The sequence below is a fragment of the Triticum urartu genome, chromosome 5A (assembly GCF_056163025.1).
Source record: "Triticum urartu cultivar PI428250 chromosome 5A, HENAU_Tu73, whole genome shotgun sequence".
NCBI lineage: Eukaryota > Viridiplantae > Streptophyta > Magnoliopsida > Poales > Poaceae > Triticum > Triticum urartu.
In genome coordinates, this window is record NC_141877.1 from 222473056 (window position 1) to 222545144 (window position 72089).

Here is a 72089-nt window from a genome sequence, read left to right on the forward strand (position 1 = left end):
TATTGCATATAGTATAGTTTATCATTTGTTTTCTCTTATTGTGATCTTGCCGGTACATTCTATGTACTGACCTACACGGCTGCAACGTATCATGTTGCAGATAGTTACGATACAGGGTTACGGTCTACACTCAACCTGCCGATGGCGTTGATGGGACTCCACACCCGTTGATTGTTTCCGCTGAGACTTATAAGGTATATATCAGTTTTACGTTATTTACACATGTGATTGCACTTTGATATATACATTGATGTACTGTGTGTGCCAACATACTGATCCAGGGATGGCACAGATACACAGAGGCGTGTCCGTCTGAGGTCGGGTCGCTACAGTTCTCTAGAACAATGGAGCAAGCAACTAACTTATTGGAAATAATACATACTGATGTATGCGATCCGATGAGTGTTGAGGCTCACAGTGGGTATTGTTATTTTCTGACATTCACAGATGATTTGAGCAGATATGGGTATATCTACTTGATGAAACATAAGTCTGAAACATTTGAAAAGTTCAAAGAAATTCAGAGTGAAGTGGAAAATCATCGTAATAAGAAAATAAAGTTTCTACGATCTGATCGCGAAGACGAATATTTGAGTTACGAGTTTGGTCTTCATTTGAAACGATGTGGAATATTTTCGCAACTCACGCCACCTAGAACACCACAGCGTAATGGTGTGTCCGAACGTCATAACCGTACTTTATTAGATATGGCGCGATCTATGATGTCTCTTACCGATTTATCACTATCGTTTTGGGGTTATGCAGTAGAGACAACTGCATTCACGTTAAATAGGGCACCATCTAAATCCATTGAGATGACACCATATGAGATGTGGTTTAGCAGGAAACCTAAGCCGTCATTTCTTAAAGTTTGGGGCTATGATGCTTATGTGAAAAAGTTTCAACCTGATAAGCTCGAACCCAAATCGGAGAAATGCGTCTTCATAGGATACCCAAAGGAAACTGTTGGGTACACATTCTATCACAGATTCGAAGGCAAGATATTCATTGCTAAGAATGGATCCTTTCTAGAGAAGAAGTTTCTCTTGAAAGAAGTGAGTGGGGGAATGCAGAATTTGATGAGGTAATTGTACCTTCTCCCTAATTGGAAAGTAGTTCATCACAGAAATCAGTTCTAGTGATTCCTACGCCAATTAGTGAAGAAGCTAATGATGATGATCATGAAACTTCAGATCAAGTTACTATCGAACCTCGTAAGTCATCCAGAGTATGGTCTGCACCAGAGTGGTACGGTAATCCTTTCGGGAAGTCATGTTACTAGACCATGACGAACCTACGAACTATGAGGAAGCGATGATGAGCCTAGATTCCGCGAAATGGCTTAAGGCCATGAAATCTGAGATGGGATCCATGTATGAGAACAAAATATGGACTTTGATTGACTTGCTCGATGATCGGTGAGCCATTCAAAATAAATGGACCTTCAAGAGGAAGACGAACGCCGATAGTAGTGTTACTACCTACAAAGCTCGAATTGTCGCAAAAGGTTTTTGACAAGTTCAAGGTGTTGACTACGATGAGATTTTCTCACTCGTATCGATGCTTAAAAGTCTATCTGAATCATGTTAGCAGTTGCCGCATTTTATGAAATCTAGCAAATGGATATCAAAACTAAATTCCTTAATGGATTTATTAAAGAAGAGTTGTATATGATGCAACGAGAAGGTTTTGTCAATCCTAAAGGTGCTAACAAAGTGTGCAAAGATCCAGCGATCCATCTATGGACTGGTGCAAGCATCTCAGAGTTGGAATATATGATGTGATGAGTTGATCAAAGCATATAGTTTTATACAGACTTTTGGAGAAGCCTGTATTTACAAGAAAATTAGTGGGAGCTCTGTAGCATTTCTGATATCATATGTGGATGCCATATTGTTGATCAGAAATGATACTGAATTTCTGGATAGCATAAAAGGATACATGAATAAGAATTTTTCAAAGACCTCGGTGAAACTGCTTACATATTGGACATCAAGATCTATAGAGATAATCAAGACACTTGATAAAGTTTTCAATGAGTACATACCTTGACATGTTTTTGAAGTAGTTCAAAATAGAACAGTCAAAGAAGGAGTTCTTGCCTGTGTTGCAAGGTGTGAAGTTGAGTAAAGACTCAAAACCCGACCACGGCAGAAAATAGAAAGAGAATGAAAAGTCATCCCCTATGCCTCAGTCATAGGTTCTATAAAGTAAGCTATGCTATGTAACAGACCTATTGTGTACCTCACCATGAGTTTGGCAAGAGGGTACAATAGTGATCCATGAGTGGATCACTGAACAGCTGTCACAATTATCCTTAGTGGAACAAGGAAATGTTTCTCGGTTATGGAGGTGACAGAGAGTTCATCATAAAGAGTTACGTCAATACAAGCTTTGACACCGATCTGGATGACTCTAAGTCTCGATCTAGATGCATATTGAAAGTGGGAGCGATTAGCTAGAGTAGCTCCATGCAGAGCATTGTAGACATAGAAAATTTGCAAAATACATACGACTCTGAATGTGGCAGACCCATTGACTAAACTTCTCTCACGAGCAAAACATGATCACTCTTTGGGTGTTAATGACATAGCGATGTGAACTAGATTATTGACTCTAGTAAACCCTTTTGGGTATTATTCACATGTAGATGTGAACTAATCACATAAAGATGTGAACTATTGGTGTTAAATCACATGGTAATGTGAACTAGATTATTGACTCTAGTGCAAGTGGGAGACTGAAGGAAATATGCCCTAGAGGCAATAATAAAGTTGTTATTTATATTTCCTTATATCATGATAAATGTTTATTATTCATGCTAGAATTGTATTAACCGGAAACTTAGTACATGTGTGAATACATAAACAAACAGAGTGTCCCTAGTATGCCTCTACTTGACTAGCTTGTTAATCAAAGATGGTTAAGTTTCCTAGCCATAGACATGTGTTGTCATTTGATGAACGAGATCACATCATTAGAGAATGATGTGATGGACAAGACCCATTCGTTAACTTAGCACTATGATCGTTTAGTTTATTGCTATTGCTTTCTTCATGACTTATACATGTTCCTATGACTATGAGATTATGCAACTCTCGAATACCAGAGGAACACTTAGTGTGCTATCAAACGTCACAACGTAACTAGGTGATTACAAAGATGCTCTAGAGGTGTCTCTGATGGTGTTTGTTGAGTTGGCATAGATCAAGATTAGGATTTGTCACTCCGATTGTCGGAGAGGTATCTCTGGGCCCTCTCGGTAATGCACATCACTATAAGCCTTGCAAGCAATGTGACTAATGAGTTAGTTGCGGGATGATGCATTACATAACGAGTAAAGGGACTTGCCGGTAACGAGATTGAAGTAGGTATGGTGATACCGATGATCGAATCTCGGGCAAGTAACATATCGATGACAAAGGGAACAACGTATGTTGTTGTGTGGTTTGACCGATAAAGATCTCTGTAGAATATGTAGGAGCCAATATGAGCATCCAGGTTCCGCTATTGGTTATTGACCGGAGATGTGTCTTTGTCATGTCTACATAGTTCTCGAACCCGTAGGGTCCGCACGCTTAACGTTCGGTGACGATCGATATTATGAGTTTATGTGTTTTGATGTACCGAAGGTAGTTCGAAGTCCCGGATATGATCATGGACATGACGAGGAGTCTCGAAATGGCCGAGACATAAAGATCGATATATTGGAAGCCTATGTTTGGACATCGAAATGGTTCCGGGTGAGTTCGGGCATATACCGGAGTACTGGGAGGTTACTGGAACCCCCCGGGAAGTATATGGGCCTTATTGGGCCATAGTGGGAGAGAGAGGAGAAGGGAGCCTAGGAGGGGGCACGGCCCCTTTCCTCCCCCCTCTCTCCCCTTCGTTCCTCTCCTAATCTAACTAGGGAAAGGGGGAATCTTACTCCCGGTGGGAGTAGGACTCCCCTTGAGCGGGCCATAGAGGGGCCGACCCTCCCCCTCCTCCACTCCTTTATATATGGGGGAGGGGGCACCCCATAGACACACAAGTTGATCTCTTAGCCATGTGCGGTGCCCCCTCCATAGATTTCCACCTCGGTCATATCATTGTAGTGCTTAGGCGAAGCCCTGCGTCGGTAACTTCATCATCACCGCCATCACGCCGTCGTGTTGTCGAAGCTCTCCCCTAGCACTCAGCTGGAGCTAGAGTTCGTGGGACATCACCGAGCTGAATGTGTGCAGATCGCGGAGGTGCGGTACCTTCGGTGCTAGGATCGGTCGGATCGTGAAGACATATGACTACATCAACCGCGTTGTCATAACGCTTCCGCTTACGGTCTACGAGGGTACGTGGACAACACTATTTCCCTCTCGGTGCTATGATTCTCCTAGATAGATCTTGCGTGATCGTAGGATTTTTTGAAATTACTGCGTTCCCCAACAAGCCACGAGGCGGCCACAAGGGTGGATGGCGCGCCCCCCGACCTTGTGAGCCCGTCGGTGGCCTCCTGGCCTAGATCTTCCTCCTATATATACTCATATACCCTAAAAACTTCCAGGAGAGCCACGAAACCACTTTTCCACCGCCGCAACCTACCTGTTCCCATGAGATCCCATCTTGGGGCCTTTTACGGCATCCTGCCGGAGGGGGATTCGATCACGGAGGGCTTCTACATCAACACCATTGCCTCTCTGATGAAGCATGAGTAGTTTACCTCAGACCTACGAGTCCATAGCTAGCAGCTAGATGACTTCTTCTCTCTCTTTGATTCTTAATACCATGTTCTCCTCGATGTTCTTGGAGATCTATTCGATGTAATACTCTTTTGCGGCGTGTTTGTCGAGATCCGATGAATTGTGGATTTATGATCAACTTATCTATGAATATTATTTGAATCTCCTTTGAATTCTTATATGCATGATTTGATATTTTTGCAAGTCTCTTCGAACTATCGATTTGGTTTGGCCAACTAGATTGTTTTTTCTTGCAATGAGAGAAGTGCTTAGCTTTGGGTTCAATCTTGCGGTGCTCGATCCTAGTGACAGAAGGGGAACCAAAACATATTGTATTGTTGCCATCGAGGATAACAAGATGGGTTTTTCATCATATTGCTTGAGTTAATCCCGCTACATCATGTCATCTTACTTAATGCGTTACTCTGTTCTTATGAACTTAATACTCTAGATGCAGGCAGGAGTCGGTTGATTGTGGAGTAATAGTAGTAGATGCAGAATCGTTTCGGTCTACTTGACACGGACGTGATGCCTATATTCATGATCATTACCTTAGATATCGTCATAACTTTGCGCTTTCTATCAATTGCTCGACAGTAATTTGTTCACCCACCGTAATAATTCCTTTCTTGAGAGAAGCCACTAGTGAAACCTATGGCCCCTGGGTCTATTTTACAACATATTAGTTTCCCATCAACTTGTCTATTTCTGTCGCCGTTTCCTTACTTTGCAATCTTTTACTTTCCGTTCCATAAACCAAAAACACCTAAAATATTACTTTACAATTTATCCATCTATATCAGATCTCACTTTGTGAATAACCATGAAGGGATTGACAACCCCTTTGTCGCGTTGGTTGCAAGTTGGTGTTTGTTTGTGCAAGTATTCGGTGGCTTGTCGCGTTGTCTCCTACTGGATTGATACCTTGGTTCTCAAAACTGAGGGAAATACTTACGCTATTTTGCTGCATCAGCCTTTCCTATTCAAGGGAAAAACCAACGCAAGCTCAAGAGGTAGCAACGTTGGAGACGCATCATAGCCCCCTTCCATTGCACGCGAAGCCGTTTGGCCAGCACCACCGTCATGCCGTGTGCCCCAGGCACACCCCTCCATAGCCTGCAGCGGTAACTAGCGTTGGTCCTTTCACCCTTGTCCTTTCACCCTTGTCCTGCCTAAAAAGCCATCTTGAAGGCGTCCCTGCCTCGCCTCCCTCGTCCCGAGTCATATAAGCATGAGAGTTCGGAGGGTCTGCGAGCACTCCGCGCAGACGCGCTCAGCCAGACGGTGCCACGCCAGCCGCCGCCCTAACCGCACATGCGCCAGCTGCACCACTAATCTTTCCCCTTTCTGCAATGTAGAGAGATACGGCGCCACGTTTGCCCGGGCACAGGTTCCGAAAGCAGCCGATCCAGCGATCAACTCTGTTACAGGTGAGGCCACTGGCTATAAACAAAGCTCCAATGCACCAGTAGGCTGCATTTCCTGGGATTCCTAACACAACACAAGGAAGAGATAATAAATGTAACAAATAGAAGAAAAATACATTGCCAATGATAATCTAGATACCATCGAGCATGCCTGATTGGTAAAGAAATGTTGTTAATCATCAACAAATAAATAAAGATATATTCTGTACAGTATGGATGGTCTGAACTAATTTGTCACACTGTAAAGAAGTAAAGAGAAATTTCGTAAACCGGCAAGTAAAAGCAAACTGAACTTACAAATAAACTATCTTCATTCCTTTGCACAATATGTTGCACTTATCATCTGCAATATTGTAGCGAAACATACCTGAACATTAATAGCAAGACAATGGAAAATTACATTTACTCTTTATCACTATCAGGAAGATAAATTCGCCATAACAAGACCTCCAGTTAATAGGCAACAAGAGCACTATAAACACCAATCCACCGCGTCGTTTCCAGTCTCATTGTAATATTCTCCTTATAGGTTACTAATAACCTTCCGCAAGTGAGCCCTCTCTTCTAGCCAACTTCACATATAAACTAGCCATAGTAACCCACCAAGGCATTAGGCGGCTGAACCAATTCATAGGCTCAAAATGGATGACTATTTGGAATAATGGTAATTGTGGATTAGAGCACCAAGCAAGCTGCCAATTAGAAATCAGTTCATAGTGTGATCATTTCATTCAAATTTGTTCTCTTTAAGGTAGGAGCTAAATTACCAATAACATGTGGAAGTAAAGTTGAGAAGTGTATCAAAAGTCTAACCAGTAGTAAAGAACCTCTGTGATCCGCAGATGACCAACCCCATCGCGATCCAATGCCATCCCTATCAGGGATCGCTTGCGCCAGCCGCGCTCGACCCACGCTTAGCTGCTGCCGTACAAGCATCGAGCTCGTCCGCGTCGGACTAGAGCACCGTCGCCCCGCCCGCCACACCAACTTGGGCGTACCCGACATGTCTTCCGTCGCTGCCATCCCCGCCTCGACCTCGCTCGCGTCGGAACCGGCACCTATGCCCCTCCCCGAGATCCACTGCTGGTCGGTGCATATATCCAGATTTGGGAGGAGGAGGCGAAGGCTGCAGAGGAGGAGCATCGAACTGGGGCCTAGAGCGGCAGCAGGGATCGGAGCGACACACATGAAGGAGTATATGCTGGCGGTGGCAGGAGGCGGAGACCGGAGTTATCGTGCGACAACCAAGAATCTATCGTGCATGACAGAAGGGAGAGAGGTGAGATTGCGAGAGATGCAGATATCCCTATCAACCCAATATGTGACACATTTACCTCAACGGGCCATACACAAGACACACGTAAATCATATTTTGGCCAAGGCGGTAAGTCTACTTCTCACACCGAATGACAAGTTGGCCCCACATGATTTTTACAGCCTCAATCAACTAGAGAGCTCTAGGGAGCTTAGTAACTCTAGTGATGTCCCCAAAAACAGTCCAACAGATAAAAATGGACGAAAACCAGTCTATAAGGCCTACAAGCATCCTGCCACACGGGCCAAAACTGCGGGCCGGCCCATTTACAGTAGTGCCATGCCTGGGCCTGGCAGAGGCACGCGGGCCGGCATGACACGGCTCATTTACCTGTAGTGCCGTGCCTCTGCCAGAAAAATAAATAGCCAGGCAGAGAGGCACGCGGGCCGGCACGGCAAGACCCGTAAACTTTAGCCCTGGGCCGAACGGAGGCTATTTCTTTTTCTCTATATTTTTTATATATGTTTGTCTCTTTTCTTTCGCCTTCGTCTCTTCTCCCAAATCGAGCCACCGCTTGTCGTCTCCTGTGGGAGTCGCAAGCACTGCGGGGCAGCGGGAGGCGATCGCGAGGGAGAGTTAGGGGACGGTAGCGGTGCGAGAGCATGGCGGCGACGTCGTATTCGTCGTCTTCATCGGCGGCGGGGGCTGGTGGCGGCAGCGCCGCGGCGGCGACGGCGGCCGGGCTCAAGACCTACTTCAAGACGCCCGAGGGGAGGTACAAGCTGCAGTACGAGAAAGCTCACTCCACCGCTGTCCTTCACTACAACCACGGCGGGAAGACCGTCTCGCAGGTACCGTGGACGCCGTCGCGGTTCTGGCGCAAACTAGGGGGATCTAGGTTGGAATTCTGCATGGTGAATTGGGTTGTCTTGTATCGTTGTTGGGATTTCGAGTGGCTCGGGCGTGGTATTTAAATGAAATTTGATAGCGTTATTTTATACTACACTGCTAGGATTTCGATTGGTGTTAGATTTTCATTACACAGTTTCTTGTGCTGTTGGCTTGTAGCTAGTGATCTTATCATGAGCGCTTCCTTGATACGTTGGAATCTCTATTAGCTGTTCATAGTGGGAGTAACACAAGTAATAACATGCATGTCACATAGGCAAAAAATATGAAGTGGCAAGATGAGGAGAGATGCAAATGGAGTAAAATAATATGTTACCATCACATAGCGGTTCCCAATGTAAGATAACTATACAAAGTAATAAATGAAGCTCTATGTTATCGCACGGATGACACCACCCACTATGGAGGTAGTAACATAATCTAAGTTACTCCCCACTATGACTAGCCTTAGACTATTCATCGTGGGAGTAACATAGGTAGTAACATGCATACTCATGCAATGCCAACTAGTCATATTAGTGATTAGTGACATGGCATAGTATTAAATGAGGAACGGAGATGGTACTACCACTCTAACGCTTCCCAAGAGAAAATTAGTCTACACGTTAATACATGAAGCCATACTACTACTATGATACTTTGCACTAATGAATGTAGTAACATAGATTAGTGTTATGCATGACACTAGTATAAAGTTACTCCCCACTATGACCAGCCTTAGTTTTATTGTAGGTTGCTGCTAACTATTTATTCCAGTACTGGTATTGAATAATTCTGGTTGTCTTCTCACTTTTGTAGTTAATTGTTTTTTGAACGGCTTTATAGTAATTATTGCTATTACTTCTCATCTCTGTCATTTTGTAGTAACAGCTTAGGCTTTGATTGGCCGAACTGGTTAGCCTGTTGTCTGGTCCTGGTCTTCCGGATTCTTGTTTTGTAGTAAGTTTGTTTCCTGTTAAAAAAATAGTAAGTTTGTTTTGTTGATTGTGGCAGTTGACAGTGGCATACCTGAAGGAGAGGTCGACTGGCCAAGGCTCCACACCATCAACACCAAGCTCCAGCAGTGGGATGCGATCGGCGGCAGCAAGGCTGCTGGGCACTGGGAATGGTAGCCGGGCACTTAGCTTCGTTGGGGGTAATGGTGTCAGTCGTGCTGTGTCTGGAAGCAGCCGCGTGGGAGGAACCTTTGGTACATCTACAAGCCTTGGAGGATCTCAAGCTGTAGCAAACTACGATGGCAAGGGTGCATACATCATCTACAATTCTGCGGATACACTATTCATCAGCGACCTTAATTCCCAAGACAAGGTCTGCAGTCCTTTATTTGACGCATGCTAAATGCAGTTGTACTGTTGGTTCTGATCAGCTGATTAATTTCACTAGGATCCGCTAAAGTCCATCCATTTTAGCAACTCTAACCCATTGTGCCACGCATTTGACTCGGAGGCCAAGGAGGGGCATGACTTAATCATTGGGATGGGATCAGGGGATGGTTAGTGCAGTATTTGTTAGCTTGTTTTTCCGCTTCAAAATGGAATGTGTTTATGGTATGTCGATTATGCAGTTTATTCAATGTCGCTGAGGCAACAGCTACAAGAACCTGGAAGGAAGCCTGTTGCAGCCCAACATTATAATAGGGGTGATAAAGATGGAATGAGCATCAGCAGGCATGTTTTAATTTTCATTATTCATTCATGCTATCCATGTGCATGTCATATATGATATTTGGAGGTTGTTTGCATTTTCTGATTTGAATCAGTGTTGCCTATTAATAATGTTGTTGTTTGCTTGTTTATTTCACCATCTTGTGATTTAACATACTCTACAAGATTCCATCAAGTATGCATAGATACAAATACAGCACTCTGATATATTACTCGAGAACCCATCATTTTCCCCAATTTAGTCACATCAGTTTTTAAGTATCAGATAGACAAGAAAAAAAATTAGGAGTTACAAAAGTTATCTTCCTTCACATTCCCTCACAAGGACTCCAGAAGCATTTAATAAAGAATTTAAAACACGATAGACTTTGTTTGGGACGTTGAAACAATCAACGGTTGAGCAAATATTTGACTCCACCAATCTATGGTAAGGCAATTGTCTTTCTGTTCTGTCAGGTATTGCCTTGTATTAACTCATCATATTGTGGAGACAAAAGGACCTGATTTCCTTGTGTGTTCATCATCTGGTGTCTCATGGCATATACTTGCACACCTATGAATCCGTATGGTTTGTAGAAGTAGATAAGGGGAAGTAAAATTTGTACTGGCTGCTCTCGATATTTCTCTTAAAATCAGAGATTTAATGCATTATTTTGATGGGGTTGGGCGCCCTGGGGGGCTTCTGACTTTAGTCTGCATGGCTGCAATATAAGCTGAGTGCCGCTTGCATATTGGTTCTTACAGATGCTTATCCTCTCATTATTTTAGTTAACTCTCCTGTTGACTTCTCAGTACTATTGTTTGCAGCCGTTGCACTTCTGTTGCATGGGTTCCGGAGTGTGAAGGCATGTTTGTTGTTAGCCACTCTGATGGAAATTTGTATGTGTATGATAAAGTGAGCAATGATGATCATGGAATTTGGCATTTATAAATGTTTGCGTTGATGTTTGAACTGATGTATATTCTTTACATTCAGTGCAGAGATGGAAACACGGAGTGTACATTTCCAGCTATAAGGGATCCAGCTCAATTGATGGTTTCACATGCAAAGTCGAGTAAGGTATTTTAGGCATTCAGTATTAGTTCCTTAAACCACATTATTTTTTGTTCAATTAGTTAATTTATTATAGAAGTGCATTTTGCCCTCTCTGTGGGCATGAAACTGTGGCCTGGTGATCTGTTACATACCCTACAGCTTGTCACTTTAGTCCATTCTTAACGTTAAATGTATCTTGATGCAATGAGCATTATTGTTCCTTTTCTTATGCATAGAAATGTAAATGGCTAAACAGTGATACTATCAGTATAAATTCACCATTATTCAGAAAAAAAAATCAATCTGAACCGTTTAAGAGAGCTCACCATTTAAAATGGCTTCTAACATTCTGATTTCCCATGCATGCTTATGTACACACAGCAGACATAAATTAGTTCCTCAGAAGTGGACGTTTTTCTTTATGCTTGCATTTAAGAGTTTGGGTGAGTAATAGAAAATGGTAATCTCCCAGCTGGCTCCAACCTATGCAGTGTTCCCTTGCTAGTCTCCACCTGCAAACAGTGTTACGATTTTTATTTCTAGACTAGAATTTACTGTTGTGATTAAAACTCTACTGGCATATGTTTGCAAAAGGTACTATCATACCAGTAAGCTGACCATATAAATTGTACAGTGAATATTGGGATCTGGGCGGTAGTTTCGTTAACCTATGATTATTGGTATCCTGCAAATGCTTCTCTCATAACATTTGGTACATGAGTTTACATCAAGCCATTGGGTTTGTTTCCACGTACAGAATCTGGGACAATAATTATCGTTGAATATATTTTAAGGAAAATTAGGTGGTGCCCAGGAGATCCTACATCCAGAATAGAGAAAGTGTACGAAATAATGTTCCAAGAAACTCACAAAGTTTATGGATGTAGTAGGCAAAAGATTATGTGAATGTGTAGAATTTTAATTTGTAATCAGTCGAACTAGCAGTCAATCATGCGCTTCTGTAATTTTTAATGTGTTTGTTTGACCATTTTATTATGGATTTTATGGGTCTATGCATATTGGGACGGCAGATCCCTATACACTAAATTGCTGCTCTTATCTTAAAAACATTACAGAGTAACCCAATTGCCAGGTGGCATGTTTGTCATGGTTCAATCAATGCAATTTCCTTCTCTCCAGATGGGGCATACTTGGCGACGGTTGGGCGAGATGGTACTTCCTTTATCCTAGAATAGACCCACACTGGAGAAGTTTTTACTGCTCAGAAATTCCACCATCCTACATTTCAGGCTTAACTAATATCGATGAACCATATATGTAGGTTATTTGAGAGTGTTTGACTTTTCAAAGGAACAGCTAATATTTGGTGGCAAAAGTTATTATGGCGCTCTCTTGTGTTGCACCTGGAGGTACCTTTATTACATTTGAATGATTTGATGTCTTCTGTATGTGTTTGCCATGTTTTCTCGCAGTTAGTTTTATGGTTGGCTGCTCTGCAAGTAATTTCTTAGCCATACTTATGCAGTATACTCTATTTTGTATGCTGATGTTTGTGTGGAATGTTTTTCTATTTATTACCCTTAGTTTAAAGTACTTCAAAGTTCAAACTCTAAAACCTGCCTGGGCTTACTAGCATCCAAAATTGTTGTAGTTTCCTTGATGATATCTAATAATGCTAGTATATGGCTCTATTGTGTACGCCATGAGCTATGCATTGAAGCGTCTCTCTACCATCTTATGGGTTCTCTGATCTCTGATTCTTATCTTCTATTTGTTCTCACATTTCTATGGGTTTGTCAATTATGAGTATTTATCTGGGTGGATCAGTCGAGAATGATGAAGAAATGAGTATGGCCCAGTTTCTGACCTAGTTTGACTGTGGTCTGCTTTTACAGCTCGGATGGCAAATATCTATTGACAGGTGGTGAAGATGATCTTGTGCAGGTATGGAGCATGGACGACAGGAAGACTGTTGCATGGGGTGAAGGGCATAATTCTTGGGTATTAATTGAATTTCCCTTGAGGCTTTTTCAATGTCTTGACGTTTGCTTTCAGAAGTTGTATTTGACAACATGGGTAATTTTTTTGTAAACAGGTTAGTGGAGTTGCTTTTGATCCATATTGGTCCCCACCAAATGCTGATGGAACGGGAGAAAATGCGGTGTATCGTTTTGGTTCTGTTGGTCAGGTATCTGAAGTTGATTCATTAGTATTATAGCTTGAACATTTATGGCATATCCATGAAAATATGTACTGCTCATCTTTAATAAGACTAGGTAATTGCCCGTACTTTGCAACGGGGGCAAGCATATTCTAGTTGTTTAACACTAATTTTGTATCATATATCTTTAGGGAACATCAGGGAGCATTGTTGACTTTTTTGTTATAGGTGGCAAGCATAATCTACTCCCTCCGTCCCACAATATAAGAGCGTTTTCGACACTACTGTAGTGTAAAAAACGCTCTTATATTATGGGACGGAGGGAGTAGTTGTTTAACACTAATCGTGTCTAACATATACCTTTAGGGAACATCAGGGAGTATTCTTAACTTTTTAAACATTAAATCACTTCTTCCACCGCCACTGTTGACCTTTTTAATGTTAAATCACTCCTTCCTCCACCGGTTAAATTACCTCTGCGCCTTCTCGATCGAAGCTTGACACCTCTGTCCAGACTCCCTGTAGAGATAGACATGAATCATATGTTCAAACTTCTTTTAGATACATGCACAAATCATAGGTATGAGAAAGTACAATGACATGGTAAGGGCATCTCGAGCAGACTCCCTATCCTAAAAGTGTCAAATCTTCCCCTAATCCCATTTTCCTATTTCTTTTAGGGAAATCACTGTTTCTCAACTAGCTGATCTCCTATAACTTTTCCCCTTGTATGTGTATTTGGTTCACACAATTCATCAAACACATACACCACACATCCACATACACAATTCATCAAATCTGTAGCAAAGAGGATTAACCAGAAGCAGGTATAGCCGTAGAAGTAGAGCATGGACTGAATCCAGTTCATCTCTCTGCAAGCGAACATCACATACGCCGCCATGTTGTTCTGCACCCCCTGTACATCAAGTACGCGCTCAGCTCGATGAAACAGATCACAGGGGCCACGAGTCAAAATGCACCCGCAGAGATGGATGCGCTGCAACGGCAGTGGCAGGAACATTACACTAGCGACGTTGCTGTGTCGCATGGGCTCCCGGTCGGCGTTCGCCTTGGATTTGGGGGCCGACATTGCCGTGTCGCTTAACAAATAGCACCAAATCCTCCTACGCCAACACGTAGGACATGGAGCCTTGGGACTTCAGAGCTCACTGTGATGCTGTCGTAGCCGGTGAGGCGGAGTTGCGCGCACTAGGCCGAGTGGGATGGAAGGAGGGGAGCCCGTGTCGTTGCGACTGGATCCGGCGTGCAAGAGCTGGTCAGTGGTGACGGTGGCCGTGACGCTGCACACGACGAAGGCACCCGCCAGCTGGAGCATTCGGGTGCCGTGGCCCTGTGAGGACGACAGTGCGGTCGACGAGCTCTGGCTCTACTCCCATGTTGGCGCTTTAATCGAGATGTGGCCACGCTTGCGCTGCTTGCCTCGTCCTGCTCGTCTTGACACTGCTTGTCTCGAGTTGGAATCCTGTTGTGCGACGATGAACGTCTCCGGTGACGCATGGGATCCAGAAGCGGCGGCAGGAGGACGATGTAGATGACAGGTCTGAAGGGATTCGCGAATTTCTCGTCGCCGATGAGGGTCGCCGGAGGTGCGGGGGCGGTGGAGGTTTCATTTTCCCGATTACCAGGGTGGCGGATGGCCGCCGTCGGCGGCGTGGTCAGACGGGAGGCCTGCAGCTCGCTTATTTTTGCTGAGAATCACATCTGCTTGACTAAATTTGAGCAGATGGGGGGCAGTTTTAGGTGAGGAAGAGTCATATTTGAGGAAATTTTGGTTTAGGGGATCTGCTAGATACCCCTTAATAATCCCCTAAATGACATTTTTTCTCCTCAAATATGACCTTTAGGGGGTCTGCTAGAGATGCCTAAGCACATGCATAGTTAGAATCATGTTGGCAACACTTCCACAACATGGATGGGATAATCAAAATTATGGATGATGGCGATGTAGAGGAAATATTACCTCTAAAGTATGTCACTTGGCTTTCGTTGTAACTGAAAAATATTCAAAAGGGAATGTCCGACATATGAACCCGCTTATGTGAATTTGTGCTTTGCTATGGAATAATATTACGATTTTCAACATTGTTTAACTAACACTCAGGAGTTGCTCATATAGATGAATTTAAGAGTTGTCCAGAATGCTTGCAATATTTTACCATGTTGCGACAAATGAAGTGTTGCACCTGCTTCATCTTTTAGCAAACTTCTACAAAATCATTCAAAAACTGATGCAGGCTACCACGTCAAATTCTTTTAGCAGGATAGAGGCGGCTTGTACCATGACAACATCCAGTATGTGCACGTGGTATCTTTCTCAAAGGATATCTGTAGCCCCCGTGAGAAAATAATATCTCCACAGTATATCAGAAATGCATATGTATAAACCCGATCTACCAATGAAAGCCATTGTTTTCTCTAGCCGAAGAATGCATATACTAACTCTAGTTCGGCAAAACTCTATGAGGAAGAGTCATTGGTGAGCAAGTGCTAACTCCGCTGCACCATAATAACTATTCTCAAGTACCATATCCAAAAAAAAACTTTGTCAGGTTGAGAGGACCGATACTGAAACTGGGTGAGAGACAAAAATAAATAAAATATACATCTTTTGGACAATTACACTCTGTTCACACAGTAAAAGAAATTCTGCTGCTGTAAAATATAGTAGACCACACAAGTTAATTGAAAGCTGTGAAATAGCTCAAGGACATGTTAATTTACACATAGTCTGAACACACATAATCTTGTGGCACGACAAGAACCAACAAATTAATGTTGTACATGTCAAGCATGCTGCTGCTCACCTTATTAGTAGCTTAGCTTTATGGTAGATTTAAGTATCAGCTCTGCATTATGTGCGATGGCATCTGTCAATGCCACATGCATGTCAATCTCTTCCCGGAGTTGCATCTTCAAATTTCTGACATGTGGTATTTAATCACATATGAGAATAGTAGATCCTGTTTTTATCGAAGTTAGGTATACATGTATAAATTCAAACATAAGCAGTCTATTCAGAGGAATCATTCCAAAAACAATTTTCAAACCGAGCACCGGAGCACAACAAGTTGTCACAAATCACAAACCAAATGAAAGCAGGTTTATTTCAAGTGCGAATAGCAGCAGTACAAACGTCAACACCGTAGAGATGATGAAGCAATTATGAAAGGCACTCATTTCCTGCTATCGAGCAGCGGTGGAGGGGCCTCCATAATGCTAGGGTTAGGGTTTCGCTTCGATCAAAGATGGTTTTGTGTTACTATGCTGTGTGATGTCAGGGGATTAAGAAAACCGACGGGAGAGGGAGTACGGACGTAGGAAAAAACAGGTTGTAGGGGCAGTATGGACGACGTGGGGCGTGGGGAGTCGGATGACGTAAGATGGGAGACAGAGCCTTGTGTCTTTTTTAAGCAGTAGAGATATACCGATGTATGCCTGTCTGATCTTGTAACTTCTTAGTACAAATAAGAGTGAAATCTGGGAGTACCTTAAAATACTTAACCTCTCAATTTCTTCCATGCTTACTTAGGCCCCGTTCGGATTCCCTCCCACTCCCCAACTCCGCTCCGGAGCGGAGTGGCATGCAGCCATAATCTGAGGAGCGGCTAGAATGGCGTTCCACGCGCTCCGCTCCGCAGTGGGGGAGTGGAGGGTTGCCGAACAGTGCCTTAATTACTGGGAGATCTTCAGTTAATGAACTGTTGGAATGTTCCTTGCTGTTCAGTCTTATGCTTATTGCAGGGCATTGAACTGATCACACTACTTATGCAATAAATATGCAAATTTCTCCAGTAATTACGCTGCTCATGCTGCTTTTTTCTTAGTGTGATTTCGCCAATATTTTCGATGCATGTTGATGAACTTAACTACTGAGTGTCATTTTACCTCATCATATTTTTAGAAGATCAGATTGATTTTTGTCAGAACTTGGTGATCTGTTATCAACTTATCATGTCTTAGCTTATTATATGAATATAGTCATAGCTATCAGATAAATTGGCAAGTGTTTTTACAGTTTGCTTTCTCCAATACGGTTGACTACTGATATCGATTACCACTCTGGCATACTCTTAGGATACCCAATTGCTTCTGTGGGATTTGGCAATGGATGAGATTGTTGTCCCACTACGTCATCCTTCAGGTGGTTCGCCAACATTTAGCAGTGGGAGTCCTGCACACTGGGACAGTGCATGCCCTCCAACAGGTATTCTTCAACCTTCTCCTAGAATGCGGGACGTGCCAAAGCTTTCACCTCTTGTCGCCCACCGAGTACATGCGGATCCCCTGTCTGGTGTGGTGTTCAGCACTGAATCAATCGTCACCATTTGCCGCGAGGGACTAATCAAAATATGGGCCAGACCTGGCCACAGTGAAAACAATCAACAGTCAAATTCTTCCGAGTAGGCTTTAGGCAATACTGTCTCCAAAGATAGGGCAATCGCATCCTTCAGTAAAGCAAGTGGCTCTAGCTTCAAGCAACCTTCATCGCTTGGCTTGACATAGCCGTGAGTTTCTTACTAACACCATGATTGGTGAGACGGGCTCTCAAAGGAGGCTGCTGGTGATGAAGGCACATATTTGTAGATGTTCCTTGATTACAGCAAGGCTAGTTAGTGGTACAAAACAATAATGGAACATGCCTCTGTACAGATACATATACTCCAAGATAGCTAATACAAGTTTGCTTTCTGTTTTGTATTGCCCAATGTGCTAACATGTGATGGATGGGATGACAATCTTTGCCTCGTGTTGTTTTAGCATTTCTAGATTTCCCCTAGTTGTAAATTGCTCTCTCACTTCTCCGGTTCTTGCATCAACTCCACATCGTAATTCTGTTTAGTCGTTGAATGTGCTGTAGATTGTGTGAGCAAATATAGATACTTTGCGGGACTGTACGTGTGTCAGCCGATAAAATTATTGAGGAACTAGTAGATTAGTATGGACTGTTCAGACTACAGAAGCAATGTTACCAGCTGTATAGTCTGCAGCTCACAATACGAAACAAACTTATATACAAGTACTTGAATATGGATGGAAAACATGCAAAGAAAAGACACAAAAGCCAGCTATTCCGAACAAACAATTTATCGTACAGTAGTTAGTCTGCATATATTTATCTTTCGTTCTGTCTTCCTACTTTTTGCAATATACCTTTTTCACGTACAAACAAATCAGTATATACGTAAACCTTTGAAAATATGAGGCACACATGATTCTTTTTCATGAAATTCATTTTAGGGTATCTAGTAATTATTAATGAAGTATATTAAAAATAATAATAAGCTATAAAAGATTCATCTATGTGGTATATGAGGAGCGAGAGTACGTATTCTCAGGAGTACACAATCATTTTCCTATATATATATATATATATATATATAGGGTCGCGCTATTCGTCATCCTGGGTGAGCAATAGTTATTCTTCACCCCCTCTCTATTTTGACGTCAATGCACCGTATTTTTAGGTTTCGTAAATTTTGTCATATTTCATATGTAAAAAGAGAACGTAAGAAAATATATACTCGCCGTAAAAAATATTTTATGTTATATAAAGTTACGAACATAAAAACATACATAAAAATACGGTATTTTTGGTCTTATAATCTATTTTTTTATTTTCTTATACCAAATTTTATGTAGTGAATCAATATGAATGTAACTATTTGTATTTCAAACGTAATTTATTTATGAAGCGATCGTAAGATTACCTCGGATGAAGAATAACTTATTCTGCACCCTGGGTGATGAATAGTAACAATATATATATATATATATATATATATATATATATATATAACGAGATCTCTTTTTTTTTGCATATTCAAAGTTTGAGATTGCTAGCCAGGCCTGCCACATGGTAAAATGCACCAGAAAATCGAACCATAGGGTACAATCGTGATTTCTTACCGTGGAAAAAAATTGGAGGCGAAACGATGAACTCATGTTTTCATTCAAACGAAAATATGCTGCTGGTTAATGTAAATGTTTTTAAATAGCACATGGTTCACTTACGAAAGCCGTGTGTCCACTAAACCCTGGCCGATGCCCCCCTGCCACGCGCGCGATCTGAGTCATGCGTTCTGATTGGTCAGAACCCAAACCCCACGGATCGTACGTCTGCACCGTTGGATTCTTCTTGATCGAATGACGTCCTCATCCCTTTCAACAACACATGCATTTACGGTTGTGATTTTATTTATACCCACAAATTGCATGTTAAATTCAAAAAACATCTTAAATATAGCAAACGATACCTGAAATGTGTTAGAAAATCAAACCCGTGGTATAATGATGATTGCGTACCGTGAAATTTTTTATGAGGCCAAACGATGAAGTCACCGACCACTGGAGTTTGAATTGACACGTCTCCTTTTGGAAACCATGGTCCTTCGTGTGAGATGCTCCGGTTTGGAAGGGGTGATCATCAAAACTTGTGCCAAACTTTACCAATTTTTTTCCCCGAGGTCGTGAGAGCACGCCACAGGCACACACCGATTTTGATGATGTCTGGATTCCATCTGAATTCCCTGTAATTAAAATACCAACTAGGCCTACGCCGGTGGCCACACCTCGACCGAAATGTTTGAAACTTCTCCCCGTTTCTCGGACAATGGATGAAAACTCGCAAAGCGACACACAAATGATTTGTGCACCTTCTTTGCTAACTAACACCCAGATGTAGTTGTATAACGGTTTTGAATTTATATGCACTAAATGCAAGGTAAGTGCAAAAAAATTACTTAAATATAGCAACGAGACCTGAAATGGGCCAGAAAATCAAACCTAGGGTATATACATGATTGTTTACCGTGAAACAATTTGAGGCGGAACGATGTAGTCACTGACGATTGGAGTCTGAAGTGCCGCGTCTCCTTTTGGAAACTATGATCCTTCTTGTGAGATGCTTCGATTTGAAAGGTGTGAGTATCAAAACTTGTGCCATCTTTACCAAAAAATTTCCATGGGATCCTGAGAGCACGCCACGGTGACACCGATTTTCGTTATTTCCGGACTCTATATGCATTTCCTGTAATTAGAATACTAACAAGGCTTACGCCTCTGGCCGCACCCTGCGGCCGAACTGTTTGATTTTTTCCCGTTTCTCGAACAATGAATGAAAACTTCCAAAGCGACACACAAATGATCTTGCTAGCTAGCACCCATGTGTAGTTGTGCCTATAGCAAATGACTCAAATATAGCAAACGATACCTCAAATGCATGAGAAAATCGAACCATAGGGTACAATGGTGATTTCTTACCGTGGAAAACAATTTGGAGGCGAAATGATGAACTCTTTTTTTCATTCAAACGAAAATGTGCTATTAGTTCATGTAAATGTTTTCAAATAGCACACGGTTCACTCACGAAAGCCATGTGCCTACCAAACCATGGCCGATGCCCCCTTGCTGTGCGCGTGATCTGAGTCGTGCGTTCTGATTGGACAGAATCCAAACCCCACGGATCGTACGTCTGCACCATTGGATGCTCCCAAATCGAACGACAATCCTCATCCGTTTCGACAGCAAATGCAGTCCGGCTAGGATTTGATTTATATGCCAAAATGCACGGTGAATGCCAAAAAATGTCTTAAATATAGCACGCGAGACCTGAAATGCGCCAACAAATCAAACCCGTGGTATAATGGTGATTGCTTAACGTGGGAAAAATTAGAGGTGAAACGATGAACTCATGTCTTCATTTCAAAATTAGTACGTCTTCATTTCAAACGAAATTATTCTCTTTGTGCACATGAGCGCTTAGAGGCAACCGTTTGCATAGGCCTTTCCACGCGGCGACCGGGGATATTTTTCACCCTTTTCACCTAGGCCGCCAACAGCCCCCCACCGCCCGCCCGTGTTTCACTCAACTAGTCAACCCAATCTTCATCACCAGCTCCCCCTCCCCTAGATCCACAACAGAACCCTCTCCGGCGCCGGCATGCTCACCCCGGCCGGGTGCCCGCTCTTCGACGTCAAGCCTACCTTCACTGTCGTTCCCAACACGTGGCTGCTCGCGCCTCGCCGTCTTCATTTTCTCGCCAGCCACCCTCGAGCATATCGATCCTGTAACCCTCGCCCCACCTGTGGTCCGGCCGGGTTTGCATTAAGAAACCTGTTAGTTACTGCTCTCCATCGCGGTGAGGCGTTTTTTGTTGGGGAACGCAGTAATTTCAAAACAATTCCTACGCACACGCAAGATCCATCTAGGTGATGCATAGCAATGAGAGGGGAGAGTGTTGTCCATGTACCCTCGTAGACCGTAAGTGCAAGCGTTATGACAACGCGGTTGATGTAGTCGTACGTCTTCACGATCCGACCGATCCTAGCAGCGAAGGTACAACACCTCCGCGATCTGCACATGTTCAGCTCGGTGACGTCCCACGAACTCTAGATCCAGCTTAGGTCGAGGGAGAGTTTCGTCAGCACGACGGCGTGGTGATGGTGATGACGAAGCTACTGGCGCAGGGCTTCGCCTAAGCACTGCAATGATATGACCGAGGTGGAAATCTGTGGAGGGGGCACCGCACACGGCTAAACAATCAACTTGTGTCTTTGGGGTGCCCCCTGCCCACGTATATAAAGGAGGGAGGAGGAGGAGGCCGGCCTAGAATGGGCGCGCCTATAGGGGGAGTCCAACTAGGATTCCCAATCCTAGTTGGAGTCTCCTTCCTTTTCCAAGAGGGGAGAGATGGAAGGAGTAGGAGAGGGAGAAGGAAAGAGAGGGGGGCGTCGCCCCCTCCCTAGTCCAATTCGGACTTACCATGGGGGGGCCACCCCTTGAGGCCCTTCTCTCCTTTCGCGTATGGCCCATTAAGGCCCACTACTTCCCCCGGCGAATTCCCGTAACTCTCTGGTACTCCGAAAAATACCCGAATCACTCGGAACCTTTCCGATGTCCGAATATAGCCTTCCAATATATCGATCTTTACATATCGACCATTTCGAGACTCCTCGTCATGTCCGTGATCTCATTCGGGACTCCAAACAACCTTCTGTACATCAAATCACATAACTCGTAATACAAATCGTCATCAAACGTTAAGCGTGCGGACCCTACGGGTTCGAGAACTATGTAGACATGACCGAGACACATCTCCGGTCAATAACCAATAGCGGAACCTGGATGCTCATATTGGCTCCTACATATTCTACGAAGATATTTATCGGTTAAACCGCATAGCAACATACGTTGTTCCCTTTGTCATCGGTATGTTACTTGCCCGAGATTCGATCGTCGGTATCTCAATACCTAGTTCAATCTCGTTACCGGCAAGTCTCTTTACTCGTTCTGTAATGCAACATCCCATAACTAACTCATTAGTCATATTGCTTGCAAGGCTTATAGTGATGTGCATTACCGAGAGGGCCCAGAGATACCTCTCCGATACATGGAGTGACAAATCCTAATCTCGATCTATGCCAACTCAACAAACACCATTGGAGACACCTGTAGAGCATCTTTATAGCCACCCAGTTACGTTGTGACGTTTGATAGCACACTAAGTGTTCCTCCGGTATTCGGGAGTTTCATAATCTCATAGTCATAGGAACATGTATAAGTTATGGAGAAAGCAATAGCAATAAACTAAACGATCATAGTGCTAAGCTAACGGATGGGTCTAGTCCATCACATCATTATCTAATGATGTGATCCCATTCATCAAATGACAACACATGTTCATGGCTAGGAAACTTAACCATCTTTGATTAACGAGCTAGTCAAGTAGAGGCATACTAGGGACACTCTGTTTGTCTATGTATTCACACATGTACTAAGTTTCGGTTAATAAAATTCTAGCATGAATAATAAAAATTATCATGATATAAGGAAATAAATAATAACTTTATTATTGCCTCTAGGGCATATTTCCTTCAGTTTCCCACTTGCACTAGAGTCAATAATCTAGTTCACATCGTCATGTGATTTAACACCAATAGTTCACATCTTTATGTGATTAGTTCACATCTCCATGTGACTAATACCCAAAGGGTTTACTAGAGTCAATAATCTAGTTCACATCGCTATGTGATTAACACCCAAAGAGTGGTCATGTTTTGCTTGTGAGAGAAGTTTAGTCTATGGGTCTGCAACATTCAGATCCGTATGTATTTTGCAAATTTCTATGTCTACAATACTCTACACGGAGTACTCTAGCTAATTGCTCCCACTTTCAATATGTATCGAGATCGAGACTTAGAGTCATCTAGATCGGTGTCAAAAGCTTGCATCGACATAAATCTTTACGATGAACTCTTTTATCACCTCCATAACCAAGAAATATTTCCTTAGTCCTCTAAGGATAATTTTGACCACTGTCCAGTGATCTACTCCTAGATCACTATTGTACTCCATTGACAAAACCATGCTAAGGTATAGAATAGGTCTGATACACAGCATAGCATACTTTATAGAACCTATGACTGAGGCATAGGGAATGCTTTTTTTATTCTCTTTCTATTTTCTACCGTGGTCGGGTTTTGAGTCTTTACTCAACTTCACACCTTGTAACATAGGCAAGAACCCTTTCTTTGCTTGATCCATTTTGAACTTCTTCAAAACTTTATCAAGGTATGTGCTTTGTGAAAGTCCAATTAAGCGTCTTGATCTATCTCTACAGATCTTGATGCCCAATATATAAGTAGCTTCATCGAGGTCTTTCATTGAAAAATTCTTATTCAAGTATCCTTTTATGCTATCCAGAAATTCAGTATCATTTCTGATCAACAATATGTCATCCACATATAATATCAGAAATGCTACAGAGCTACCACTCAATTTCTTGTAAATACAGGCTTCTCCAAAAGTCTGTATAAAACTATATGCTTTGATCAACTCATCAAAGCGCATATTTCAACTCCGAGATGCTTGCACCAGTCCATAGATGGATCGCTGGAGCTTGCACACTTTGTTAGCATCATTAGGATTGACAAAACCTTCTGGTTGCATCATATACAACCCCTTTTTTTTAATAATTCCATTAAGGAATGTAGTTTTGATATCCATTTGCCAGATTTCATAAAATGCGGCAACTACTAACATGATTCGGACAGACTTTAAGCATAGATACGAGTGAGAAACTCTCATCGTAGTCAACACCTCGAACTTGTCGAAAACCTTTTACGACAATTCGAGCTTTGTAGATAGTAACACTACTATCATCGTCCGTCTTCCTCTTGAAGATCCATTTAATCTCAATGGCTCGCCGATCATCAGACAAGTCAATCAAAGTCCATACTTTGTTCTCATACATGGATCCCATCTCAGATTTCATGGCCTCAAGCCATTTCGCGGAATCTGGGCTCATCATCGCTTCCTCATAGTTCGTAGGTTCGTCATGGTCTAGTAACATGACTTCCAGAAAGGATTACCGTACTACTTTGGTGTGGACCATACTCTAGTTGACCTACAAGGTTCGGTAGTAACTTGATCTGAAGTTTCATGATCATCATCATTAGCTTCCTCACTAATTGGTGTAGGAATCACTGGAACTGATTTCTGTGATGAACTACTTTCCAACCCGGGAGAAGGTACAACTACCTCATCAAGTTCTACTTTCCTCCCACTCACTTCTTTTGAGAGAAACTCCTTCTCTAGAAAGGATCCACTCTTAGCAACAAAGATCTTGCCTTCGGATCTGTGATAGAAGGTGTACCCAACAGTTTCTTTTGGGTATCCTATGAAGATACACTTCTCCGATTTGGGTTTGAGTTTATCAGGTTGAAACTTTTCACATAAGCATCGCAACCCAAAACTTTTAAGAAACGACATCTTAGGTTTCTTGCTAAACCACCGTTCATACGGTGTCATCTCAAGGGATTTTTAGACGGTGCCCTATTTAACGTGAATGCAGATTTCTCTAATGCATAAACCCAAAACGATAGTGGTAAATCGGTAAGAGACATCATAGATCGCACCATATCTAATAAAGTATGGTTACGACGTTCGGACACACCATTACGTTGTGGTGTTCCAGGTGACGTGAGTTGTGAAACTATTTGACATTGTTTCAACTGAAGGCCAAACTCGTAACTCAAATATTTCGTCTCCGCGATCAGATCATAGAAACTTTATTTTCTTGTTACGATGATTCTCCACTTCACTCTGAAATTCTTTGAACTTTTCAAACGTTTCAGACTTGTGTTTCATTAAGTAGATATACTCATATCTGCTCAAATCATCTGTGAAGGTCAGAAAATAACGATACCCGCCGCGAGCCTCAACACTCATTGGATCGCATACATCAGTGTGTATTATTTCTAATAAGTCTGTTGCTCGCTCCATTGTTCTAGAGAACGGAGTCTTAGTCATCTTGCCCATGAGGCATGGTTCGCAAGCATCAAGTGATTCATAATCAAGTGATTCCAAAAGCCCATCAGCATGGAGTTTCTTCATGCGCTTTACACCAATATGACCTAAACGGCAGTGCCACAAATAAGTTTCACTATCATTATTAAATTTTTGGCTTCAATACTATGAACATGTGTATCACTACTATCAAGATTTAGTAAAAATAGACCACTCATCAAGGGTGCATGACCATAAAAGATATTAATCATATAAATAGAACAACCATTATTCTCTGATTTAAATGAATAACCATCTCACATCAAACAAGATCCAGATATAATGTTCATGCTCAACGCTGTCACAAAATAACAATTACTTAGGTCTAAAACTAATCCCGAAGGTAGATGTAGAGGTAGCGTGCCGACGGCGATCACATCGACTTTGGAACCATTTCCCACGCGCATCGTCACCTCGTCCTTAGCCAATCTTCGCTTAATCCGTAGCCCTTGTTTCGAGTTGCAAATATTAGCAACAGAACCAGTATCAAATACCCAGGCGCTACTGCGAGCATTAGTAAGGTACACATCAATAACATGTATATCAAATATACCTTTCACTTTGCCATCCTTCTTCTTCGCCAAATACTTGGGACAGATCCGCTTCCAGTGACCAGTCCCTTTGCAGTAGAAGCACTCAATCTCAGGCTTAGGTCCAGACCTGGACTTCTTCACTTGAGCAGCAACTTGCTTGCCGTTCTTCTTGAAGTTACCCTTCTTCCCTGTACCCTTTTTCTTGAAACTGGTGGTCTTATTGACCATCAAAACTTGATGCTCCTTCTTGATTTCTACCTCCGCAACCTTTAGCATTGCGAAGAGCTCGGGAATTGTCTTATCCATCCCTTGCATATTATAGTTCATCATGAAGCTCTTGTAGCTTGGTGGCAATGATTGAAGAACTCTATTAATGACACTATCATCAGGAAGATTAACTCCCAGCTGAGTCAAGTGGTTGTGGTATGTAAGTGCATCTAGTGCCCCTTAGTGATTTTAGTGTATTGAAGACTTATAGGTTAAGGGACTAATGCGTTTGTGAGTGTACACCGATCTATAAGTCTATGAGGAGTTTGATATTTACAGGGAAAGTCGACCCCTAAAAATGAAGTTCTTCGACTGAAGACTTTGGATTTCTGAAGACTTTCTGAAGAATTTGAAAGTGAAGAAATTGGTGTGACCTTGAAGACTTGGTATTCATTCGAGGAACATGAAGCGCGAAGACTTTTGTTTTCGTAGTTTCATTTTCTCTTTCTTGAGTCATAGGAAACACCGTACTGTTAAAGGGGGTCGAGGAAATACTAAGGAAAAAATTTCCATGTGATTCTCAACTCAAAATCCTACACCTACCAATCCCTTCGAGTGAAGCCATTGGAAATCTCATACAGTCCAGTCATATTCTTCAGTGACAGAGACGAAGTTCTTCTTGTCTCTGAGGAATTTGTTCTAACTGAGGAGTTAGGAATTCGCCAGTGCGGATTACCTACACAGTGAGGAACATGATAGCCCTGAGGATTTTGCTACTCAAAATTCCGACCGTTGCTGTGCTATGAGCCAGCTGTCCCAAAATATCTATCCACCTAACGGTCATATCATTGAAGGACATTTATGTCTTATCATGTCGGGCTGCTCCCTAGGCTATAAATAGCCCCCCTACAACCACTAGCTGGTTGGCTGCTCCGAGAGAAACTGACACTTGTCATTTGAGAGCAACCCATCCTCCGAGGACTTTGAGCGAAAATCATCAAGTGAGGAAAAAACCCAAACCCAAACACCTACAAACCCCAAGTGATTGAGCATCACTAAAGAGATTGATCCTGCGTGGATCCAACGCTTGTTACCTTTGAAGACTGTGCTTCTTCTAGAAGGTTAGGCGTCATGGTCTAGAGCATCCAAGAGGAATTGTGGATCGCCGAGTGACCAAGTTTGTGAAGGTTCGGAAGTCACTTGAAGACTTACCACGAGTGATTGGGCGAGGTATGTGTGACCTTAGCTCAAGGGGAATACGATGAGGACTGAGTGTCCTGAGCTGCGTGTTCAGGACTGGGTGTCCGGGACTGTGTGTCCTCAGGTTTAAATACCTAGCCACCCTAACCAGATGTACAACTGAGACATCAGTTGGAATTGGTCTACCAAATCATTGTCTTCACCAAGCTTACTGGTTCTATTTCCTCAACTCTTTCATTTCCTCATAACTGTGTTGTGTGATTGTTCATATCTGTGCTTGAAGACTTTGACTGAATATTTTCTCAATTTCCTTAGTTCAATTTCTTCAGTCTGTTTGTCTTCATCCTGTGCTATCCCGTGCTTACGCTTTCTGTACTCTGTGCCTGTCTTCATTTCATCATGATGACTATGCTTGTGTTCTGTTATGTTTACTTTTGAGTACTTATTCCGCTGCTAGCAGTTCTTTGCTAAGGAATTTCCTTACCTCCAAATTCCTCAGTGAAGAATTCATAAAAATCGCCTATTCACCCCCTCTAGTCGATATAACGCACTTTCAATTGGTATTAGAGCGAGGTACTCCCTTGTTGTGTGTGATTTTGGTTTAACCGCCTGGAGTTTAGTTATGTCGACCACAGGTATGAAGAAAGTGACATGCCCCATCTTTGACGGTCACGAGTATCCCAAGTGGAAGGCCATGATGAAGAAGCGCCTCATGGCAATGAACAGTGAGCTGTGGACCGTCACTGAGATTGGTCTGACCGATCTGTGCAAGATGGTGGAAGCAGATGACATTCACAAGTACACTCTTCTCAACCTCACGGCGAAGGACGTCATCTGCTCCTGCCTATCTCAAAATCAGTTCAGGAATATCATGCATCTTGATCATGCGAAGCTTATCTGGGACCGTCTCTCTGAGGTCTATGAAGGTCATCGAACCTGTCATGATCCTTGGTTTGAGGACTTCAAGGAATCAGAATCATCATCTTCTGCATCATGCCTTATGGCAAAAGATGCTAAGGTAACTGAATGCTACCTATCCGAGTCTAGTGATGAATTTGGACCCAACTATTTCAAACTTTCTTCCCTTGCCACTAAACAACAAAGAGCTTTGGAAAAAGTTCAATACATGCTAAATAAGAGCGATGATATGTTGGGTGAAGAAATGGATCAGTCAAAAGCTTTGGCTGAAAGTCTTCAGAGACTTCATACTAAGTATGACACCCTTCAAGATCATCATAACACTCTCTTATCTGATCATGAGAAGCTTTCTTATGAATTTCTTCAAAGAAAGCAAGATCTTGAGAAGCTAAGAGTGACTTATGAAGATCTTCAGAAGGAGCGCGATTCATTACTTGCTCAACAAATCAGCGCTTCTCAGGAAGAATTTGTTCCTCCTTGTTTGAAATGCATTGAACGTGAATCTGCTAATTCTTCACCTGAATGTTCAAATGCTGCTAATGTTTCAAATTCTTCACATGCCTTTGCTATCACTAATTCCTCATCTGAGGACACTGCTAGTATCACTGACGATGCAGGGCTGAAGGAATTGTACATGACAGGCTTGTACAAAAGCCTCAAAGGGCATCAGACTCTTTGTGATGTTCTTAAAAAGCAGATCCTCAACAGGAACCCTAGGAAAGAGGGTATTGCCTTTGAGAGGAAATTCAATGCTGATGGTACATATTGGAAGCCTGAGCAGTACCCCAAAGCTACATGGGTTGCTACAAAGGGACCTCCAGTTGATCCATCTAACTTATCTGGATTTGCCTGTGAATCTCCTCGTTCTGACGATGAGTCATTTGACTCCAACTATAAACTGTTCAAAAGTCAGAATGGTGAAGTATTTGCTAGATATGTTGGCACTAACTGCAGGAACAGTCCCCTTATGAAGAAAATCTGGGTTCCCAAAAGGTGCCTTGAAAGTCTTCAGGTGAATGTCCTCAGGACACCACCTATGAAGAATAGGAACCCCAGATCAAATTCTTCATATGGACCAAATTCCTCAAAAGGATCAAAGTCCTCACATGAGTATCATCGTGCTAACAACTCTGTTTCACAGGGAAGAGCTAAGGGCTATGAATATGAGCATTGTTCTTCTAATCATCATGTTCACAAGTCCTCGAAGAATTTCTCTACTTATTCATATGCTTATCCTAACTCCACTTATGTGAAATGAAATGGACTGGCTTCTATGCCACCTTTCTCGTATGGAGCTCGCAGAGTGATGAAATCTTTGCCACCCCTTTAGATGTGGGTGGTGAGGAAAAAGAACTAATCTCTTCTGCAGGGTCAGGTCTCCAGACGTACGTAATCGTCTGAAGAATTTGCTGGAGACCTGAGTATGCCTGAAAGGACGCAGGCTAATCATGAAGAAATGAACCTTCATTTCTCATGTCCTCATACTATTTTATCTGTTCTTTTGCTTGATGAAATTGATCTGATGAATTGATGTCATATTCTTCACCGATGAAGTATATGAGTTCGTAAGTTGCACTAATTCATCTGCAGGATGATCAACCCAAAGCCACTGAGTGGGTCCTCGATAGTGGATGTACATATCACATGATTGGTGACAAGAATCTATTGATGGATGCTCCATTATCTCCGTCGCATCTGAAGCATATCATCTTTGCCGACAAAGGCAAAAATCAAGTATTGGGTCTAGGTAAGGTTGCGATCACAAAGGATCGACACATGGACAAAGTCATGCTTGTCGAGTCCTTAGGATACATTCTCATGTCTGTCTCAATGCTTTGCGATCTTGATATGGTTGTTGTCTTTGGCAAGTACCGTTGTGTTGTGGTTATGGAAGCTGACAATTCCAAAGTCTTCGAAGGCTTTAGGAGAGGAGATCTGTATATTGTTGATTTCTCTATAGGACCACAACCAGCCGTGTGTCTACTTGCAAAAGCTTCAGAAGGCTGGCTTTGGCATCGACGACTTGGTCATGCAGGCACAAGGAATCTGCACACGCTTGCGAAGAAGAAGCATGTCATCGGCATCGAGATTGTCAAATTCCTCAAGGATCACCTATGCGGAGCCTATGAAGCTGGGAAGATGACAAAGGCTAAGCATCCAGCAAAGACTATCATGACCACCACTCATCCATTTGAATTGCTTCACAAGGATCTCTTCGGTCCTAATCATTATTCTGCTGTTTCAAATGATGCATCTCAATATGGCTTTGTTATTGTTGATGATTACTCTCGATACACATTGGTACACATTGTTACTTACAAACATGAAGTGCGGGAAGTCTTCAAACGATTTTCCTCGAGGGCTTCAACCAACTTTGGTGTGAAGATCAAGCACATCAGAAGTGACAATGGAACTGAGTTCAAGAATTCTGGTCTAGATGACTACCTTGATGAACTTGGTATTACTCATGAGTTATCTGCTCCTTATACTCCTCATCAGAACGGCGTCGTGGAGCGCAAGAACATGACTCTTGCTGAGATGGCTCGCACTCTGCTTGATGAATACAAAACGCCTCGTCATTTCTGGATTGAGGCAATTGATACCGCGTGCCACATCATCAACAGAGTATATCTTCACAAATTCTTCAAGAAGACTGTGTATGAACTCCTCACTGATAAGAAACCCAATGTAAGTTTTTCAAAGTCTTCGGTGCTAAATGTTGGATTAGAGATCCTCATCACAACTCAAAATTTGCACCGAAAGCACATAAAGGTTTTATGCTTGGTTACGAAAAGGACTCGCACACCTACAGAGTCTTCAACAATGTTCTTCACAAGGTTGTTGCAACTGTAGATGTGCGGTTCGATGAAACTAATGGCTCGCAAAGAGAGCACCTACCTACTGTGATAGATGAACCAACACATGAGGAAACTATCAAGTTCAAGGCTACCGAGGATGTCATTCCTACTGAAGAATCTGCTGAAGAATTCATTCCAGAACATGAAGAACGTTAAGCTAATGCACCTGAAGAAAATACTGAAGAAAATGGTGCTGAAGAGAATGCTGATCAAATTCCTCAACGACAACCAGCTCATCCTTGCATTACAAAAGAAGTGCAAGTTAAAAAGATCATCAATGACATCAAAGCACCAGGTCCTCTCACACTGTAACACCCTCGATGCGACTATATCTCCCACGTGTCGAGGCACGACTTAGAGGCATAATCGCATTGAAGGCATATGTCGCAAGTTAGGCAATCTTCACAACATCCCATGTAATATAGATAATAAAAGGGGAGATAACATAGTTGGCTTACACTCGCCACGTCAATCAAGGTACATAAATAACATTACATCATCCAAACACTCATGGCCCGACTACGGCGCCAAAATAGAAGATAACCCAACATGCGACACGGTCCCGATCACCCCCAACTGGGCACCACTACTGATCATCAGGAAAGGAAACATAGTATTGTTGAGAGTCCTCGTCGAACTCCCACTTGAGCTCGAGCGCGTCACCTGGAGCGGAATCATCAGGCCCTGCATCTGGTGTAATAGTAATCTGTGAGCCATAGGGACTCAGCAATCTCGCACCCTCGTGATCAAGACTATTTAAGCTTATAGGTAAGGCAAGGTAAAAATATAAGTGGAGCTGCAGCAAGCGACTAGCATATGTGGTGGCTATCCCGTTCGCAAAAGAGAGCGAGAAGAGGAGGCAAAGCGCGAGCGAGAAACTAGAGAGCAACCTGCACAAGCATTACTCCAACACCGTGTCCACTTCCCGGACTCCGCCAAGTAGAGGCCATCACGGTAACACACTTAGTTGATTCATTTTAATTAAGTTAAGGTTCAAGTTATCTACAATCGGACATTAACAAATTCCCATCTGCCCATAACCGCGGGCACGGCTTTCGAAAGTTCAAATCCCTGCAGGGGAGTCCCAACTTAGCCCATGACAAGCTCTCACGGTCAACAAAGGAATAGACCTCCTCCCGAGACGTTTCGATCAGACTCGGTATCTCGGTTCTTCAAGACACTTCGACAGGTTAAAACAAGTCCAGCAACACCGCCCGAATGTGCCGACAAATCCCGATAGGAGATGCACATATCTCGTTCTCAGGGCACACTCAAATGAGACACCCTACGAGTAAAACCAACCCTCAAGTTGCCCCGAGGTGGCCCCGCAGTCTACTCGGTCGGACCAACACTCAGAGGAGCACTAGCCCCGGGGGGGGGGGGGGGTTAAATAAGATGACCCTCGGGCTCCGGAAACCCAAGGGAAAAAGAGGCTAGGTGGAAAATGGTAAAACCAAGGTTGGACATTGCTGGAAAAGCTTTAATCAAGGCGAACTATCAAGGGGTTCCCATTATAACCCAACCGCGTAAGGAACGCAAAATCCGGGAACATAACACCGATATGACGGAAACTAGGGCGGCAAGAGTGGAACAAAACACTAGGCGAGAGGCCGAGCCTTCCACCCTTTACCAAGTATATAGGTCCATTAAGATAACAAGATAATATAATGATATCCCAACAAGTAAATAATGTTCCAACAAGGAACGGTCTCCAATCTTCACCTGCAACTAGCAACGCTATAAGAGGGGCTGAGCAAAGCGGCAAACAACGGTTTGCTAGGACATGGTGGGTTAGAGGGTTTGACATGGCAATTTGGGAGGCTTGAAAGCAAGTGGTAGGCATCGTAGCATTGGCATAGCAAAAGAGCGAGCATCTAGCAAAGCAAAGATAGTAGTGATTTCGAGGGTATGATCATCTTGCGTGCAAAGCTGTCAGAGTTGACTGGATCCTCGAAAGCAAACTCAACGGGCTCCTCGTTAGCGAACTAGTCTCCCGGCTCTATCCAAACAAGACAAACAAGCAAACAGAACACAATCAACCACGTTCAAGGATCAAACAATATGATGCAAACATGGTATGCTATGCAGGATGCGATGCGGGATGCATATGCAAGATTTGACAAGGGATGCATGAACCTGGACCCAACTTGGAAATCCAAGTGTGCCACTGGAAAGATGAGATGAAATCGCTTGAAAACAATATAAAGAACGCCGGAATCGGAGTTACGGTTTGGAAATGGCAAGCGATTCAAATATGACACCGGTCTGCGATTTACAGCAAGTAGCCATCTAAATGCAACAAGATGAACATGCTACAACACCCAAACATGACAAAAAAATACATGGCAGGGATGCATTTAAGATGCTTAACAAAAGTCTAGCACTGAGCTACGGCCAAATCATCCATTAACAGGTACAAACAAGCATGGCAAAAATGCATATGGTAAACAGATCTCAGACTTAGTGAAATTAACAGTTGTCTGGAATTTCAGATCAGATAGCACTCTTCGGAGCAACAAAACTACATGCTACAGGACCTGAACATGGCAAATTAAAGCATGGCATGGAGCTAATCAAAGAGATTAAAAAAAGTCCCTTAGTGACCTTGAGCCAAAAGGGATCAGAAAATACAGTTGCAAGCATGTGAACATGGCAAAAACATAATCAGTTCTCAGACTTAGTGAAAACTGGAGCATGCTGAAACAGATATCAAGTAGGCATGTTTACGAGCTCGATGCACTCACTACGGAGCAAGTCATGACAAGCTAAGCATACACCCATCAAGAATACACAAAATGCAAGCTAGACATGGCAAGAACAATAGCATAGCATGCACGGATCAACTACAACATCCTCGGCAAAATCGCTAACAAGTAGACAATCTGCCCAGATTCACGAAGTAGCAAAAGTAGAGCTCGATTGACTCAAGCTAGGGTGCTCCATAATTGCAAACAAAGACATGGATGGATAGAGAACTACAAGATTAACAAAACATCCTTAATGATCATCCTCAAAAGAGGCACGGATCACTAGGAAACAACATGAACATATGGCCATATGAGATAAACAGCTCAAGGACTTAGTGGAAATGCTAAGTCCCTGAAATCAGCATTACCAAGTGCCTCACTTTGCAAGCTTGTGCTAGTCACCACACACATCACAAAAATATATGGGTTGCACCTCTGGAAAGATGGCAAAACCCTTAACAAAACATATGTAGAGCTCATGGGCATATCGTGCACACAATAATCATGGCAAAATGACAAATATCTAAATGGAGTAGCAGATCTGACAATTATCTCAAGTAGCACTCTTCTAACAGCATTTCGGGCATCAATATGAACTCAAATGAAAATGATGGAATGGAATGAAATGATGTGCTCTCTGAGACAAACATTTTGATATGCTATATGCCCAAAACGAAGCTACAGATGCGGAGATATCACAGGTCAAAGTATGCGAAAAAATAATGAGGAGAGGGGAAGAAGTCAACCGAATCACAGATCTAGGGTTCGTTGGGTGGCGCGCGAATCGAGGAACGCCGGCGGCCACTGTAGCTCCGGCGAGGTGGTTGACGCGGGGACGGCCGGAGTGGCCGCGAGGGCTCGCCGGAGCCGCGGATCCGGCGCGGTGGCCTTGCGGAGGAGGGCGGCGGGCGCGGGGCGCCGTGGGCGTGGGACTCCGGCGCGGGTGGCGGCCGGAGTCGCGGATCTGACGTCGCCGGCGATGAGGTGCTGTAGGGCGGCGGCCGGCAGACTCGGGTGGACGGCGTCGGAGAAGAGGAGGCGCGGGGCGGCGCTGGCGGGCCTCCCGCGGGCCTGGTGGGCCTCGGGCGGTGGCGGTGAAGTGGGGCGCGCGGGCGCCACATGGCGAGCTCCTGTTGGCTGCGGGCGGTGGCGGACGTGTCCGGCGCCGTTCGGACGTGTCCGGCGGCGGCGGATCTGGGGTTTTTAGGGTTTCGGGGGAGGAGACCCGGGATTTGGAATGGGGGGTTTTTATATAGACATAGAGGGAGCTAGGAGAGCCCAAATGAGGTGCGGTTTTCGGCCACGCGATCGTGATCGAACGCTCTAGATGATGGAGAAGGTTTTGGTGGGTTTTGGGCCAAATTGGAGGGGTGTTGGTCTGCAACACACACGAGGCCTTTTCGGTCCCTCGGTTAACCGTTGGAGTATCAAACGAAGTCCAAATGATACGAAACTTGACAGGCGGTCTACCGGTAGTAAACCAAGGCCGCTTGGCAAGTCTTGGTCCAATCCGGAAATGTTTAATCTCCACACACGAAAGAAAGGTAGAAATGACCACCGGAGGAGAACGAAGCGCCAGAATGCAAAACGGACAACGGGGAAAATGCTTGAATGCATGAGATGAACATGTATGCAAATGCAATGCACATGATGACATGATATGAGATGCATGACAACGATAACAACACACGGAGACAAAGACCCGATCCCGAGAAAATAAAATAACTTAACGCCGGAAATGGCAAGAGTTGGAGTACAAATTGGGTAAATCATATCCAGGGTGTTACACACACGCTCAAAAGCTTCACATTTATCTAACTTTTGTGGGCACTATGCTTTTGTCTCTATCATAGAGCCCACTAAGGTAGATGAAGCATTTCTGGAGCCTGAGTGGATTCAGGCCATGCAAGAAGAACTACATCAGTTTGAGCTCAACAATGTCTGGGAACTGGTCAAACGTCCAGATCCTCACAAGCACAATATCATTGGCACAAAGTGGATCTACCGCAACAAGCAAGATGAAAATGGCCTTGTGGTGAGGAATAAGGAACGGCTCGTAGCTCAAGGCTACACACAGGTTGAAGGAATTGATTTCGATGAAACTTTTGCACCTGTTGCTAGACTTGAGGCTATTCGCATATTACTTGCTTATGCTAACCATCATGATATCACTTTATATCAAATGGATGTGAAAAGTGCATTCCTCAATGGTAATCTTGAGGAAGAAGTACATGTTGCTCAACCCCCAGGGTTTGAAGATCCAAAGAATCCTGACAAAGTCTCCAGACTCAACAAGGCCCTCTATGGCCTCAAGCAGGCCCCACGGGCGTGGTATGATACCTTGAAGGAATTCTTCATGAAAAAAGGCTTCAAACCCGGTTCACTCGACCCTACTCTTTTCACTAAATCTTATGCTGGTGAATTTTTTGTGTGCCAAGTATATGTTGATGATATTATCTTTGGCTGTACTGACCAACGTTATAGTGATGAATTTGCCTACATGATGAGTGAAGAATATCAAATGTCTATGATGGGAAAATTAAAATTCTTCTTAGGTCTTCAAATTCGTCAACAACGCAATGGCATATTCATATCTCAGGAGAAATACCTCAAGGATGTACTGAGGAAATTCGGCATGCAAGATTGCAAAGGCGTCAAAATTCCTATGCCCACAAATGGCCATCTGTGCACTGATGAAAATGGTATTGACTTCGATCATAAGGTATACCGCTCCATGATTGGTTCTTTATTGTACTTATGTGCATCTAGGCCATATATAATGCTTAGTGTTTGCATGTGTGCCCGATTTCAAGCTACATCGAAGGAATCACACCATAAGGCTGTGAAGCATATTCTTCGATATCTAGCTCACACACCAACACTTGGATTATGCTACCCCAAGGGCTCGGCTTTCGATCTCATTGGATATTCTGACTCTGACTATGCTGGTGATCATGTGGACCGCAAGTCAACATCTGGTACATGTCATTTCCTCAGACGATCTTTGGTTTGTTGGTCCTCGAAGAAACAGAACTGCGTATCACTATCTACTGCTGAAGCTGAGTATATTGCCACTGGTTCTTGCTATGCTCAATTGCTATGGATGAAGCAAACTCTCAAGGACTACGGCATCAACATGAAGAATGTGCCTCTCCTCTGTGACAATGAGAGTGCCATCAAGATTGCTCACAACCCAGTTCAACACTCGAAGACTAAGCACATTCAGATTCGTCATCATTTTCTTCGTGATCATGTGTTGAAGGGCGACATTTCTATTGAGCATGTGAAGACAGAAGAACAGCTAGCCGATATCTTCACTAAGCCCTTGGATGAGAAGAGATTTAGCAAGTTGCGGTGTGAGCTAAATATCCTAGAATCTTCGAATGTTCTCTGGAAAGGACACTCATCCTAACACTTATGAAAAATTAATGACTTAGATGTGCAACACATAAAGAAACGTTTTTCTTCAATCAATGAAGAATAACACTCTAAGTGTGAAGAAATTAACGAAGAATTTGATTCTCAGAACCGTACGATAATTGTACGCGGTGTCTGAAATCATCATTCTTATACGGTGGGTCACGCCACCACCAAAAGTTGAAATTCCTCAGTTGTTCAAATTCTTCAACTTTGCATTGTCTTCACTGTTTCCGTCGTTTTTCTTTATTGGCTATATATATGTGAATTTATGTCCTCTACAGCATTCACTTATGGCTAATTCTTCAAGTTGGTTTTTCTGCTAAGTGAATGTGATCGGACCCTTCCCCTCTATGCTATACTCAACCCAATCTATTCACAAATTCTTCATGTGCGTTCTATTTGAAACTCGTTCAAAATCTTCACTGTGTCCTTGTCAGCTGAAGAAATTGCGAACAAAACTTTTAACTTATCTTATCCAATTTTCGGCTTTGCCGCTCAAACCGTTCCGCATCCCATGACATACTTATCCACTCACCCACGATCTAACACGATCTCCACTTCTCAGTACGTGGGTGGCACATGTCATGTGAATGAGAAGGGTCAGGGGCACGTTCGTCCAAATTCTTCAGGCGAATGGTTTTCACCATGGCTATAAATACCCCTCTCCCCTTCCTCACTTCTTTTACTCCGCTCGACCTCTCTCCAGCTCAAGCTTCTCAAACCCTAGCGCCGCCACTACTTCATCGTCGCCGGTGAGGAAGAGCTTCACTGCCTCGACCTCGTCGCCGCCGTACTCACGCCGGCCGCGGAAATCTTCACTCCGCCGCCGCCGTAGCCGTCTTCCTTCGCCGAGTTAGGGCGTGGAAGATCTACACAGACGAACTTCACCTCTCCATCTCTCAGTTCGTCACGTTCTTCATCCAGGGTAATTAGAAGTTACTTTTACTGCCCTCTTTGATTCGAATGTTTTCTACAAAATCTTCAAAGGTGTTTTTTTAAAATCCTCACACACTAAAACACCTCACATATCATCTGTTCTTGATTCGTTTCTCTAAGCTATGTTTTTCTTCAAGATTCCTCAATTGATCTACACATCTCTGGAACCTAAGACAAAGAACGCTTAGTGAAATTCTTCAAGACTCATCTGGTCAAATTCCTCAAACTTGTTATTTTTTTACAAAACCTTTTGAGAACGCATATGACCTCTCCAAAATTCCTCGCAACTATACTCTGTTCACAGGTACTCATGTCAGCTGCTGAATCACTAGGTTCTCATCAACTTAACTCATTTGCAGCGTTCCTCGAAGAAAAGTTGCATACTTCTTCAAAGAATTCAATTGTTCAAATTCCTCAACTGAAGAAAATGGCTGATGGTAAGAATCCACAGAAAGGAGGAAAGAGGGCTGAGGTCAACACAACGTTTGAGATCCCTGATGATATATATGCTGGGTATTGCACACCTTGATGTAGGGTGGAACCCTAGATGGCCGATCTTTCACGAAAGGAGCGGATCCCTACGAGGAACACGAAGAACACGAGGGGGAAAACAAGGGGAAACACAAGAGAAACACTCAACCAACAAGAAATAGATCACACATGTGCTAGATCCTCGAAACACAAAGAGAGATACAAGATCCAAAGTCAACAACGGACGATACACGGTAACCAGTTCTTCTCCGTGAGGAGGTCTTGATGGGGCCACCCAAGAGGGGGTCTTGAATCCAAGGGGATCTTCTCCGTAGAGGGGCCGCGGTCTCTCTCGTGGAGTAGATCCGTAATGGATGAGCGTAGCTCTATCTCTCAAATGAGCTATCACAACGCTACCTTAGAAAGGAGGAGGGAGAGGTCTATTTATAGTCTTAGTGTAAATGGGGGGAAAGTGAAGGGGTACATGGGCCTCAGCCCGCAACTGGACACAGCCAGGTACCGGACGTCCGCTGGGGACCAGTTGTCCGGTGGCTCGTGGGCGGCCGGACGTCCGGTAGGGGCCGGTCGTCCGCTCGATCTGGCTCGGATGCTGGTGTAGCGGATTTCCGGTCTGGACCGGTCGTCCGGTGGCATCGGACGTCCGCTCGTTTGGCTCGGGTGCAGGGACACCGGTCGTCCGGTCTAGACCGGTCGTCCGGTGGATCTTCAGGCGTCGGACGTCCGGACCCGACCGGTCGTCCGGTGGCTGGAGCTTCTTCGACAGCTCTTCTTCTTGCGTCTTCTCTTCCAGGCTTCCTTCGCGGATGGTGTAGGTGATCCTTGGCGCTTGCACTCCTCCTCATCATCCGTGAAGCTCCGACAATACCTATGCATGCACGATGGAGGGTCAAGTAGTATACCATCCTCGAAGGGGTCAAGTGAGCACGTGTAAGGGAGAGGATTCACCTTTATGTATGTGAAGTAGATGTCGCATGTGTCACTTGCCGAATGAACTCTTGACATGGTGATGTCCATAGGATGCTCCGCATCATCCCCTCCCCCTTGGGAAAGATCCAACCTCAGATCGAAATTCAAATCACCATGGGAAAGAGATGGCATCGCCGTGTAGTAGTGGTCGATAACCAAGTTCTCGTCATCGTGAAGCTTGAAATGGGCACTCTTCAATGTCGCACCGTCTCGTGAGTCCTTCAAAAGGAGCAAGGAGAACAAACACTTGGAAAAACAAATGCGGTTAGCGTTAGTGCAAAATCAAGCATTCAAGAGGTGATTCACCCAACAAGTGTTGTCATCAAGCATAGCATATGGTGTGACAAAGGATTGTGACATGGCATGTAAGCATATAAATTGAGCACAAAGAAGGACACCATGGAAACAAGCATGTGAATGTGAGGTAGTGATGCAAATATGTGTGACAAGAGAAGAAGCATCTACCTCAAGTTCATAGCAAGCATTCACAAATTGCTCAATGTAAGGTCGATGGTAGGCATATGAATCATTCACAACACCAAGTAAAATGAAGTGTCTAAACACATGGGTCAAGTGCAAGACAATCCAAGCATAATGTGCATGGGGTGTAGTGAATATCGTGTGGCACTTAACACAATGGAAAGAGCAATTGTTCATCATGTGTGAGGTAATCAAGGCAAGCATGTAGCAGTCAATGGGACATGGCATATGTGAAGTGATGACATTGTTGCAACCAAACATGTGATAGGAGCAAGTAATCCAAGAATTGGATGCAACACACAAGTCATATATATCATGATGCATGGAATTGTGAAAATGACAAGTGGAAGCTAGATCTCTAACATGTGCGCATGAAAGGGGTCCAAGATGACAAATAAGTCGCATGGTGCAAGCAACACAAGTAGTATGATCCACAATATGCATGCTCATGGTTTGGGGGTTCTCAAAAGAGAAGGATATCACCTTGAAAGCATGTTCTTGTGCGTCCTTCACAATGCCGAAGTACAAGCAAGTGCGATGTAGAATCGTCGTGGTAGAAGGTGGTTCGCTCTCAAGAGCTCGGATTGTCAACTCACGTGACGTGGAAGTTGACACGAAGTCCAAGTATCCTACACATGCACACAACAAAAGAAAGAATGTATGTGCATGGTAGATAAACACATCATCCATCATGATGGTTCTCTTCTCTTGCACATAACCATTAGAAGCACAATTGCGTGAAGAATATGATGCAAAAATGGCAATATTCATGGCACTAGGTATATGGTGCAAAGAGGTAAGACAAGTATGCTTCATAAGGAATATGTCAAAATCTCCAAATATATGTGAGAATGCTATGGGGGCAAACTCATTATCAAGACTAAATGCATAATTGCACTCAATACATGGCAAATCATCTAGCATGAGAGAGGCAACATATGGAGAGATATGACAAGAAGCAATAACAATCATGTCGTGCAAACTAGTGGAGCGAAGATGCAACACACTAGAGGAAATCATGGCATAGATGTCATGTGAGTAAATAATAGGCATACGCAATGCACATGACATATCGCAAGTACGAACACAAAGCAAGATCATAGTATAATCATAGGCATGGGGCACAAAGCAAACATGGCAATAACAAGTGATATCTCCACCAAGCTTGCAAATACACATACAAGTATGAGAATCAAGCATCATGTGTAATGCAAAGCATGGGTCACAAATGCATGGCAAAAGCATGTGAATGAGCATATCATGCAAAGTGAACATGGCAAGATGGGCAAAGGATATATAATGGACAACAACCCATAGCCAAGTGAGGGCCATGTAGAAGAAATGCGCGAAGTATTTACGCGAAGAGAGCGGTGGGAAAGACACTCCATGGGATCCCAAGCCATCATTGCTCTCTAGAGCTCGTTTTGTCAACTCGTGGGATTGCGAGGTTGACAAGAATTCATGGGTACCTACACAAAAGAGACACAAACGGAAGAAATTGTGTGTGTGGTAAATGTACACATCATCCATCATGATGTGTATGTGTACGTGTGGGTTAGCACAAGATAAGCATCGGTCAAAGAAATTTGATGCATGGTATAAGAACATGTCATCCATCATGAAAGAATAGTTATTGTGTATAACATGATGGGGATGCAAATTGAGCATACAAGTATATGGCACATCAATAGCATGTTTATTCATGGGAAGCATATTGTGCACATAAGTATGAGGATCATGCAATGGATGGGAGTGATCAAAATCTCCTAAAATGCATGAGGAAACTATGGGGGTCTCCTCATGAGCAATATTGGAAACATCATATGGAGAAAATGGGCAACACCCAAAACAATGCATATCCGAAGGTAGGTGGTCATGGCATGGCATATGAGATAAATGATGTAAAGGAAGCATATCAATATCATCACAAGAAAAACAAATGCCGATAACCATGGGCTTGTCATCTATGCCATATGTGCAAATTGGGTTCATTTTTATAGCATATGCATAGTCACTATGAAGAGATTGAAAATATGACATGTGGTCGATCTCATGCATAGCATATGACAAGTCAAGCGGATTAGCAAACATGATGTGACCGAGAGAATTAGCACAAGAAATCCTATGTAACATGGCATCACAACTAATAGACTCCACATGGCAATCATCATACTCATCACAAATGGGTAAATCATCGCATGGGGAAGTCACACTAGCATGAAGCATGGAAATAGGTTGATCAACATCATGCAAGCAATCAATGTCATGATAGTCCACTAGTGGGACAAGAGCATCACCTTCACCTATGTTACCTTTGTCATTCCACTCAAGTGGTGTAGGTGAGGTGGGAAAGACCAAATGGTGGTCAAGATCATCATTGGGATGGAACCATGTGGGGGTGCATCATATTCCACCATGGCCATCGTCTTGTCCAAAGGTAGGACGAAGTTGTTGAGAATCGGCACGTCATCATATAAGGGACCTAGCACCAAATGAGAAGACACAATAGAGGTAGAGGTCAAGTTGTTAGTGTTGAAAGTGGCCTCACATGACCTATCAACTATCTCACTCTCTCTATGTGGTGGTTCACTCACTCCCTCCAAATAGGTGCACTCAAACTCACATAGGGTGGAGTCACTCATCTCACTCAAGTGGTGGGGGTTGTGGCTCTCCTCACATGGGAATTGTGGCAACACATCACATATGGGGCTAGTGGTGAAGTCACTCTCACTCTCAATATGGTGGCTAAAGTCACTCAAGTCATCACATGTCGCCGTGGTCGAAGGGAAAATCCCATGCTCAACCGTCGCGTAGTCATCGTCGTGGATGAAGGCCGAAGATGGCACAACATCACTCTCGCCGTGGATGAAGGCCGAAGAGGGCACATCATCACTCTCGCCTCCTAAGATGGAAGCATCATCCTTGCTCGCCACCGTGTCGCTCGCCTCCAAAGCTTGGTCCTTGAGGGTCTCCGTAGTCGTACTCGTCGCCGCACCGTCTTGAAAAAGAGTCATGGAGGACTCGACATCATCAATGCCACAAAGAGAGATGGCGTCGAACTTGGGAGTACCGTCTTGGAGCTCGTCGGGCTTGGACATCTTGGTGATACTATCCTCATGCTCGCTTCCTTGGAGCTTGGTCTTCGAGAAGTGTGCTTGGGGTCGAGAAGCCTTGGCCTTCATGAGTTCTTGTTCCGCCCTGAGAGCACCAATGTAGTTGTCGTCGAGGGACTTGTAGTTCTCGAGGAAGATCGTCTTGGAGATGTCATTGTGCAATCCCATCATGAAGTGGAACTTCATCGAAATGGGGTCGTCCACGCCGGCTTGTCGCAAGGTAATCTTCATCTCCTTGAAGTACTCGTCGATGGACTTGGATCCTTGGATGGTGTTTTCCAATTGGCGTTGAAGTTGTTCCATGTAGGTTGGAGGCACAAAATCTCGCCGCAAAGCTCTCTTCGTCTTGGGCCAACTCATGTCGTAGCTCTCCGAAGGTGTGTGAAGCCACCATGTGGACGCGTAGTCGTGGAAGTTCCTTGTGGCGCACTTCACTTGATCTTCGGGAGGGACTTGATGTAGCTTGAGGTAGTCGTCCATCAAACGCTCCCACTTGAGATACTCCTCGGGTTCTTGAGTCCCATAGAAAGGAACCGTGTGGTCGATGTCGAGGTCGTAGTAGCTCGTGGAAGTCGCGGACTTGAGCTTGGGGAGCTTCTCTTGAGCATAGTCTTGAGGTGCTTGTTGGCGAAGATGCCATATATCCAAAGGCGAAGATGCCTTGAAGTCGCTTGGTGAAGATGCCAAAGTGGTTGGTGTAGCCGTAGCTCCGTCTTGGTGGTGCTTGTCTCGCGGTCTTCTCCTGTGGTCATGAAGTTTGGACTTGGCGTGAAGTAGGGCTTGTTGCGACTTGTAGGTAGGCGCTTGTGGAGCATCATCATGATGATGGTGTTGTTGTCGTGCTTGAGCTCGTAGTAGATGTCTTTCGTTGTCGTCTTGCACATGTTGCTTGGAGGTGACTTGCCCTTCATGACGAGGTGGATCACGAACATGATGGTGGTCGCCATGGAGATGTGGACGTGGACGACTTGCGCTTGCATCATTTTTGCGCTGCGAAGACTTGTGACTTGAACGTCGCCGCCTTGAGGATGATGAAGGGGAAGAACGGTTGATCAACAAGGTTTGAATCTCCTCCATCCTTGCATCTTGCTCCTCCTTTTGTGCGGAAAGCTTGTTGTTGATGTAGTTGTACACGCCGTCGTTGTTGTGGAAGACCGGAGATGAAATGCCTTGCCTATCCATCACAAGATTCGAGCCAATATGAGTGGAGAAAGAGAAGAACGAATACCAAATGTACCTTGACCGAAGTTGAAAGTGGATCAATGATCACTCCAATGTGGACAAGGAAATAGCACAATTGGTACCAATTCTTGTCGGTTTCTCACACCTACACAAGTAAGGCTTATGGTGAAGCTCGGTGAGGATAGTGGCACAAAAATTTAATGCAAAATGTTAGCAAGAGTCAATAATGTTGAAAGAGACTCACAAATTCGCAAGTGTAACAAGTAGACCAATAGCAATATGTGGCACACAGAAACACACACACGGATAGATAAATGGGGTCATGCAACCAAGGCTGAGCACAAAATGTGGAATCCACGGAAAACACTCGTGTTGCACAACTCAAGAGAGACGCTAGCACGATTGCTCACTAGGCGGATACGACACTTGTGCACAACCTATAAGATTCAAAATGGATAACTTTCTATCCCAAGTATGCTATGTATGTATGGTTCCCGGTGTTTGATCCAAGATGATCGGATATGACAATCTTATGCAATGTGGTGGATGCTATGGCTATTGCTTACAAGCTTCTTTGCTCTTTCTCTTTTGCTTAAAAGCTTATTCTTTTTTTTATATATCCACTTTGCGAAATGCACAAACCAAGATAGTAATTGTGTATATGCGGGAACAAACTTGAGGCACATGAAATGATATGATACCAATATGATATGGCATGTCTGCAATGTATGGTGTAGATCACTAATGTGCACAAGTAATGTTGCCGGCAATACTCAAATGGCTAGTCTCGATAGGCAAGTAACACAAAATGGGCTAGGGGTTAACAATGCAATTGCAAGGGGAAAGTACAATGGAGGGGTACCACGATACCAAGATGATATGGAGGTTACCGTCCTTGGCGATGATGAGTAGCGGTGTTCTTGATGTAGATACCAAGATGATGGAGACTCGTCCCTAAGTAGCCGAAACACCTTAGGAAACGAAAAAACCACAACTCAAAATCTCAAGGGAAAAAGTCAAATGGTGGTAGCGGGAAGTGGTGGTGTTGCACTAGGCAATGTGGAAGTGGAGGTTATGGTAGTGAACTATATACGGTGTTGGAGTTGAAAGCATGGTCCCTAAGTAGCCGAAACACCTTAGGAGACACAACTCTCAACACAACCAAAATTGGGTTAACTTGGGGTGGCGGAAGTGTATAGTGGTCAAGCCTATGCGGAAGTGGTGGTGGTGGTTGATGAAGAAGCAACCGTCCCTAAGTATCCTAGACACCTTAGGAGACTCAAATCACTCCTCAAGCAACCACTAATGTGACGGGGAACAAAATTGGTTAGGTTGCGGAAGTCGGTGGTGTAGCGGATGATGTGGTGGAAGTCCTAGGCAAAGATGCCAAAATTGTCAAAATTTTATGTAGTCAAAAGATGTTGGTGGTATTTTTGTGGGAAGGAGGATGTCAAGAGCTTTTCAACGAGCTAAAGAACGTCAAAATCGGACTCCGGATGAATTAGTTATGGCCGAAACAAAATTTGAGCAAAGTTGATATCTACAGGTAGCGGACGTCCGGAAAAAACGGTCGTCCGGTCGCCGGACGTCCGGTCGGGTCGGAAATCCGGTGATTCTGCTCGGGTTAGGGGGTTCCGGTCGTCCGGTGCTTCCTGGGTCTCTGGACGTCCGGTAAAGTGACGGTCGTCCGGTGGGTCTGGGTCAACGCGAGATGCGGGGTCAAAATTGATGAGATTTCGTGGATGAAAGATGGGGAAACTTGGGGAAATGCTAGATCCACTCGAAACCAAGCAAATCCATGGATCAAAATCAACAAAACATCATCAAACCAACAAATCACAAAAAAATTTGGGCCTATTTTTGGTGGGGATTTTCGAATTTAGGACGAAATCAAGCAAAAGAAGGCTAGAAAACGGCGGGGGAGGCTCCGAAATCGTGATCAACGTGGCTCATGATACCAAGATGATGTAGGGTGGAACCCTAGATGGACGATCTTTCACGAAAGGAGCAGATCCCTACGAGGAACATGAAGAACACGAGGGGGAAAACAAGGGGAAACACTCAACCAACAAGAAATAGATCACACATGTGCTAGATCCTCGAAACACAAAGAGAGATACAAGATCCAAAGTCAACAACGGATGATACACGGTAACCGGTTCTTCTCCGTGAGGAGGTCTTGATGGGGCCACCCAAGAGGGGGTCTTGAATCCAAGGGGATCTTCTCCGTAGAGGGTGTCGGCGTTCTGGGAACGGGGGTCCCCAGACTTGCCTGCCTGCGGCCTGCGGCATGGCTCAAAGGGGGCCCCAGCGCGGCCCATCTTCACCAACACAAACCCAAGACCCTCGCGAGGGGCCAAGCCTCGCGGGGCGGATGACGCGAAGCTTCCTCAGGCACGGCCTCATCAGGCTGGCCCACGAGGAGGCGGAGAGACCAAGGCGGGGTACCTCACGAGGTGCCCGTGACGCAAGCCATGATGACCAAGGGCGCCAGGCAGGTGCCAGCCCGCGCAGTGTCCTCCTTTCCTCTTTGGTGCAAAGGGTGCAAGCGCAGCCGCGGAGTACCGAGGCATCATGCAAAGGTTGTCGTTTCGGTGCAACAAGACCAAGACCGGGAGGACTGCAAGACAGAGGTCATCGTGGAGCCCAAGACGGCGTCATCACCAGAGCTTTGTGCAGGCGAAGACTACTTTTGTCAGGATAGCTGGTACTAGCTGTCCCCTTTCAAATTAGCCCGCCATTGTTTGCTCCCTTCCCGCTTGATATTTGGGAAGGACCATGGCCTCTATAAATAGGACCAGCCACCCGCAAGAGGAAAGGGGGAGGAAGGAACCGATCGAGGGATCAATCAAAGGATCAAGGGATCAGAGAGAGGGAGAGAGAGAAGGGTGACTGAACTCCTCCCAGCAGTTCATCCCCCCAGCCAAGAACAGACCCTCACGAGGCTGTTCTTCCTTGTATTGTTCATCATCATCAGCCCAAGAGGCAATCCACCACACCACACACTGGAGTAGGGTATTACACCACAACGGTGGCCCGAACCAGTATAAACCTCGTGTCCCTCGTGTTATTCTTTCCATAGCTTAGACCTTAGCGAGGTGGAGGGGTGCAGGTAGGTAGGAGGCGAAATCTCCGCGCGCACCCCAGTGTTTGAACCTCAAGGGTCTGCCGGAACCCGGAATCGGACATTTGGCGCGCCAGGTAGGGGTGCGCCAGAATCCACCTTCTACCGCTTCGTGCCCCGTCGCGTCGTCATCACCATGTCCGGTGACCAGGCGGGCAACCCAGATCCGTGGGCGGCGTGGCCCGCCCGCGCAGAGCCGCTCGCCTTGGGCGACCCCGTGCCCAGGAAGCTCGCGGTCCGCAGGGCGCTGCGGGCGACGCGGACAGGCTTCGACAGCTCTCACACCGTGGCAGGCGCGGTCGGCAGCAAGGGCCTCCAATCACGCCGCGACCACGACACCGTACACCCGCAGGGAGCAGGCGAACTCGAGGGCCGCGCTCACAGTGGCCCGAGAGCTGCTACAGTGCAGGCTGCTGGAGGGCGGCCGCGACGTGCTGCTGGAGCAAGTGGCAGAGCTCCTGGGCTTCGCCGCCTCGGGGGCTCACCCCTTCTGCACCCAGCTCCCATCTCAAGCTCAGGGCGGCCCGCGCGGGGGCTCCGCGCGTGCCCGCGGGCTTCAAGGCTACTCCAACGCCAGCGAAGCTGTCAGCACCGGACCGGCGGCGGCGCTGCCCCCGCTCCCAGTCCGTGAAGAAGAAGGACTCGACGCGACCCGCGGCCCCAGTGGACAGCCGCGCTGCCACCCCACGGTGGGCGCGTCAGGCAGGACCACGTGGCATGCGGAGCATTACGGCGTGGCATTCGGGATGACGGCGGCAGAGGAATACGTGCCCCTCATGATGGACCAAGGACACCCACACGAGAGCGAACAAGGCTCGCTCCACAACCCAAGCTGGGGGGACGAGGCGCCAGAAGCTGAGCCTTCCCAGGAGCCCCGGGATGGCCCCACTGGCCACGCTGGAGGCAACGATTATCGGGTATCGCTAATTCTTCAGGAGCAGGCATACGCTAACCATGGATCACAGGAGGTGCAGGTCGCCACAGCGAGCAGCTGCCCCGCTCCCACGGTCTCCTACCCCTCGGGAGGAGGGCGCAGGGGGTTGCAGGAGAGGGGTCGGGATCCGACATCACCACCGCGGCATTCGGAGCTAGGCGCTCTCAGGAGGTAGGCCCTCCGCTGGGGAGGTGCCTCAGGGCCTGCCCCCGGCGGAGGACCCGTGGTCGTCGGGGGAACCGCTGGCGACCGCTCTACCCCATCGGCGGCGTCTTGGTTTTCGGTCGTCGTTGATGGCACTAGAGTGAGGCGCAAGGCGGGGCCCTCATCTGGCGATATGAAGTAAGGCCGGTACCTGTGAAGAAGGCCCAGTGCCTATGAAGCTCGCCGCCCCGTGACAATAATGAGTGGGGCTGTACACGCCCCGGAGTCTCAGGGGTGCCGACCTCAGGCCTTGGGGCTCCCTCCCACGCCCAGTGGCAGCACTTAGCTCCGCGCTGGTGAGAAGACGTCCAAGACTAGATTAGGTGCCGGACGCGGCCTTTTGTCTTCTATCGTTGCTTTTCCCTTTGGTTGTCACTTTCCCCCGCTGGATTCAAGTTGGATTCGAATTTGAGATTTACGTGTGTTCGGGGAAGGGGTGCTTAGTCTCGTTCGAGCAATTTCTCGCGTTTTGGTTACCACTTCGCCTCAGCTGCCTCCCCTCGTGAGCCCCTCACAAGCCGGGTCAGGCCTAGCTTGCGCGCAGCCCAGACTGCCGCCGCCGCGTCCTCTCAGGAGGGTGTTTTACTGCAGATCCAACAGATTCAATCAGGGAACACTCAGGACACCACAGCCTCCCACGGGCTACCTCAGGGCCAGCACGGGACAAAGGTAAACTAGCCGAGCAGCGCGTCGCTTAAGCCAACCACTTGGCGCGGGCGCATGGGCATCATAGCATCTACTAACACGATCAACACAAGTTTTACATAAGGGGATCCCCCTCCAAAATGCCCTCACCGCCATCAGGCCAAAACCTGAGTTCTATTCATGCAGGGTAAGGAAGTAGGAACGATACACGATCAGTCGAATAAATCCCCCAATGCGTCCTCAGGAGCACCACCCGAGCCGTTCCTGGCGTCGCTGAACTCGCCATCGCTGTCCGCGTCACCACCAGCAGCGTCAGGGCCGTTCGCCACGCCGCCCTCGTCGGCAGCCACGATCACGCCGTTGTTGTCTGAAGCGAAGGCCCTGATAAGAGCATCCACATTGTCTTCTACCCAGTGCGCTAGGTCGCCTCGGACGGCCTGGGGGACTGGGGCGATGGCGGCGTCGAAATCGAAGTGGGGGTCCATGTTCCGGAGATGGCTGAAGACGCGAGAAAAGGCACGCCCGAGCAGGGCGCGACTCCTCTCCTCCACCAACCTGTCAGCCCTAACCGACCGCGCCTCCAGCTGCGTCACCACGTTAGTGAAGAACTAAAGATTGCCGGCGTAGTTGACTGCGTGCGGCTCGCCAACAGCCGCCTCTCAGACGTTGCCCAAGGCTGTGTTGGCTCTCTCCCGGAGCGTGGTGAGCATGGGGCCGTGCTCATGCTCCAGGATCTGCCGCTGACGTATCTCGTCCGCATTCTGGCGCGCGACGGCCTCAGCCTCCTCCACCCGCTGGCGAAGAAGGAGCACCTCAGCCTGGGAGGTGGTTAACTCACCTTGCGCCACCTCAAGGGCGGCCCGGAAAGCATCGGCCCGCCGCGTCGCTTCCTCCAGCTTGGCCCTCAAGGCGGCAGTCCTGCCTTCAGCTTCAGCCCGGATCAACCCCAGCTTCTCTTCGAACTCGTGCTCAAGGTTCAAATGCGCCATCGCCACCCGACGTCCGACCTCCTCCAGGACACGGGCTTCCTGTGCAGCGACATCATCCTCCGCCTGCGTCACCAAGTGCTCCCTCGTCTCCAGGCGCTCGTACTCGCGGGTACGTTCGGCGGCTTCCAGCGTCAGCGCCTCCTCACGCTTCTGGAGCTCTGCTGAGTCACCAGAGGCCACCTTCATCGATGCAAGGGCTGCCTCACGCAGCTCCACCTGCTCCTCCAATGAGTGGCACCAGGCCAGGAGCTCCCGAGCCCGCTCCTCCGCCGCCTTTCGCCGCCGGTCGGCTTCCCGGGCCTCCTCAGCGGCCCAAGATCGGGCCTCCCGAGAGGCCACCAGCGACGCCTTGGCCTCTGCATCATCAAGATCGCGCTGACGGCGCGCAAGGGCGATGGCGCCCTCCAGCGCGCGCCTCTCCGCAGCCAGGCGCAGGCCCTCGGCCTCAAGGCGCGCATCTTCATCAGCCAGCTCCTCACCAAGCAGGCTCACCGCGTCAGCCGCCCTTCGAAGGAATCCTTGGCGGAGAGCACGACGCTCCCGAGCGCGCTCGAGCACGTCCTCCACACCATCACCTGCCCCAAGCAAGTGCCGAGGGCCACGAATCAACACTCCCCCTCCGGGCAGGGGGCTGGGTGCTGGTACCCTCCCGACGGCCGGGCACGCCGCGCCAGAAGCCCGGCCTGGAGCCAGTCCGTCCCCAGGCGAAGAGCGCAGGGAGCGCCTCAGCCAATCGCAGTCGAGAACCAAGCGAGAAGCCCACGGCAGGCTGGCTATGCCATGAGAAGGCCCGCGAAGGAGGATCACGAGGTGCGCAGGGCCACGATACGCCTCGGGACGATTCGCCTCTTCGATCACCCTCACCACAAGGGCTCCGCTGCTCGGAGCGCTTGAGGACGGTGGAGGGGGCAAAGCCAAGGGGACGGCTCCTCAGCCGTCTCCGCAAGTTCGGCTGGAAGGGGCCTGCAGAGCAAGGGTCAGTAAAAGCAACAGAAGGATCGGGAGCTGGGAAAGGAGAAGACTTACTCATCAGTGGCGAAGTACTTCCTACGCTTCAGCAGGCGACAAGGGTAATCGTCGCCCAGGGCCTCCCTTCTCTTCCGGAGGGCCTCAAAGTCCACGCGGAAGCGGCCTAAGAGTTGGGCGCAGGGATCAACCAGCGACGAAGATGGAGCGTCAAAGCGACCTGCGTCAGGGGCGTCTGCATGATGTGCGCTGCCAATCGCCTCGCTAGGAGAAGCAACCGGAGCCTCAGGGGCCTCGATCACAGGCACAGAGGGCAGCTGCTCATCACCCTCAGCCTCAGTGGCACGGGCCTCAAGAGCTGCTCCCTCGTGAGCATTGCCCGGCGCTATCACCCCGCCGGGAGCCCCCTCGGCCTCTGGCGCCTCATGCCTCCCTGCTCCGCCGCTTGAGGAAGAGTCGCCTTGGCCGACTGGAAGGGCAGTCACCATCACTGGGTTCTCGCGAGGCCCCTGGAGGCCGACGGGGCGTGGCCCCCACTCATCAAAGATAGGCATCTGCTTCACAAAATCGCCCCTGCTCTGGCAGAGGTACAGCAAGGCCCCTCCCTGCTGAATGCTGCCGGGGTTGGGGTCCCCAGTCAAGGTCAAGAGCGCTGTCCTCAGCACTTCAGGAGTCAGGTCCTCTTCCTGGAGCCTCATACGATCATCGCGCCCGCTGAGAGCCCACATCCGGCAGGAGTGGCGTTGGAGAGGAGCAACGCGGCGTAGCAGGAACTCCTTCACCACCTTGGGCACTGTCACGCCAAGCGACCTCAAGAACGTGAAAGCGGTGCCAGACGAAGACGAGCCGGGGGCTCTCAAGCGTCTCCTGGCCCCAGCCCGAATTGGGGACAGCAGGCGAAGTTGGCTCCGATAGCAGGGGGCTGGGCACCCCTGCGTCCACATACAACCACCGCTCGCGGAACCCAGCCGCGGGCAGGGGGAGCTTGAAGTGAATCCCAGAGGCCGCTGTCTCAGACGCGGCAACGAAGCTCACGCACGCCCAGCATTGGGTAGGGTCGACAAGGCGTAGCGAGAAGAAGTGGTGCAGCAAGGCAACCGAAGGAAGGATGCCCACCATAGCCTCGCAAACAAAGGCGAAGACCGAAAGGAGGGTGATGGATTCAGGACCCAGGTGCATCATGTGGATCTGATAGTGGGAAAGCACGGCATTGAAGAAGTCATAAAAGGGAGGAACCAGACCCGCCCACAGGGCATCGGCAAAATACGGGACCTCAGTGATTATCCTGTCGATGGAGAAGTGGGACGCGGGCCAGGCCGTCGTCCTCCCGCACTCGTTGAAGATGGTGGCCAGAGCCGAGCTGACCTTGCCCAAGCCCTCGGCAGGGGCCGCCAACAGCGGCGGGCAAGGCAGAGACACGGGTTTCTTCCCTCTTCCCTTCTTCGTCGGAGCCATGGCGATGGGGAAGGGGGGGAGGTTCGAGATTGGGTTGAAAACAGAAGCCGGAGTTCGAGCGGAGGAAGAACAGAGGGTGCTCAAGCAACAGAAAGGGGAACGCCTGTGTACGACTACGAGTCCGCCTAGCATGGCACAAAATAAGGAGGGCGTGGGGGAACAATGCCGCCCACGTCCTATCAACCGCCACACGGCGCCCAAGGCCGCAGGCTATTAGGGCCCACGGCGCTTCGCTCTTTCCCTTCCGCCTCCCTGCACGGCCAAGTCCGGGCGCGCCTTGGGCCCGGGGGCTACTGTCGGCGTTCTGGGAACGGGGGTCCCCAGACTTGCCTGCCTGCGGCCCACGGCGTGGCTCAAAGGGGGCCCCAGCGCGGCCCACTTCACCAACACAAACCCAAGACCCTCGCGGGGCGGACGACGCGAAGCTTCCTCAGGCACGGCCTCATCAGGCTAGCCCACGAGGAGGCGGAGAGACCAAGGCGGGGTACCTCACGAGGTGCCCGTGACGCAAGCCATGATGACCAAGGGCGCCAGGCAGGTGCCAGCCCGCGCAGTGTCCTCCTTTCCTCTTTGGTGCAAAGGGGGCAAGCGCAGTCGCGGAGTACCGAGGCATCAGGCAAAGGTTGTCGTTTCGGTGCAACAAGACCAAGACCGGGAGGACTGCAAGACAGAGGTCATCGTGGAGCCCAAGACGGCGTCATCACCAGAGCTTTGTGCAGGCGAAGACTACTTTTGTCAGGATAGCTGGTACTAGCTGTCCTCTTTCAAATTAGCCCGCCATTGTTGGCTCCCTTCCCGCTTGATATTTGGGAAGAGGACCAGGGCCTCTATAAATAGGACCAGCCACCCGCAAGAGGAAAGGGGGAGGAAGGAACCGATCGAGGGATCAATCAAAGGATCAAGGGATCAGAGAGAGGGAGAGAGAGAAGGGTGACTGAACTCCTCCCAGCAGTTCATCCCCCCAGCCAAGAATAGACCCTTGCGAGGCTGTTCTTCCTTGTATTGTTCATCATCATCAGCCCAAGAGGCAATCCACCACACCACACACTGGAGTAGGGTATTACACCACAACGGTGGCCCGAACCAGTATAAACCTCGTGCCCCTCGTGTTATTCTTTCCATAGCTTAGACCTTAGCGAGGCAGAGGGGTGCAGGTAGGTAGGAGGCAAAATCTCCGCGCGCACCCCAGTGTTCGAACCTCAAGGGTCTGCCGGAACCCGGAATCCGACAGAGGGGCCGCGGTCTCTCTCGTGGAGTAGATCCGTAATGGATGAGCGTAGCTCTATCTCTCAAATGAGCTATCACAACGCTACCTTAGAAAGGAGGTGGGAGAGGTCTATTTATAGTCTTAGTGCAAATGGGGGGAAAGTGAAGGGGTACATGGGCCTCAGCCCGCAACTGGACACAGCCACGTACCGGACGTCCGCTGGGGACCGGTCGTCCGGTGGCTCGTGGGCGGCCGGACGTCCGGTAGGGGCCGGTCGTTCGCTCGATCTGGCTCGGATGCTGGTGTAGCGGATTTCCGGTCTGGACCGGTCGTCCGGTGGCGTCGGACGTCCGCTCGTTTGGCTCGGGTGCAGGGACACCGGTCATCCGGTCTAGACCGGTCGTCCGGTGGATCTTCAGGCGTCGGACGTCCGGACCCGACCGGTCGTCCGGTGGCTGGAGCTTCTTTGACAGCTCTTCTTCTTGCGTCTTCTCTTCCAGGCTTTCCTTGCGGATGGTGTAGGTGATCCTTGGCGCTTGCACTCCTCCTCGTCATCCGTGAAGCTCCGACAATACCTATGCATGCACGATGGAGGGTCAAGTAGTATACCATCCTCGAAGGGGTCAAGTGAGCACGTGTAAAGGAGAGGATTCACCTTTATGTATGTGAAGTAGATGTCGCACGTGTCACTTGCCGAATGAACTCTTGACATGGTGATGTCCATAGGATGCTCCGCATCACACCTCCTGAGGAAGACAAAAATCAGCGCAAGGTGCGCATTCAGAAGATAGAAAGGAGATGGGCTAGAGAGTGGAGGGAGTACAGATATGTCACTCCCAAATACATGAAGAAATTCGCACTCAATCCTCCATGCCCAAGACCTCCATTGGCACCTAGCCAAATAGCAGATCCCACCAGCCTCAAACGTGGTGAGGATTATCCTGATGAATGGGCCAAGCGCCAAGCCAAGTTGGCTAAACAAGCCAAAGAAGCTGTGAGGAAATTCAATGAAGACTCTGCTGCTGCTGCTGCTGCTGCCGCTGAGGCCTCTGTCAAGCCTAAGAAGGCCATGTCAAAGAAGCCTGCACACAAGCCAAGTGCTTCACCTGCAGTGGTCTCAGGCCAAGTTCCTCAGCAATGCCCTCACGGCCAGAATCTTCGAAGCCATCAAGGCCAACTTCTCATGTTGCTCCTGTTCCTCCCAAATCTTCAGCTCCTCACAAGTCCTCAGCTGCTCCGACAAAGTCCTCTGCACCTGTGCATCTCGCCACATGTCAAAGGACCACAGGCATCTCAATTGCCTCAGGAGCTTCAGCTAGTTCCTCAGCTGCACCAAATTCTTCAACGGGACCCTCTCCACTGAAAACAAAGGCCACTGCTGGACAAGGTCCTCGCCCTAGTCCTCAGAAGAAGCAGGTCGCCTTCCAAGTGCCGTCTGAAGAAGACGAAGCTGATGATGATGAACTTGCTGAAATCATCAGAGATAGGCAAGTCAGGGCCGCTAGAGCCAAGGGAACAAATGTGCCACTACTTTTGGATCCAAAGTTGATCCTCGAATACATTGATGTTTGGCACAAGGACCCAACACTCCCATGCCTGACTTCAAGCTGATTCCTGGCCAAAGTCGCATGCCGACCCACTTCATTCAAGAAGAAAAATGGAAATTTGAGAAGGCCAGGCAGATCAAGAAAGCGCAGTACAAGGAGCGCTATCTGAAGAAAAACATTGTCTCTATGACAACTGAAGAACTTGTCGCTATTCAAACTGAGATCAAGAAACTCAGTGATGAATTTGACGCATACCACGCTGATTGGCTTGGAGCCAAGGTGCGCTTTGTGAAACTTGCGGATACCTTCACTTCCAATGTTGCTGCCGCAACGCAACAGGAAATTCCTCAGGCTGAAGCATCTGCTCAGCCAACTGAAGAACATGCCAGCACCGTTGATGAAAATCAGGCTGCTGAAGAAAATGTAAGTTCCAGGGCTGATGACTGCATTCCAGCCGCTGAAGAAATTGCCAGCGCATCCACTAGTGGTGCGCCTGAAAAAATGAAGAAGTCAGGGCAACTGCATCAGTTGTGCCTGAAGAAAACCAACCATATTCCTCTGCTCCTCCTGCACCTACACCAACTCAAATCCTTCCATCTGCATCAGATGTAAAGAAAACCAAGGCTGCAGAGCGTGCAGCAGTGAAGAAAAGGAAAGCATCAGCTACTTCAGATTCTTCAGCTCCGAAGAAAATGAAGCCTTTGACCAGCTCATTTGAAAATCCCATCGATGCTGTTCCTCTCTCTATTATGCCATCAAAGGACATTGTTCCTTTCGATGAAGAATATGTGATTCCCAGTGGATCTGATGAAGAAACTCCTTCTGCTGCTTTGTGAGAGCAGTTGGATGAAGAAATTGAAGTGGATGAGATCCCTTCAACACCTATCATTTCCTCGCCTCTGCCTCAGTTCACTGCTGAAGAGGCTGGCATTGAAGAAATGGAAGATGAAGATGTGGACGTTGGCTGCTCCACACCAGTGATGAGTGATGAATTCTGGGAAAGTCAGCATCCAAACTCTCCAATGTTCACACCGTTGCAACAAATACCTCAGTTCCCTGCACAAACTGTTCAAATGGGCTCTGAAGAAACTCACCCCACTTCATCTGTACGTGAAGAAATTCCAGCCACTAGTGCTGAAGAAACTGCTGCTACTGAACATCTAAAGATGCAGACTGCCACTAAAGAGGAACCAGAAATTCCTTAGCCTGAAGAACCTGTGATTGAGATTCCTCAGGTCGTGATGCAACTCACTAACACTCCACTACCCAAGCCAAAGGATCCATTCTCTAGGAAGCAAAAGTTCAAGGCTGATGATTTCTTCGGCGAGCACGTATTCTTCGAAGACTACAACCCTTATAACTCTGCTCGCATTAGGAAGAGGCGTTTCTGGACATCCAGCCAAGCCAATTTCTATTCCTCAGTGATGTTCAACAAAAACAAAATCTTCTACCATGAGCACATTCCTCACGTGGATATGGAATCTCTGCCATGCTTCATGCCAGTCCTTAGTGTTCTTCACGATGCTGGACTATTAAACTTCTGTTCTGACATCTGCGATTGGAATGAAGAACTGATTCTTCAATTTTATGCGATGCTGCACATCACAAGAGATTCTGAAGATGTGAATTCATGGGTGCTGGACTGAATGTCTGAGAACACTCACTACACAGCACCAGCTACTAAATTGCTTCGTGCCTTACCACTCAGTCCTCCCCTTGAAGAAGCTTGTTGCATTTACAGTGAACCTGAGCTTACAAATCACTACATGCAAATTCTGATGAAACCTTTGAAGCCAGGTCAAGCCCCATGAACTAAATTCCTCGTGAAGGAATTACTTTATGTGCCCAGAACTGTCTATCGCATTCTAATGAGGACAATGAGTCCCATCAAAGGCCATGACTCATCTGATGAGAAAATTGTTGGCATCATGAAGAATCTGGTGTTCAATATCGTCCATGGCATTCCTATCAATTATCACGATTTCTTCATGAGGACTCTGGCAAATGTTGCACTTTCTCCGTTTGAGCTGAAGCCTTATGCACCTTGGATTATGAGATTCCTCAGGACAAGGTCTTCACTCAACTACAAAGCTGATTTTCAGAATCACCTCAGCTACTTGCCCCCGATTGAAGTCCTCAAGCAGACCTATTCGTTAGTTGATGAAAAGGGCAAGGCACCAGCTGTTACAGATGAAGGCATTCGTCCATTGGATGGACAGTTTCACAAAGCTACATCTTATTCCACCAATGATGACTCTGCCACACATGACTCTGCCAATGCACCCAAGTCTACTCCTCAAGCCACTGCTCCTCGTGTGATGACTGACTGTGAGCTTCTACTTAGTCTTCACCAGAAGGTGGATTGAAACCATAAATGGGTTAAGCGTCAGTTTGGTTCATTTCTTCACAACATGACTGCTACGCACAATGCAGTGAAGAAAAACCATTACTACCTCCATGAAGTTTTCGGTCGCACCCGGGCAATACTGTCACATCTGTATGGTGAAGAAGATCTCAAGAAAATGGGTCACAAGGAAGATTTTGACTGGTCTGCACCTCCACCGAAGAAATTCAAGAAGGTCAAGGTTCCTTCCTTGGTGGCCAGCTCATATTCTTCATCACACGACACCGATGAGAATGAAGACTTGGACGACACTGCGGCAGGCCCTTCCATGACAAACGACCCCAACAATGCTGGCGCTCCTTCATCATCTTGATATTCTTCAGGGGCGTTAGTCCTCATATTCGATCCTTTTGGTCATTTGATGACAAAGGGGGAGAATTTTGAGATTAGTCTTCAAGCGGGTCTTTCTATATGGGCGTTTTTTGTTAAGTTACAACTCTCGTTCTTCTGAGACTTTATTGGATCGAGTTATAAACTTAAACCCGATGGTGCTCTGATACTTTTGATATGTGTTTCTGCATGCTTATTCCTCATATATGCCTACGCACGCATGCTGAATTACATCAGTCACCATATTTTATCATGCATTTCAAATTCTTCATTACGATATGTCAAATGCGTGTATGAATTACAAGATATAGGGGGAGATCTCCATGATTCTACTCTTCAAGTGTGCAATGCTTCAAAAGCAAATACCTCACCATGCACATATTCAGGGGGAGTTCTTCTATATCTTGCAATCAAATTCATCAATATCAGTATTTACACTTCATATGTTTATCCCCGTTCAAAACTTAACCTATATTGTCATCAATCACCAAAAAGGGGGAGATTGTAAGTGCATCTAGTGCCCCTTAGTGATTTTGGTGTATTGAAGACTTATAGGTTAAGGGACTAATGCGTTTGTGAGTGTACAGAGATCTATAAGTCTATGAGGAGTTTGATATTTACAGAGAAAGTCGACCCCTAAAAATGAAGTTCTTCGGCTGAAGACTTTCTGAAGACTTTGAAAGTGAAGAAATTGGTGTGACCTTGAAGACTTGGTATTCATTCGAGGAACATGAAGCGTAAAGACTTTTGTTTTCGTAGTTTCATTTTCTCTTTCTTGAGTCATAGGAAACACCATACTCTTAAAGGGAGTCGAGGAAATACTAAGGAAAAATTTCCATGTGATGCTCAACTCAAAATCGTACACCTACCAATCCCTTCGAGTGAAGCCATTGGAAATCTCATACAGTCCAGTCATATTCTTCAGTGACAGAGACGAAATTCTTCTGGTCTCTGAGGAATTTGTTCTGACTCAGGAGTTAGGAATTCACCAATGCAGATTACCTACACAGTGAGGACCATGATAGCCCTGAGGATTTTGCTACTCAAAATTCCGACCATTGTTGTGCTATGAGCCAGCTGTCCCAAAATATCTATCCACCTAATGGTCATATCATTGAAGGACATTTATGTCTTATCATGTCGGGCTGCTCCCTAGGCTATAAATAGCCGCCCCCTACAACCACTAGCTGGTTGGCTGCTCCAAGAGAAACTGACACTTGTCATTTGAGAGCAACCCATCCTCCGAGGACTTTGAGCGAAATCATCAAGTGAGGAAAAACCCAAACCCAAACACCTACAAACCCCAAGTGATTGAGCATCACTAAAGAGATTGATCCTGCGTGGATCCGACGCTTGTTACCTTTGAAGACTGTGCTTCTTCCAGACGGTTAGGCGTCATGGTCTAGAGCATCCAGGAGGAATTGTGGATCGCCGAGTGACCAAGTTTGTGAAGGTTCGTAAGTCACCTGAAGACTTACCACGAGCGATTGGGCGAGGTCTGTGTGACCTTAGCTCAAGGGGAATACGGTGAGGACTGAGTGTCCCGAGCTGCGTGTTCAGGACTGGGTGTCCGGGATTGTGTGTCCTCAGGTTTAAATACCTAGCCACCCTAACCAGATGTACAACTGAGACATCAGTTGGAACTGGTCTACCAAATCATTGTCTTCACCAAGCTTACTGGTTCTATTTCCTCAACTCTTTCATTTCCTCATAACTGTGTTGTGTGATTGTTCATATCTGTGCTTGAAGACTTTGACTGAAGATTTTCTCAATTTCCTCAGTTCAATTTCTTCAGTCTGTTTGTCTTCATCCTGTGCTATCCTGTGCTTACACTTTCTGTACTCTGTGCCTGTCTTCATTTCATCATGATGACTATGCTTGTGTTCTGTTATGTTTACTTTTGAGTACTTATGCCGCTGCTAGCAGTTCTTCGCTAAGGAATTTCCTCACCTGCAAATTCCTCAGTGAAGAATTCATAAAAATCGCCTATTCACCCCCCTCTAGTCGATATAACGCACTTTCATGGTACCCAGACATTCTGAGTATATGTTCACTGACAGAACTATTCTCCTCCATTTTGCAGCTGTAGAACTTATTGGAGACTTCATATCTCTCAATCCGGGCATTTGCTTGAAATATTAACTTCAATTCCTGGAACATCTCATATGCTCCATGACGTTCAAAACGTCGTTGAAGTCCCGGTTCTAAGTCGTAAAGCATGGCACACTGAACTATCGAGTAGTCATCAGCTTTGCTCTACCAGGCGTTCATAACATCTGGTGTTGCTCATGCAGCGGGTTTGTCACCTAGCGGTGCTTCTAGGACGTAATTCTTCTGTGTAGCAATGAGGATAATCCTCAAGTTACGGACCCAATCCGTGTAATTGCTACCATCATATTTCAACTTAGCTTTCTCTAGGAACACATTAAAATTCAACGGAACAACAACACGGGCCATCTATCTACAACAACATAGACATGCAAAATACTATCAGGTACTAAGTTCATGATAAATTAAAGTTCAATTAATCATATTACTTAAGAATTCCCACTTAGATAGACATCCCTCTAATCATCTAACTGATCACATGATCTATATCAACTAAACCATGTCCGATCATCACGTGAGATGGAGTAGTTTTCAATGGTGAACATCACTATGTTGATCATATCTACTATATGATTCACGCTCGACCTTTCAGTCTCAGTGTTCCGAGGCCATATCTGTGTATGCTAGGCTCGTCAAGTTTAACCTGAGTATTCTGCGTGCGCAAAACTGGCTTGCACCCGTTGTATGTGAACGTAGAGCTTATCACACCCGATCATCACGTGGTGTCTCGGCACGACGAACTGTAGCAACGGTGCATACTCAGGGAGAACACTTGTACCTTGAAATTTAGTGAGAGATCATCTTATAATGCTGCCGCCGAACTAAGCAAAATAAGATGCATAAAGGATAAACATCACATGCAATCAAATATAAGTGATATGATATGGCCATCATCATCTTGCGCCTTTGATCTCCATCTCCAAAGCACCGTCATGATCATCATCTTCACCGGCTTGACACCTTGATCTCCAACGAAGCATCATTGTCGTCTCGCCAACTATTGCTACTACGACTATCGCTACCGCTTAGTGATAAAGTAAAGCAATTACATGGCGATTGCATTTCATACAATAAAGCGACAACCATATGGCTCCTGCCAGTTGCCGATAACTCTGTTACAAAACATGATCATCTCATACAATAAAATTTAGCATCATGTCTTGACCATATCACATCACAACATGCCCTGCAAAAATAAGTTAGAGGTCCTCTACTTTGTTGTTGCAAGTTTTACGTGGCTGCTACAGGCTGAGCAAGAACCATTTTTACGTACACGTCAAAAACCACAACGCGGTATAGTGATTGCGTTTTGATCTTCAGAAAGAACCCTGTTCATTGAATCCGATTCCACTAAAGTTGGAGAAACTGACACCCACTAGACACCTGTGTGCGAAGCATGTCGGTAGAACCAGTCTCGAGTAAGCGTACGCGTAATGTCGGTATGAGCCGCTTCATCCAACAATACTGCTGAATGAAGAATCAACTAGTGACGACAAGAAATATGTATATACCCACGCCCACAACCCCTTTCTGTTCTACTCGTGCATATAACATCTAGGCATAGACCTGGCTCGGATGCCACTGTTGGGGAACGCAGTAATTTCAAAAAAATTCCTACGCACACGCAAGATCCATCTAGGTGATGCATAGCAATGAGAGGGGAGAGTGTTGTCCATGTACCCTCGTAGACCATAAACGGAAGCATTATGACAACGCAGTTGATGTAGTCGTCCGTCTTCACTATCCGACCGATCCTAGCACCGGAAGTACGACACCTCCGTGATCTGGACACGTTCAGCTCGGTGACGTCCCACAAACTCTAGATCCAGCTGAGTGTCGAGGGAGAGCTTCGTCAGCACGATGGTGTGATGACAGTGATGATGAAGTTATCGACGTAGGGCTTTGCCTCAGCACTACAACTATATGACAGAGGTGGAAATCTGTGGAGGGGGGCACCGCACATGGCTAAACAATCAACTTGTGTGTCTATGGGGTGCCCCCTCCCCCGTATATAAAGGAGGGGAGGAGGAGCCGGCCGGCCCTCGAGGGCGCGCCAAGGGGGGAGGAATCCTCCTCCTAGTAGGAGTAGGATTCCTCCTTTCCTAGTCCCACTAGGAGGGGAAGGAAGGAGAGGGGAGGGAGAGGGAAAGAGGGGCTGTGCCCCCTCCCCTAGTCCAATTCGGACTCTCTTGGGGGGCGCCACCTCCTGGCTGCTGCCCTCTCTCTCCCCTAAAGCCCACTAAGGGCCCAATAACTTCCCGGGGGGGGGGGGGGTCCGGTAACCCTCCAGCACTCCGGTTTTATCTGAAACCTCCTGGAACACTTCCGGTGTCCGAACATAGCTGTCCAATATATTAATCTTTATGTCTCGACCATTTCGAGACTCCTTGTCATGTCCGTGATCACATTCGGGATTCCGAACTACCTTTGGTACATCAAAACACATAAACTCATAATACCGATCGTCACCGAACGTTAAGCGTGCGGACCCTACGGGTTCGAGAACTATGTAGACATGACCGAGACTCATCTCCGGTCAATAACCAATAGTGGAACCTGGATGCTCATATTGGTTCCTACATATTCTACGAAGATCTTTATCGGTCAAAACGCATAACAACATACGTTGTTCCCTTTGTCATCGGTATGTTACTTGCCCGATATTCGATCGTCGGTATCTCAATACCTAGTTCAATATCGTTACCGACAAGTCTCTTTACTCGTTCTGTAATGCAACATCCCATAACTAACTCATTAGTCACATTGTTTGCAAGGCTTATAGTGATGTGCATTACCGAGAGGGCCTAGAGATACCTCTCCGATACACGGAGTGACAAATCCTAATCTCGATCTATGCCAACTCAACAAACACCATCAGAGACACCTGTAGAGCATCTTTATAGTCACCCAGTTACGTTGTGACGTTTGATAGTACACTAAGTGTTCCCCCGGTATTCGGGAGTTGCATAATCTCATAGTCATAGGAACATGTATAAGTTATGGAGAAAGCAATAGCAGTAAACTAAACGATCAAAGTGCTAAGCTAACGGATGGGTCAAGTCAATCACATCATTCTCTAATGATATGATCCCGTTCATCAAATGACAACTCTTTGTCCATGGCTAGAAAACTTAACCATCTTTGATTAACGAGTTAGTCAAGTAGAGGCATACTAGTGACACTCCGTTTGTCTATGTAATATGTATTTACACATGTACTAAGTTTCCGGTTAATACAATTCTAGCATGAATAATAAACATTTATCATGATATAAGGAAATATAAATAACAACTTTATTATTGCCTCTAGGGCATATTTCCTTCAGAAGCCGGGCTGTGTGAAGTGCTACGTGACTGAAGTAAAGCCTAGATTCAATGAATTTGCCCTGAAGAATGTCCTAGGAGACTTTGATGAGCCAAGGACCTTGGGAGAAACACTGTTACATCACATCCAGTGGCCATGGAAGGAAATAGAGTTCATTGATGAGATCCCTGAAGCCCCGCCAAGAGCAACCAATGTCACCCCTCAACCGGTGACACTCTCCTTGCCACAACAGCTCTCATGTGCTTCCCCCAAAGAATCTTATACTCGTAATCCGACGGCTGATGCATCAACCTATGATCAACCGACCCGACTTTGTGTCTTATAGGCCATGTCATCATCCGCCCCAGAGCAGCCAGTGGCAAGGCCTACAACTGCTGAAGACACACCACCGATTCAGATGCCGGCCACTGAAGTAGCGGGGGGAGACTCAGCTGTAGCACATGCTCAGCAGACCAACCTGGTGGAACGGACTGCTAAGCAATCCGATGCTTCGGAACCGCCTGCTAAGCAGTCTGTAGGTCCAAAACTGACTGAGCATCAGTCCGTTGGTCTGCAGCCGCGTGATCAGCATACCAATGCATTAGCACTTCCTGCTCAGGAAACCAACGCGTTAGCACAACCTCCTCAGCACACCGACAAGTTGGCACCACCTGCGCAGAAACCCGACATAGCTTCAACGCATGGTCACTAGTCCGATGCCTCTGCTCCTAAAGCCCAGCAGTCCAACGTAGCAGCACCGTAGCTCTGCGGTCCGGCATAGATAAACCGTCTGCTAAGCAGTCCATCGAAGCTTCACCGTCTGCTTGGCAGTCTACCTTGCAGCCAACTAGACGTTCTACCATAAATGCTTCAAGTACCAAGAAGGAAGCAGCCAAAAAGGCTGCACCCGCAAGGAAGTGCGGCGAGAGAGCGAAGAGGAAAGAGAAGGATTGCCTCTTACTTACAGCACTCATCGCCCAGAACCAAATTAACAACAGGTTATTCGAATTGAGGAGTAATATTATTCTTGACGACATGGATGATGAAGAAATAGCTTTTCAGCTTGCTAAAAATAAAGCATACGTACTTGAAGCACGCAATTACGTTCATGGCCAGCCATTTCTTGTTGGCGAATACTTTGATGAGTGCAACTCCAATTGCTGCGAGTTACATGAATATTGCATGGATCAAATGTCAGCAGGCCATCATGGTCTGCTACTCCACTACAACAGAGATCATTTCTGACATGATGCTGGTTCCATCAATGTGAGTTTCGAGGACTTACATCTCTTCTTCAACTTCAACGAGCTCGATGCCACTCTTGTTAGATGCCTGATTTTGTAAGTACTTAACAAACTCTAATCAACTTCTCCATACAAGGCTGTAAATGATAAACAACTAACTGCATTTTATTCCTCTCAGGGGATTGAAAGCGCAGAGAAGAAAAAGGAAGAGTGTGTATTTCATAGATCATGCATTAGCAAATGGCACAACATTAGATGGTAAGGACCCACGGGACTGGGCCATTAACGCAGTCGTCCGTATCTTTGAAAACACGTCCCATGCAAAATCGTTTCTCTGGCCATATCATGAACGGTAAGTCAAGTAAACAACCACGCATACACTGATTGTCTTTCAGATTTCGACATAATTCGTAAGTTCATGGCTTTCTTAATATGTAGCAATCACTGGATATTGGTATTCATTGTTCTGTAGCGACCCGACCTCAGACGGTCAAGTCTCTGTGCTTAAGTGTCATCCCTGGATCGGTATGCTGACACACACAATACTCGAGGATTTATAACAGAGGTAAACCACATGTATAAAGTAACGTAAATACTATTACCTCAATCCAAATAGCGGAAGTAACAACAAGGTTGTGGATTCCCATCAACACCAACGGCAAAGTTGAGTCTAGAAATCGTAACCCTAAAGTATCACTTACGCGTCGTAAGATAATCCTGCAACATGAGACGTTGCAGCCACAAAGGGTCAGTACATTGAATGTACTGGCAAATTCACACCATAGGATAATGATGAATAATAGCTATCACTACATGCATATATGGCTGGTGGAAAAGCTCTATGGTTATAATGTTTTTGCGAAAAGCCAATTTTTCCCTACTACAAAGGAATATATTTTATTTAACTACAAAGTTGGTTGACAACTATTGAGAAGGTTCCTCCAACTCAATCCCAAAATAATAATCATTAACCCAATCAAGTTGATTAAATAGAGTGTTGAGATCAACATGAATATCCAAAGACCAGAGACTCAAAATTGTCCATAACCGGGGACACGGCTAACCATGATTAGTTTATACACTCTGCAGAGGTTTGCGCACTTTTCCCCACAAGACTCGATCGCCTCCGTTGGATTTCTCGCACTACATGGTGTTTGAGAAATGGATGACCGAGACACAGTCTTTCAGAAACATTAACTCTCTACTCCGGGCAGACCATACCAAACCTACAACCCTCTACATGCTGATCCACCTATTCAAGAGCTTCACATAACTTACTCAACTATGCTAGAGCCCATAATAGCTTGTGGCTGCCCACGGAAGTTTCTAGCATGAATAATCTTATGATCCCTTTGAGCCTGGGTGGCGGTCCATAGGAAAATCACACGAGTACTCCGGGATTTCTAAAAATACAGGCAACACTGGGTACTCCAGGTGCCTCAATCCACCCAGATGTGTATTTAAGTTTCCACCTTAAGTTGAACCATTAATTAACAATCTCACATCTGTCATGGATTTCACTCACCCAAACCACGTCTACGAGCATAGCATAGGAAATTAAGCAACGCGTAGAAGTAACTCCCAAGGGTTTGAATGTAACAGGGTAATAGGTTCTACCTCATCAACTAATTCCCAACCCACATGTTAAAATCACATCCTAACCATACAATGTTTGAGGATTGGAACTAATGCATAAAAACTGGGTGATAAAGGGATATGATCAAAGTGTGAACTTGCCTGCAATGTTGATGTAGATGATTCACACTCAAAACTCTTGGTAGTTCTACTCATCACACTCTGGTCAATCTATCATAAGCAAGCAATAGTAACCACACATAAGCAATCACTCAAAAGATTGGGAAGATCGAAGAAGACAATTCGGTAAACGTCAAAACCAAGCAAATAACTCTTGCAACATAAAACAATTTCTAACATTACCAAAATTAAGTGAATTTGGCCTTATCAAAAAGTTTAGGTTAAGAGCTTCGATTTGCAAAAAGAATCAACTAAATCAGAGTTACGAAACTCAAGTTATGTTTAAAAGAAGTTTGAATATGAATCTGAACAAAATTCGAAATTTGAAAATTTCAAAAAGTTGATGTGACAGGTTCACTGGATAGGTGAAAACAAGTCGAAGCTATAGGCATTGGTTTCATCTAATTTGGATAAACGAGTAAAAAGTTATGGCTATTTGAAAAATCAGGGCCAAACTGTTTTAGAGAAGAAAAATAGCTACGGTTAAGGTCTAACGTATAAATACATAGACTAATTGATAATCTAATTATTCTATCGTATTAGTCTAAAAAATAAACTACAGAAGTATAAGAAGAAAAGAAAACAAAGAAAGATACCTTTATAAGGCAAAGAAAAGACGACTTTGGAGAGAAGAGACAATTTTCAGAAGTCGCGCCGGAGAGGAGAAAAATATTTTTCTTTAAAGAATCTAGTCAAACCAAAATATTGATTTAACCTGAATCGGATGATTTTTGGAGGCTCTATGGGTCTATATTTATTGATGGAAAAGAGGCTTAGGGATGAAAGGTTAGACAATGTGGGACTAAATCTATACGTACACAGATGAAATTTGAAAAAAGATCGCATGGGCTAAAAGTTCGGCCCGGCCGCGCGCGTACACTAGCGCGGCAATTTTTTTTCAAAGGAAGAAAGAAAAGAAAATCTGGAAAGAAAAGGCTGGCTTGGCCTGGCCCACTTAGGATAAAGAAAAAGAAAAGATGGGGCGCCCGCTAGTACTACGATGCGCACGTGGGCGACATTTAGTTTCAGGCGCGCGCGTAGATTTGTTATTTGTTTTTTAACAAAAAGCGATAAACTGAAAATCGAAAATAAAAATAAAACTTTATATAGGCATATTATATATCAAAATTTTCAGAAAAAGATTTTCTACAAGCTGAACATTTTCTTAGCATTAAATAAAATGCACAAAAATTCAGATAATTCAAAGAGTGTTACTGGTCAAATAAAATCCAATAAAAATCATTATAAAAATACCAAAATTAATTCAAATTTATTTCTCTCCAATTTTATGATGTAGGGAATCATGTTACCCTATTTTTTGTATATTTTATTTTTGGAGAAAAATAATTTGAATAAAACCCAAATAACTCCAAATTGAAAATAATTTCGAAAGGATTTTAAATTTTGATCCTTTTAAACTCCCAACTCATATTTCATATAATTTGAAGAAGTCATTTTATCTTCTCTCATGAAAATCATTGAGTTGCTTGAAGTTTCTGAGTTAAAAATATGTCCAAATGAAATTCAAATCTTTTCAAAACCCTTTTAATTTATTTAAATGGAAGAAGTCATGTCATCTTCTCTCAAGAGTTTTATATTTGAAAAGAATTTGAATTCACGGAGATCATAAATACAAAAATGGAAGTTGGAGAAGTCATTTTATTCCCTCTCATTTAACTTTCAAAAAGTTCGAATTCACTCACTTTCAGTCAATCAATCAAACAATCAATCAAATGTATCTATTTAATATAACATTCCAAAATTTAGAATTTTGGGATGTTACATGTTCCAAACAAGAACATAGTTTACTACATGTATTCTCTCAGAGAGTCAACAAACGCTCAGGATCTGACACATCTTCAGCAATTCATGTATAGGTATTGAATTCTATGATGTTGAAATTAATTTGCATTCATATCTGGTTCAATAATTGATGTTGTCAAATTTCATCTTCATTTGCAGTGTGCTCGCATTGTGGAAAACTAAACCAGGGAACCTGTTCAAGAGGGAACTAGCTCTGCAACACGAGATCATTTCTCCAGTAACACACCGAAATTCGTTATTTTCAGAGAAGTTATCCAATAGTCTGCAAATACCTTTTCTTACGCTAGTTAAATGTTCAAGCTTCTAAATAAACCTCTTTCTATTTCTGTCCAAAGAAAAAAATACTTCTAACACCGGTTAGGTTGTTCCTAACAAGACAAATACATGACTAATTTTCTACAAAAATTTCAGTGTCCTCAGCAACAAGCTGGGACCAACCTTTGTGGATACTATGTTTGCAGACACATGATCTCCATCTGCAAATCTGCTAATAGCTGTGAAGATCCTCACGAATTAGTACCACCAAGTCTATCTTAATTAATATCTTCTACTCCACTCATATGGCACATTCTGATCTTAAAAATACTGCAACTCATCTTAGAACCGAGGACCCCTGAACCGCTCCCCGCTAGTGAATTTCTGATGGTTCGGAGATTTATCAGCGACTTCTTCCTGAATCACTACATCAATCTCACTGGAGTTAATGAAGATTTCAGCATGCGTTCTCCTGAAACATTGAGTAAGAGTTAGCCGCTAAACATATAAGCATGGATCCATTGTTTTCCATCTGATGAGGTCTTCGTATTTCGTAAACTATGATTAATTCTGCAATGCATATATGTGTCGACAAATCATTGGAATTTAGCTACCATATGTTCAATTGCAATTGTTGCGAAATCTGATGAATGTTCTTCCTATGGACACTATTTGTTCAATTGAATATTGTGGCGAATTTGCTTTTTGTATGCCGATTCAAAATAGGATATTTTTGTTTTAGCCTGGCAATTGCTGCGCACACGGTTCAACTAAATGAGTGTGTACGATCCACATCGGAAAGCATACGTCAATCATAGAGGAACCGTCGGTGATACACAACAGATCGCAAACGATCTGCAGCACTACTACGTGTGTGTAGGGTCTCTGGAACCGTTTGTGATATCAGGTTATCGCACACGAGAGCTTGGAGTAAACCGTTCCCAATGTAAAATACAATCCTAGTCATAAATTTTTCAGGAAACGTGCGGGATCCCAAACAAAAAGCACACGTCACTCTTGCCACAACCCTCGATGATACACAACAAATCACAAACGGTCTGCATCACTTGTATGTGTGCGAAGGGGCTCCTGAACCGTCTGTGATAGAACATTATCGCACACGGTAATTGTTAGGAAACGTGTGCGATGGAGTCTTGCATGGCAGACGGGTTCCGCAGAAAACACGTGTGCAATGGGGCACATATCACACACAGTTCATATGTTGGCCCGTGTGCCTTACATACTATTTCCCAAGCGGTTCATTACGACACACCATTTGGTTTCATTGCGTCATTAAAAATGTTTAATCATCTATCCCACACGTGCGAAAGAATTTAGTGTGTGCTGCATCGCACACAATCACATTTTGCAAGGCCTCTGGATCATGGCTACATATCCCCGACGGTTTCTGGGTCGTGTGGGAAGGACCCCCCTATCACCCATACTCACTTGGTGACGGTTCCAAATGCCGCGCGGGAAGGGGTTATAAACCGTTTGCATAGCACCTCATTATACCAGTGGTGCAAGTTCCTCATGCCCGCATGTCCTAGCCTTTGATGCCAAGGCCAGCACTCTAAAACTTTTGCTAGAAGACATACATCAAGATGTGGTCCTGGGAGAAATCTACCATGTACAAGTCACCTCTTCGATAACCTTTGAAGCCTTGAGATTTGTCAGAATCCATTAGCACAAGACATCAATATTTTCCAAAGATCACAATCATATCAAGATCACGAAGCATTGAGAATGACATTAGGTTGTATCCAAGGTATTCAACAAGCATCACTTTATCCATGTGTTGATCCTTTGAGATGGCAACCCTACCTAGACCCAATACCTTGCTTTTCCTAGTGTCAGTGAATGTGATATGGCTTTTTGAAGACGGTCAAAGAGTAAAAACCATGAGAAGACTTCGATCACCAGTCATGTGGTTAGTGCAGCCACTGTCCATGATCCATTCAGTAGCTTTCGGTGCTGTACCCTACAGTGCAGTTAGTAGGATAATCTTCACAAAGACTGTTGTGAATAACAAACATGTATCGATAAAGCCGTTCATCATAGGTAAGTTTTCTGGAGGATATGGTAGGGCGATCATCAAGAAAACCATGGAAGAAATAAATGGTAAGACCATTTTGACATTTTATCTTGCGTCCAACAAATTTTTTTCAAGTCCCCGACATTATCTTTAGAAGTCAATGTTGTTCGGCTGGAGACCCGACCCTGCAAGAAAAGTTAATTCTTCTTAACCACCCACATCTGAAGGGGTGGCTTAGAAGCAATGAGTCTAAGTGCAGCATCTGAGAATTTTGGCTTTGAAGCCCTAGCAAATAGTTCCGCAGAAGGTGAATAGTACTTAGATGAATATGCAGAAAAGTTCTTTGATTTGTGAACATAACGGTTCAAAGAAATATGCTCATATTCACGAGCCTGATGATAGTTTCCCTGCAAACATTAGCGTTAGGGTGACCATCTGAGGTCCTCTGTCTGTATGAAGACTTTGGGCCATATGAAGCCTTTGGTCTGGGGTTTGTCTTCTTCCCTGGTGGTGTAAAGATGACATTCACTAGAAGCTCCTCAAGACGACTTTTAGGTACCAATATCTTCTTCATAGGGGACCTATAACTACGGTTAGTACCAATAAACCTGGCAAACACTTCACCATTCTGATTTTTTAACAGCTTATAGTTGGGGTCAAATGACTCATCAATGATGATAGCGTTAGCATAGTTAGAGTCAGACAATGTGGATGGATCCACTTAAGGGCCCTTTGCAGCAACCCATGTGGTTTTGGGGTACTGCTCAGACTTCTAGTAGGACCCATCAACATTCATTTTCCTCTCGAAACCAACACCCTCTTTCCTAGGGTTTCGGTTCAGTATCTGCTTCTTGAGGACATCACATAGAGCCTGATGCCCTTTGAGGCTTTTGTACATGCCAATTTCAAGAAATTTCTTCAACCTAGCATTCTCATCAGCAATAGTAGTGGCATCCTCAGAAGAGTGGTTAGTTACCACATCAAGAGTTGAAGATATTGCTATTTCAGAAGCATTTGAACATTCAGCAGAGGAAGTAGCATTATCATGCTCAAGACATTTTAAGAAAGGTGGCACAAACTCTTTCTGAGCGGTACTGATCTGTTGAGCGAGTAGTGAATTGTTTTCTATTCAAAGATCATCATGAGACACTCTCAACTTTTCTAGATCTTGCTTCCTTTGAAGATAATCATAGGAAAGCTTCTCATGAT

The 72089-nt window shown here is 45.5% G+C and overlaps 2 protein-coding genes across 2 annotated transcripts; one reads left to right on the plus strand and one right to left on the minus strand.

Annotated features, from left to right (window-relative positions):
- The first annotated feature begins 7939 nt into the window (after positions 1-7939).
- On the plus strand, positions 7940-17846 carry LOC125508230 (putative catabolite repression protein creC). Its single transcript, XM_048672856.2, has 11 exons — positions 7940-8251; positions 9303-9617; positions 9693-9801; positions 9874-9976; positions 10781-10868; positions 10950-11033; positions 12086-12182; positions 12292-12379; positions 12866-12971; positions 13066-13158; positions 17227-17846. The coding sequence occupies exons 1-11, from the start codon at positions 8063-8065 to the stop codon at positions 17554-17556; spliced, it is 1602 nt and encodes a 533-aa protein (XP_048528813.1). The 5' UTR covers positions 7940-8062; the 3' UTR covers positions 17557-17846.
- A 22211-nt stretch (positions 17847-40057) lies between these two features.
- LOC147970859 (uncharacterized) lies at positions 40058-41026 on the minus strand. Its single transcript, XM_087522705.1, has one exon. The coding sequence runs from the start codon at positions 41024-41026 to the stop codon at positions 40058-40060; it is 969 nt and encodes a 322-aa protein (XP_087378831.1).
- Positions 41027-72089: the final 31063 nt, after the last annotated feature.

Coding starts and splice junctions, on each gene's coding strand:
- LOC125508230 (XM_048672856.2), top strand. CDS start 8,063: ATGGCGGCGACGTCGTATTCGTCGTCTTCATCGGCGGCGGGGGCTGGT. Junction 9,977..10,780: donor GATGGAATGAGCATCAGCAG/GCATGTTTTAAT, acceptor TATTGTTTGCAG/CCGTTGCACTTCTGTTGCAT. Junction 11,034..12,085: donor CACATGCAAAGTCGAGTAAG/GTATTTTAGGCA, acceptor AAAACATTACAG/AGTAACCCAATTGCCAGGTG.
- LOC147970859 (XM_087522705.1), bottom strand. CDS start 41,026: ATGAATATTGCCATTTTTGCATCATATTCTTCACGCAATTGTGCTTCT.